At 30.3% G+C, this 60,948-nt stretch overlaps 4 protein-coding genes across 4 annotated transcripts; all 4 read right to left on the reverse strand.

Moving 5' to 3' along the window:
- Positions 1-1,724: 1,724 nt before the first annotated feature.
- On the reverse strand, positions 1,725-5,338 carry LOC113871282 (sucrose transport protein-like). Its single transcript, XM_027508277.1, has 4 exons — positions 3,675-5,338; positions 2,671-2,734; positions 2,521-2,564; positions 1,725-2,429 (listed from the first exon to the last, which is right to left on the reverse strand). The coding sequence occupies exons 1-4, from the start codon at positions 4,947-4,949 to the stop codon at positions 2,250-2,252; spliced, it is 1,563 nt and encodes a 520-aa protein (XP_027364078.1). The 5' UTR covers positions 4,950-5,338; the 3' UTR covers positions 1,725-2,249.
- Positions 5,339-35,264: 29,926 nt separating this feature from the next.
- On the reverse strand, positions 35,265-46,282 carry LOC113872091. The gene is made up of 13 exons (XM_027509355.1): positions 45,967-46,282; positions 45,218-45,710; positions 42,176-42,501; positions 41,967-42,059; positions 41,749-41,839; positions 40,108-40,201; positions 39,168-39,265; positions 38,768-38,837; positions 38,133-38,233; positions 36,787-36,903; positions 36,346-36,422; positions 36,058-36,102; positions 35,265-35,983 (listed from the first exon to the last, which is right to left on the reverse strand). Exons 2-13 carry the CDS (start codon positions 45,554-45,556, stop codon positions 35,467-35,469), a joined length of 1,968 nt encoding a protein of 655 aa, XP_027365156.1. The 5' UTR covers positions 45,557-45,710; positions 45,967-46,282; the 3' UTR covers positions 35,265-35,466.
- A 4,576-nt stretch (positions 46,283-50,858) lies between these two features.
- On the reverse strand, positions 50,859-54,576 carry LOC113872528 (protein-tyrosine-phosphatase PTP1). Its single transcript, XM_027510152.1, has 9 exons — positions 54,281-54,576; positions 54,099-54,195; positions 53,911-53,993; positions 53,650-53,790; positions 53,421-53,555; positions 52,476-52,624; positions 52,239-52,380; positions 51,397-51,475; positions 50,859-51,220 (listed from the first exon to the last, which is right to left on the reverse strand). Exons 1-8 carry the CDS (start codon positions 54,467-54,469, stop codon positions 51,407-51,409), a joined length of 1,005 nt encoding a protein of 334 aa, XP_027365953.1. The 5' UTR covers positions 54,470-54,576; the 3' UTR covers positions 50,859-51,220; positions 51,397-51,406.
- A 14-nt stretch (positions 54,577-54,590) lies between these two features.
- On the reverse strand, positions 54,591-58,116 carry LOC113872527 (G-type lectin S-receptor-like serine/threonine-protein kinase At1g34300). Its single transcript, XM_027510151.1, has one exon. The coding sequence runs from the start codon at positions 58,006-58,008 to the stop codon at positions 55,528-55,530; it is 2,481 nt and encodes an 826-aa protein (XP_027365952.1). The 5' UTR covers positions 58,009-58,116; the 3' UTR covers positions 54,591-55,527.
- Between the last annotated feature and the right edge of the window lie 2,832 nt (positions 58,117-60,948).

The raw sequence follows: 60,948 nt of genomic DNA on the forward strand, positions 1-60,948 counted from the left end.
GAAAACAGTAAAAGATCGGAATCTGATGCTGTCTTGTGAAATGTCATTCGCTGGGTTCCACTCACTCATATAAAGTGTCAGAGACTAACTACATTTTCTAATCTTGGCTCAGAAGTTTCCTATACCTACTTATCCCTTTTTATTTGTACACCAAAAATAACTTTCTTATTTATAAATTCCTTATTTTTAATTCTTTTGATTGAATTCAAGTATTCAAAATAGTAACAATTCTTGAAGATGTAAAAGTGTATTGATTTTTCTAATAATAAATATTAGTTACTTTAAATGCTTAAATTTACTTTTAAAAGTTGAGATTTTGAAACAAAGGATTTAAGTGAGATTTTGTGTGAAAATTTGGTGTTTTTTTTGTTATTTTACTGAAAATATTTTTAAATTAATATAAGATTATATTATAAAAAATATAAGCATAGTTTTTGCAATAAAATATTTTTAAGAGAGATGAAAATCTAATATTTTCATAAAAATGGATTTATAGCCATATTATTGAAAATATTTTAAAAGATCTTTTAAGCACATCAAACATAAATATTCTGAGAAATCATGATTCTCAAGAATGAAAAAAGATTTTACATATTAAATTGAGGAGCTAAGGCCTAAGAGGCAACATGTGTCCTCTGCCACAGTAGAAGCACTGAATTAAGCATCAAAACCATTTGGTTTATTGATTGCATGGCACGGCACTTTATTTTATTTTGGCTACGGAAAGATTATTGTATAAATCTTGCATGCATTAGGTTTTTATATTAAATTAATTAACAATTCAAACATAATTTATTTTACAGCAAACAGTTACATAAATTTTAACTATAAATGTTGGAAAGTGATAATTATAAATTTATTAATAAATTTAATACACATAACATGCTTAGGCAAGTTCAAGTCAAGTCTCAGCAACAGCAAGATTGTGCTTGAACGGACATCAGTTACTAAGTTCGAGTACAGAGTATGTTGGAGGAAGATTCGTCAATTTCTCCTCTTTTGCCAAGTTCATCATCACTTGTCGTGACATCAAAGTAGAAAGCAATTTTGAGTCTTGCTTCATTAACAATTTATGTATCCTCACCAATCACACCTAATTTAGCAACATCACTGCCATTGCTAAAACAAAGTGTGGCAGTGGTTGGACTTTTGCAGCGTCCCCCACCTCACTCTCTCTAATTAAAAAAAAACGTGGTACTGATTCTTACACGTTCCAAATACGTTATAAAATTAAATTTAAGTGAGATAGCTTGATATTCTTAGAAAGCTATGACTACAAGCTTTTGGATAATTAGTATATTTGCAGGCTAAGTTGGAATTTTTGGCTCTTCAATCTCCTTTTAGGAGCTTATCCGATAATTGGTAACCATGAAGCCTGCGTGTTGGTTTCCTACGTTTATTTGTCTAATTACAGTTTGGTTAAACGATATTCCTTCTTCCATTCTGATTGGGATGGGCTGAATTAATTGGTGTAAAAATTGTTTGTACCAGTCCTTGTAAGAACTTACAAGAAGCTAGTAAGTAATGAGAAACAAACCCAAGACTTTAACTTCTGAACATAAATCAAGAAGAATTCCTGAATTAGATTGTGTTCATTAATAAATTTGTTTAACCATGTAGTCGATTTTGATTGAAAACAATGGGGAGGAAGGGGAATATGTGGCACTGATATTGAGTTCACATCACTGTTCTGCTAGTATTGAGCTGTACACAACTTCTTTACCATAAAATAGTATCAATTATTTATAGAATTTAATGACAAAAGAAAAAGATTCTAAAATAAACACAAGTCTTGCTTTGGCTATGATGGAGATAAGAGAGAATGTTATTATTATAGTACTAATAATCACTAGAGAAGACAATGGAAAGTAAGTGGGGAATAGGAAAGTAGCTGGTCCAATTCAGCCCACATATATTATTAATGGATTAACCATCCATGCATGCTTACTTCAATCACTACATTCCCCCGAGCACCCAAAATATACCAACTAGTATATAAATAAAGACAGGGCTGGGTCCTGCTTGAACAGGGTTATGTACAGCCACATCAAACTTTACAATTAAAATGACTGTTATTAGTCATTGATGCCACAAAAACGGCAATTGTAGCATTTGTTGGGACCTAAAAGCCTTATACACAACGGCTTCAAACAAAAAAAAAGTAAAAGAAAAGAAAGCGTTCTCCTTTTTCCATATTAAACACTGGGACAAAAAAGAGAGATGATGATGAAAATGTTCCATTCCACTGATTAATGGAACCCTCCTCCGGCTGCGGTGGCAGCTTTGGCCAAATCCGGCGGCGGAGATGGCAGCAGAATTATGGATAGAAGCCCACTGGCCGCAGCCGCCACAGCACCCACCACAAACGCTGGCAAGTTTCCACCACCAAACAGAGCATCCCATGGTCCACTCACCACAGACACCACCATCTATATAAAATACATAAGTACTCACAGTTAGCCAATAATTAACAATAAAAACATATGATTAAATTAAGTGGAAAAACAATTTAGTTCTGACCTGTGGTATGACAATTGCAAGATTGAGAACTCCTAGAGACAACCCTGAAATTTTTTAACAAAAGACAAAGGTTATGCATTTTTTGTTTAAGATGACCAATTATGCATATTCAGTAAAATTGCTTAATGAAGTGAGTTATGATTGTCTTACCCTGGCCTGCCCCTGAGGTGCTGGAGAATATTGATGCCAAAGCAAATGGGATGCTGTAAGTAATCTGAAAAGATGCACAAAGAAAGCATTAGGTTACTACTGTATCTTGTAGAATAAACCTTTTTGACTTTTGTTTTGTATGCTTTTCCACCTTTAATCCTTTATTTTTTTTTAAAATAAATGGATAAGTGAAGGCAGAAGTGAAGAAGTAGGTTTGTATTTTAAACAAATAGCATCACGGAAAAGCTAAGCTGTGTTTGCAAATTGCATTGCAAAAGTTAAATACATTAAATACAATAATCACGGAGTATAAACTGTGACCTGAAACTTTGGATGGTATCTTTTATTTTATTGATAGGATAAAATCAGGATAGTAGCCCCTGGCTCTGCATCTTGATTCCAAAATTAATCTATTAATGTCATGATTGGCATGCTATTTATTAGTATTTGCAATTAAATAGACTGTTCATCATTAGAGGGAATCACAATCAAGGAAAAGCAAAAAAAACATGAAAACAAATTGATCATTGTCTATTCCAGTTGAAACAAAAGCAACGGTCAAGCAAAGTATTTATTTTCTCAAAGTAGAGTCCAAATAAAAATTTGTCGAATTAGAAACAGAGTCCACATTTTAAAAGAAAAATAAGGAGTATTGTTTCGTATTTACTGAGGGGGGCCCAGCGCACTGCAGTATCAACCGCACAAAAAACCAAGGAAAATCTTGGGAGATCGTAAATTCACATGGCTAATTCATGCATGGCGAGTGACCGACTCCATTCTAATTTTTGTTTAAACAAAAGGAGTTAAAGTGTTTTAACTTTTCCCCATTTTCTTCCAGTAACACAAATTATTTGTCCTTTATTCTTCTTGTCCACCGCCCACCAGCAATCAAATATGTAAATTCAAAGTACATATCCATAAAAAAAATTTGAAACCGTAGAAATGAATAGGGATATTTTAATAAAGATAATTATGAAATAATAAGAAATATTTGAAAAGCGTACCGCAAGAGGGATTCCAAGGACGGAAAAGAGAGCCAACGCGCCGGCCTTCACGCCGCCGGGAGGAGGAAGAGGGTCGGATTGGCCAGGAGCGAAGTGGCGAGAATGCTCGGCCAACTTGGTGACCAAAACGGTCATGGCCAAACAAATAGCCAGCAAGAAGTTAACAATTCCCCACAACCTCTTCACGCCCCCAACCCCACGCGCGAGGATCTCCACGCCCAACGACGTCACACCGAGCACAACAGAATTCAACATGAGGCCCAAAGCACCCGCGCGCACGCCCTTATCGTAGGCCTTACCTTCTCCAACCTTTCCCCCGTACACCTCTCTCCCCATCCAATCTGTGTCAAAAAGCAAGAAAGGGAACCATGCAATCCAATTCAGACACGTCACCAACAGAAGGATCCACATGGGTCTCTGAAGCTCCCGAAATGCACCAAATAACTGCCCAAAACAAGGCATGCCTCCACGTGACCCACCACCGTCCTCCTCAGTTTCCGCGTTAACGTTCTTCTCTCGTGAGAGCGTTTTCTCCTTCACGTAGGTCATGGCCGCGGTGGCAAGCACCAAGAGAAGCGCAATGGAGAGGAAGAAGCAGCTCTTCAAGTTCGCACAGTAGACGTCACAGGCCTTCGTTTTCGTGAAGGGGAACACGTGGTGGAGGCCGCTGTAGGAGCCGGCGGCATAACCGAGGACGTTGCCGACTGCCATGAAGAAGGAGAAGAAGGCGTTGGCGGTTCTGGTTTTGCGGTGGTCGCCGGCGGCGAGGTCGGCGAGGAGGGCACGGCAGGGGCCCTGGAGCATGTTGTTGGCGACGTCGAGGATCCAGAAACCCACGACAAAGATGGCGATGGCTCGGGGGCGGGTTTTCTTAGCAAGGGAGTCGCCGAACGAGTGGCCGAGGTCTGCGGCATAGCCGATGAGGAAGACGGCGATGGCGACGGCAAGAGCGCCGGCGGCAATAAAGGGACGTCGGCGACCAAAGCGGGAGGTGCAGCGGTCACTGTGGTAGCCGACTATGGGCTGGACGAGCATGCCGGAGATTGGGCCGCATAGCCAGATGAAGGCGGCCCAAGTGTGAGGGATGCCAAGCAACTGGACGTATGGAGTCAACAGGGAGAGCTGTAGGGCCCACCCGAATTGCACCCCGGCAGCTATGGAGGCCACCACTATTATTTTCCGGAGAGGACTGGGCTCTGTGGCGGGATCCTCCAGGTGTAGTGAAGATGGCTTTGTTGGATTGTTGTTGTGTTTGGTGGCAGGGAGAGGTTCCATGGTGTGATAGAGTTAGCTTGGGTTTGTGTTTCTTGTTGTGTGTTGTGGGAGAGCGTTGGTGGGTTTTATAATGGGGGAGGGGGGCAGTTGCATGTAATGGAGAATCTGATGACTTTCAGAATTGAGTAGAACAGTGTGTGTGTGTGTGAATGGTTGGGTTTTTTTGGATATGGTAATTGTTGGTGTGTTAATTAGAGGCCTTTGCCTTATCCGTTTGGGTTAAAGTCTGGGTGCGTGGACTTGTGTTTTGTTGTGGGGGAGGGTCATTTATTGTGGGTTTCCTCTTTTGAGACTGCTGTAAATTCGCCTTGTCACAGCTTGGACGAAACTTTTATGGACCAGTACCATCCTACCAACCTCACTCACTTCCCTCTTTCTTACCATAAAATGCATCTTCTTTGACTTTCCCCTCCCTTTTGCTAAGAAACACAAACAATCATTAACCAAATTATGTGCATTTTTTATTAAGTTATAAATATAAATATATATTTTTAAGAATAATTAAGAACATTTAACAAATTGTATTTAATGCTCCCGACACTAATTTGCAAGGACAACAGTATAATACTCCTATCATGGGTAGATTCTAGCTGATCATGGGAACCAAAAAGTTGGCATGATAAGGGTCGGTACTCGAGATTATACCAGAGAAGAGTAACTTCTTCCCTGACTGGAAATTGGGTACAGGAGTATAATGCAGTTATGGTGTAATTATTCGTGAAAGTTGAAAATATGGTCAATTAATAAGCTTTGAACAAATTAGGTGTGCATAACAATCAACGCTGCTTATCTAAGTTTAGCAGGGGAATAATATAAAATTTGTACATCTCAGCAGGGACTTGGATTGAGTGTCAATTAAAATATTATAGATTATTTATGGTGCAAATTCTAAAAAACACACATATATACACTCTACAGTATGGATTGTGTATTCAAGACAGTAGCTTACACTGTACACATAACTGGCTCAATTGGGGAAAATTTTAAGGTGTGCACAGTTTAATTTCAAGCATTAGTTTAAAATACAGAACAAATTTAACTATAAATCAATTACGCGTTGCACTAAGAATGCACGTCAAATAAACTGAATGGAAGACACTCAATAATGAGTCAACAGTCTCTTGTTTTTGTTTTTCTTCAAAAGTAATAACTTCCCCTGCCGGAGGAGAGGGGTTTGGTTCATTCCGTAATATTGGCCGCCCAAAACTGAAACCGTTTGTGTTGGTGGCACCGAGACAAACCCTGAGATCGATTATGTAATGATACTTGGTAATGGGAAAATAATACTAACTACTCTTTAAAACAAATTATGTAATGACTAATTTTGTTTGTTTGAGAGGTGGTGGCCAGTCCCAAAAAGTCTATAATTGTTTGGATTAAATTGATTATGGAAAAATATATATAAAAATCTGAATGAGTTTCCATTTTTATCAAACTATTTGTTAAATGTTGATCACTTTTAAATAATATAATTAAACATATAGTTTAGTATTAATGTAATAAACCTATATTTTGCTAATTGGTAAAAAGGTAAAAAACTTAGGATCATTTAATGCCACAAGGGAAGAAATATAGAGAAAAATTAACTGGTAAGTTGTGAATCCAACGTAATTATATTTGAATAATACTCTAAAAATGTAACTTGATAAGTTGGCCCTCTTCTCACATCAATTGGGTACTGAAGTTTCTAAAGATCTTTGTACAAATTGGTAGGTTATATCCATGACAAGATGCATTCTACCCAGCAAACTATTTTAAAAGCTTAATATAAACAATGATTTATCAAACTAGTGTACATTTAATGTTTACCCGGTTTGAAATCAAGCATTAAAGTGCATGAGTTATAATTTCTTTTCTTATTACGTGTTGTACTGCTCAAATAATAGACTTTTATTAATAATTTCTTTATTATTAATAAAAGTCTATTATTTAAAAGGTTAAACATTAAATACTGTTCAAATAATAGACTTTTAATTTTTAATTATATGTATATTATTGATATTTAATTAAAAAAATTGACACTATATAATAAAAATATCATTTTAAAATAAATAATTTAATTTTATTAAGCATTTGTATTTTGATGCATATTTTTATAATTATAAATTTAAATTTAAATTAATTTTTAGAATTTATCATTTAAAATAATTTATAACATATATATGATTATTCATAAAATATAGAATTTTATTTTAATTATTAAATTACATTGATCTAAAATAAAATATTAGTGTATTAGATTGTTAGTAAACTAGTAGTTGCATAAATTATAATAATTTTCTATAAAATAATTTAAAAATATAAAATGACCATCTTTATCATATTTTGTGAAAAAGAAAAAAAAAAAAAAAGAACGAATCGGATTCGCAAAAGTAATAAAATTAAAAAGGAATGCGAGCTTTGATGAGAAAAGTTGGTCGTAAACCCACCGACACACTTTGACTAGTGGACCCCAGCAACCGTCTACAATGAAGAAACTGTGCCAAACACGACGACGACGTATTAATTTGATGCCGTCATCCTTTGCCAAAAATATGTGTGTCAAAGTGCATCAATTTTTTTAATAAGTATTCTCTATGTATTATATGATGATGATGAAGAACAATGCAGAGTCGTGTTTATCTTTTATATTTTAATCCACTCTTCATTTCTCTACCTTTATATTCTTCTTCTTTAGATAATTTGATACATTTACACACACTTTGCATTCCACCAAATAATAATAAAAAAAAAAACACATACTTTACCCAAAGTATAACATATGAAATTGAAAAAGCAAGGAAAATTAAGAGTAACTGGTTAATCTTAAATAAAGATGGCATCAATAATTTCACATAGTTGGTTCAATGAAAATTTCTTGAATAATGAAATATAATAATGAGTAGAATTTAATTTGAAAATGCAAATTATATAAGTTGAAGTATTTATAATTTTTTAAATTGTCATTTCAATTCAATTTAATTTATAAATGATCAATATAATATATAAATAACAGTTTAAATTAATAAATAGTAGTTCATTAGCATCATGAATGTACACTAAAAAAAGTAAAGTTCTATTAAAAAATAAACAACTAATAATAATAAAATTTTATTAAAATAAGAAGTATTTAATGTATTTTTATAATTTCAATACAATAATTATAAAATATTTTTTATAAAAACTTTCTAGAATATTTAAATTCAGCCCTTTAGAGTTAAAGTTAATAAAATTAAAAAAATATCACATCTTAGTAATAAAGTATTAATGGTTAGCTTTATTTCTTTCAAGGTAGATGTTGTTTAACAAAATCAAATTGCAGGTAGAGACCTAAAGTCTATGCAAATAGTATAAACTATTGATAATATACATTAGTGTTTTAAAATTTTGTTTATATTGATAGTATAATTTTTATTTACTCTATCATTTAATTTAAAATTTATAATAATTTAAAATTTTATTTAATGTGTATTTTAAATAATTAGTTATATACAAACTATACATGTGTTTGAAAAAACCATTTCAATTGACTAAAAGCTCATTTTATTAATTAAAAAATTTACTTTGTAACAATAATTTCTATTTGGTAAGGTAACTAAAATAAGTGGTTATTAACATTTTCTTTTATATGTTATTAACATTTTTTAACACTACTTTAACTTGTATTTTTTATAAGTGTTAATTTTAACCAACAAATTAAAAGTAATTTTTTTTTACTTTTGTTTATATTATTTTCAAATAAATTTTCTCTTTATCTCTTCAATTTATGAAACTTCACTACTTTTATTTCTTTTATGTTAAACTTTCTAAATTTATTTTATTATTAAATTTTATTAAAATAAAACAAAATCATTAAAATAATAAATTAATTAATTAATATGATCTCATTTTATTTAACAAAATATTTGAAAACATAACAAAATTTGAATTATTATTTTAAAGAACATATAATTATCAAAATTTAAAGTCTGAACTGAAAAATAATTATGATCTTATCTAATATTTTATATTTATTATTTGATTTAATAAATAATATTATTAAATACGTTTAACTGATCAATTAATTAGTTATCATTTTTATCTTTTAACTTTGAATATTTACTTTTCAACTAACTTTTTTAACTTCTAATTAACTTATCAATTAGTATGATACATCATATTATTGATGTAGGGTATAGTTTCTAAGCTAATAGTTCAGATTTTATTGGATAAAATTTATATTTCTAAGAGTAAGCTTAACGGCTAAATAAATTTATCTAAAGCAAAGAGATACATACATAAAGTAAAAAATAAAATATGTTTATTATTAATTTAAATGTTTTATAAATATAAATAAATATAATTTAATGGGTAAATATAATCTTAATTATATATATATATATATATATATAATCTTTTATGAGGAATTAAATTTTAAAATAAAATAAAAAATGATTTTTTATTTGTTTTGTAAAAAAATAGAATAACATTTCAATGAAATTTTATTTTATAAATGTTTAATATGATTTTTCATGTATTTCAACAAATTTTATGATAAAAAATTGTTATTTATTAATTTTTAATCAATACTTCAAGATAATTTATAAAATTAATTATATTTTTAATTCTTGTAAAATATTACCGGTATTTTTATTTGTCTGTCTAAAATAGAATAAGTTTCACAAACTAAATAATCTAATTATTTTATTAAATTTATTTGCTATTTTTTTCTTTATTAATGAATCATTTTATGATTCTTGAATTGCTCAAATAATATAAATATTTATATAAATAAAATATCATTAATAGAAGAATCACAATTAATATTTTTAAAAAAATTTCATATCAATTGATAAATAAGATTTTTTAAACGATAAATAAAAATAAAAAGATAATAATTTAAAATATAATAGACTATTTAAGATTAGGAGTAGTATTACATGTAGAATAAATGTTTTTATTTGTTTGTCAATTATTGCAATTAATAACAACAAGTAAGGATCATTGACTTGGAAGGTGTACAGGAGATGAGGTCATGAGGCCACTGCATGGCACATTCAATTCAATTCAATTCAATTTATATCATCAGAGGGTGCCTTGATAAACGCACCCTTTATTCATACTGATCCCTCTCCTATGTTTCATCAAAACAAATATTTCAATTTCAAATTTTTTAATTTATACTAGAAATAAATAATAAATAATAATTTTTAAAATATTACTATTATATGTTGAGATATAAAATTTTAAGTACGTAGACTAGCAATAAATCAAAACTAAAAAAAAAGTTTTAAATAAAATTATTTTTATTTAAAATAATGTGCTATTCCATTCTGATCGTTTTATAGTGTATGGTGCAAAGATTAAGAAAATCTTGAAGTCTAGAAATATAAAAACACATAAACTAAAATATTTCATCTATTATTTTGTATATGTCCTTATGAAATTAAAAATGTATTTTTTTATAATTTAAAATTTAAGATAATATTAATAATTTTTTGTCAACTTCAGTTTTTAAAATTAAATTTAAACATTTAAAATTAATAAATTTTTATTGAATAAAAACATTCATTATACACTTAAGCCAAATATAAATAATTTTTTTATGAAAATAAAGTATTTATTATGTAAAAGATACAATAGAATTATTCAATGTATGCTTTTCAAGCAATATAAAGTATTATATAATATATGACTGAAAGAATCCATTTATAAACAATTTGCTGTTAGACTAGGGTGGTTAATTAAATTAAACAAATACACGATCATTTAAAAAAAAAATAGAGAGAAGAAAATAATATTCACGCCATTAATCAATAGTTAAGCACAATGATCTCTAGTGTACAGTCGATTTATATAGTTAACTAAAACTAATTTCAACAAATTTCTTATCCAAATTAAAGACATCAAATTTAATATTGATAGACACTAGATAGCTACCAAAATTATCACAATGTTCGAGCGAACAACAGCTAAGGGCAGCTAGCTATACACTGACAAGAGAACAAAAACACCATAAATTAATTCACGAAGTCATGATCATGCCATTGATTTATTTATGGTTTTATAAAAAATCATAGTTATTTTTTCGATGAATAATTCTCCTGGAGTAAAATATTTGTTGTACTTAAATTCCAAACTAAACATTAAACTAGACAAGTCTTATGGGCTGGAATATTTTGCCAGAGAGAGCATAGATCAGAAGCCTTACAATATTGAGTAAATTAATGTTAATCAAATTCAGACATTCAGATTCCTCAACACGTGGGTACATAAAAGATCAATAATCTGAACGTGCTTCAGTTTAATGAGGATTCTGACATATTTAGAGTACTGGTTGTCACGGAGGAGATTATGGCAATAAGAAATTGACGTTATTATTATTATAGTGGAATTGATTATGACATAGTGGCATCAACAAATGTGAATTTGAATAATGATGAAGCTGATGATTGTGAGGTGAATGTATGGATGCAAGAGAATGTGAATGGTGTGGACTGAAACAGCCATAATTTTAAGGTTGATGATGGGTGTCGTAAGCATTATGATACTGCTGAAGGGGTCATGTTGGAGTTAGTGGTGTCATTTTCTAGCTAGTAGTGATTTTTAAACTTTCTCTTCTCCATTTCATGTGTTCACTATTTCACACCTAACTGAAAAGGTGCCAGCATTTTCAAATTAAAAAAGAAAGAAAGAAGTGAACTGATGAATAAACTTACAAGTTTATTCACTGTATTTAAAATTAATGCTAAAATAAGGCAGGCTATTAAAATGAGTTACTAATTGACTCTATTTGAAATTTTGAAAATCAAATTTTTTCTTTAATTATTTAATCTCCCACGATATTATGGCACAGTTTTGTAATCCTTATTTTGTCTTGCAGTACACTTACACTTGCACTATATGTAGCAGAAAAAGAGCCAAATGGCAAAGAGTGAAGACATAGAAAACATGGAACGAAACATAACCGAACTATTATGGGGACCAGGCAAGCCATGCGAGGTCAATATTTGAGAGATACATGGAGGTGCTTGTGACCCATAGCGAAAGGACGTGCCTTTTTCTAGTTGATCTAATTATTCAAAATCGGCATGTGTGTTGACTATAGAAAAACCCTTGTCTGTAGTACTAGTGGACAAATGCAACACGAACACACAATCTGATTCTCTTTTTTTCTTTTCTTTTTTTTTTCCATTTTATTTCATTTTTTGTATGGTACAATTAAGGGTTTGTAATTGACTAGCTAGTGGTATAATCTTCTAATTCTTTTTAAACAAAACTAAGAAAATTCATTTAGAAGAAGAAAAAGCACGAGTCAGTTTTGATAGTGATGGATATATACACATATTTAGGACAATTTTTAATTTAAGTAAGCCCATATTTTTTTAAGAGAGAAAGAAATTTAAGAAAGTGGAAGAAGAATATGTATATTAAATAAACTACCACAGAATCCATCGCTTTATGCGAAATGATAAGGTTTTAGACGTGTAAGTGGAAAAACAAAAAGTGAAATGACACAAAAAGATTGAAGACAAGATCCGGGGAAGAAGAACTTAATTCACATTCTGCAGTCTTTTAATGTTCTCCATGATCCGTTTCATTGTTCTTTCTATATCCAAAACACTGACTTTTTGATCCTTAAAATTATTTTTGTTATTTGTCTTTGCAGTTTTACCCCTTTGTATTGGGATACAAGCATGCCCTAAGCTTTTGGATTCCCATATTCAAGCCTACAAATTAATAAATATTTGTTTGTGCTAGTCCTTTTATCCAAACAGGAACATATAGGTTCCTCGCTATATAATTATGGTGTATTGATAGCACAAGCTTTAGATTCCCATTAAAATTGTAGAATATTTTTTTTGTGGTCACTCCATTGGCTACTTCTTAGATTTCCTTTTGATTACAAATTGCAGAATGACGTGAAAAGATCAAATAGAATAGAGGAGGAAATATCTGAATTCTCGATCTTTTCAACTTACTTAATGGTATATATGACCTTTTTTTTGTTCTTGTTCCTCTTGCATTGAAATAACTTTTTCATCCTCTTAAATGCATATTTTATCTATCTTTCCACCTCATATAGATTTATAGTATCTAATTCAAAGCCAAAAAGGAGAACACAATTATTCTCCTAGTATAAAATTTTCACTAAGCATATACAGTTACCCTTTGTGGTCTCATCATCATTGGGTGCTAATCAATTCATCCCAAATGATGTCTTCCAATTACAATTTATAGCAAACTATACATCAACATTGTTATGTTAATATTTAATTTGCCCTTTTCAAAATTTACTTTTTTTCTATATTCATAACCATCCACATTTGGCTTAACAAAGGGTTTCCAATATTCTTTTGTGATAGAAGAATCGCATTTTGTTAAAAATAAATGTAGTGTGTGTGGACAAAGAAGCTAAACTTTAATTTAGCTGTGCCGGTCACGGGTGATGTTTACCTTCCATGTTCTAACCGCAACCTCGAGCCACGAGAAGACATGTATCTTAGGTCCACAGTGCAAATTCTTATTCAAGAGAGCTGGATTTTGTGGCTGTAATATGCTTTTTGATACCGACTTGCCCACTTCTAGGTTTGCTATTGCACATAATTATAGCCACCTTGACTTTATTCTTAAGCTATCAACTTGGTTGATGATTCTCTTTCAATGTGGCACACAATTTGCTGGTACACAAACTTGATTAACTTTGGTTTTTCCACAAGCTAAAATGACCTCTTCAAGAGCTGGCTTGCCCACGACTTTGTGATTAGAGAGAGACATGAGACATTACCTGAAAACTTTAATTTTCTTTGTGAATTTTTAAAATTAATAAGCTACTGTCACACATATTTTTCCGTTTAAAATTAATTATTGTTAACATTTTTAAAAAGAATTATATATTTTAAATATTGATAAACTTATTTTAAAAAAATTATTCAAAGTTTGTGAGACATTTAGTTTGTATATATTTTTAAAAAAGTTCTTAAAAAAAGAAAATTGGTATAAAAAATAAATTAAACCTTTTTATAATTTAAAAATAATTGATCTACTTATAGTTTAAAAAATATTTGTAAAAGCTTCTGGAAAATAAAAAAGTATAAATTAACTTGAACTTATTAAAAATGTTTAATTATTCTACTACTTGATTTTTTACATATAAATATTTATTGAAAATTTTATCTAAACTGAGTCAATGTAAAACAATATTAATTAATATTTTAAACATTTAGCAAGATTTAAAAAATATTAATTAAATTAATTATCAATAAGTAATTAATTCAAGTGATATATATATAATTTTTAATGAAAAAATCATTTGAATTAAAAAATTGTATATTTAAAAAAGGTATTAAAATAATAAATTTTATCTTAGAATAAATATTTTGCTTTTGAATAAATTGCTTCATGTATTAAAGATAGAAAAAGAATGAAAATGTATTATCTTGTTATGTAAGTGAGTTGGAAAGTTACTTAAGCGGGACCTAATGATATAATTATAATAATTGAAGTGATCGACCAAACGGAGCAAAATATACTGTGACATGTCCTTTCGGCCGGTTTTAGTTGACAGCGTTGACTATCCTTCTATCAAATTCAGTGACTTCATCAAAATATATTATTTAAAAATTTGTAATCCACATGATTGGAATCTAACTGATTTTCTATTTTCATTTTTTTATGTTCATGATAAATAATATGATAGAATTGTTACAAGTGCAATCGATATTTTTAAACATTTTTATATTGACTTGCAAGATAAATATAGAGTTTAAATTAAATTTTACCATTTTTATTTGATCAATTATATTGTTTTTATGTAAAATTAATAACTCTTATATAAAATATTATAATAGACTCTCCAAAAATGGATAAATTAATTCTAAATCTTAAATTTCATAAATTTGCATCTTTGATAACTTTTATAAACATTTAATTTATTAAATTATGTAAAATTATCTGAATATCCATATTCATGTATACTAAATCTTGAATAACATATATATTCTTAAATATTGAATCTAATAGTAAAATTTTTACTTTGAATAGCATACTGATAATTAAACTAGAATATGATAAAGATGTTTGATAGTTTTTAAACTATAGAAAATTTTGTAAACTTCATCAATTTTATAAAAAAAGTTTATCAACTTTAATATATGAACAGTGAAAATTTAATTTTCTATCGTAAAATCACTTTGCCATGCATATTAATGAGCATTTTGAAAAGATTCAAATTTGAAATTTAAACTGATGACCCCTTTAATTAAATTAGCTAAACCTCTAAAGGTGTGGGAGACATGATTATATAACTATATTGGCAACCTACATAGAGAGACAAAATCTTGGGCAGATAGAGTTAATCAAAGACACTCAATCTTTGAAGGTCAAGGGCACCCACCGCAGAGTTGTTTATTTTAAAACCTTTTAGGCATAGAATACACATGAAAGAAGCAAGGCATATGTGCCCTAGTCAGGTTTAGGTAACGACAACAAATAGTGCCCCACTCCTGCAATTAACTCAAAGTCCAAGTTGGTGCCTGAAAACGACTCTTTATTCTCCACAGCAAATTCCAATAGTAATTGACTTAAGAACACTAATTAAGATGCTTTCTAATAATTGAGAACATTTAGATATTTAGTTATTGGAAGAATAAAAGAATAGATTTAGACTCTTCAATTTTATTTTCATAATTCAAATTTAAAATGGATATATAATTAAATGATTAATTGTGTGTTTGTTTCTTCATTTTTAAAGACCGTTTCTATTTGGCTGTGTAATTTAAATTTATACTTCTTACGATATTTGAAAATTAGAATGATTTTTATTAGATACACACGTGTGTGATGTGTAAAATATTATAAAATCCTCACTTGATAAATATAAAAGATTTATTTTTTTTAAAAGAGATGTTTAAGTACCAAATATATAATTCTTTCAACTATAATATTTTATTTTAAATTTTGATATTATTGTTGGTCTAATAAATTTTATATTGCCAAGTAATTAAGATTTACGGTGAATATAGTTTTCATACAGAAAATAAATATTTTTGTTGATATAACAATTTATAATTAGAAAATAGTGTAATTATTTCTTTTACATTATTAATGGGTTTAAACTAAATTATAATTATTTTATACACATAATTTTTAAAATTAAATAAGGGATTACATAGTTAAAATATTAGAACACCTGACTAAATTAAAATCAATAACAGTAATTATTTATTAATTTCTATCTAAATAGCAAAGTAACAACCTCAAAGGTTATTGAAAGAAGATTTATACAATGAATGATAAGCAAAATGTCTATGTATTGAAAATCATGTCAGAATATATTAAAAATTACAAAGAAAAAGAGAACTTATTGACATCTGTGTTACTTTGATGGAGAAAACAAATACTTTCTTAAATTCAATAAAAAAACAATTTTACAGTTACTTTATAAGTTAAATAAAGTTGTTAAATTAAAAAAATTTAATTAATCCAAAATTTTCTTTCTCCTTTAAATTTCTTAAATTTGGAGAAGTTAAAATTAAGTAAAGAATAATTTTAATCCCTCTCTCTTCCATTTAGAAAAATCATTTCCTCTCCTCTTCCCTTTATTTTCGTCTAATTAAAAGACTGTGTAATCAATATGTTAGCTTAGAATACCAGCACCAATTAATATGTTAGAATCTCATTTTTCTTCATATTTTTTGAATTGATGATATTATATAGTTATGTCCCATTCGCCTTGCTAAGTTGAATTCCGTACCTTGTCTCTAGATATTTTATGTTAATTTCATTAACTGGATCTTCATACAATGAAACTTTTCCTTCTCTCGTATATATTCTTGAATAATATTAATTATGAAAATATAATTTTGTTAATATAAATTTTAATATGTCAATATAAAATAATTCGTAGAATAACAATACGAATGTATTTAAGTTTTCAGAAAATGGTTAAAATATACAATAAATTTAACCAAGTATAATTTAGATTATTTATTGTATTTAATTATATATTTAATAAGACAAAAGTAAAGATTATATAAAGCTTTTGTTACGAAAATATTTTTGAGATAACTCAAATTAAATTAACCTAATCAAATTATAGTTGATCAATCACACATGGATATAGTTAATATACTTAAGTAGAAAGTCTTGTGTTTAAATTTTATTATGTATAAAATAATAATAATAATAATAATAATAATAATGATACATATTGGAATATTTTATAATAGTAAGTTTGAAACTCAGATAGAACAGGATTAACGAATCGATCCAAACAAAATATTTATTATTGGGACATGGCAGGTAGACTGGATTTGCAGGCCAAGTTGTACGTACCATCTTATATTCCTAAATATAATTATTTTTAAAATTTGTTTCATTATGTTGTAATTTTTTCAACTCAATATAAATTTCTTTGAAATTATATAATAATATGTCTTATATTTTTCTTTCAAGTTAATATAAGAATTTATTGATTTATAACATTATTATGTAAATTAAGAAAAAAATACATAATATTTTTGAAAAAATTATTGTGATTTTTATGATCTGAATTTTTAAATAAAAGTATTTTTCATAAAAAATTAAATAAACGGAAGTATTTTTAAAATTTATTTTTTATTATATCAAAATTTTTATATTAGGTACTTATTTTTTAATTCTTCATTAATTTTTAAAAAAAATATGATATCAATTTTACGAGTACAGGTGAACAATTTTTTTATACTAAAAAAATAATTTTGATCATATAATTATATATAATTACTTATAATCAATTTTTAAATAATCATATGACTTTTAAAATATCATACAATTTAATATTTTATAATTAAATTTAATAATTAAGAATTATTCCTCTCAATCCTATATTAAATACTCGATTCTCAATCTAATAGTTAATAAGTGTATGTTTTATTGAAGTTTTAGCAAAGTTCGTTCTGTTTTTTTAAGGGGAATGACAACTTATTTGACTTAATCTATTTTGTATTATTCTGCAACTGATCATTGGTTTACGTATTTGTTATAACATTTTAAGCCCTATTTTACATAATTTCATGAAGAAAGTGAAAAATCTCCAAAGACGATAATTTATTAGTGATTATACTGATAGCCTAAAAGATAATTTATTTAACGAAAAACAGTTCTCAGATTTTGTTTATGTGTGAGTCCATGCAAACCGAACAAAGAGGGAAAGGTAAAAGGAATCAATGCTTCCTTACAGTGGGTAGAAATTAATGGTATGACCGACAAGTGTGTAAATTACTTACACGTTAGGATAAAAGCGTAAGTAAATGACTTTTAATATATTTTTTAACATAACTTTTAGTCAAAAAGTTACTTACAATTCTCAAACAAATGTATATTAAAAATGAAAGAATTGTTATTATATGTGGTGGAAACAAATTATTACTAAGCACTTGGAAAAATATAATTTGATTCTAGAAGAACTGGAGATGACAAACGAGCCAGCAAAGAGAGGACTCACATTTCCACTATGAAGTATTGAGAAATCGTAATTAATAGGCCATTGCAGAAGCATTGGTGGGACCAAAAGCCAAATCTCTTTATCTTCCTTAAAAATTTGGAGAAAAGAAAAAAGGAATGGAAAGTTCAAAACTTAAAGGCTTTGGTATATAAGCTTTTGAGTGTGCTCATACGTGGCGAGGGCCGACATCGAAAAGCCTCGTAAGCTTTTGATTATTGGTCATGAAAATGAATTGTGGTGGTTGGTGGATTATTCACGTGTTACAAAATCACTCGTTAAACACTGTTTTCATCTAAATCATAATTAATGGTTATTGTATTTCAGAGGATCCAGATATCAATAGATATGGTTGGTGGATGCAAGTATAATCAGCCAAGTTGATTTTTTTGTACGCAAATTCTCACCTCATTTACTTTTAGATAAATATTTTAATTAAGGTGAATTGGGATTGGTTTATTTTACACAATTGATTATTTTTTTTAAAAAAGTTATTCCAGAGCTGTACTATAATTGTCATTGAATAGAGTTTTAATTTTGATAGTTATTGAGTTATAACACATCTCTATTAAAAGTATTGAAATGGTTGCGATAATTAGTTGAGAGCGTTAATAAATTTTATTCAATTTTGAATATAGGAAACAATTTTGACACATATAACTCAGATGGATATTGCATGGCTATTATAATACGTCACATGCAACCCTTTCCGGGAGGATATGCACACTTATACAGTCATTCCCCAGCACTATGCATGCACGCAGGAGTTTCTTAATTTGGAAAATAAAATTTTAATTTAAGCTAGGTTCTGATGATTTTTAAAAATAATTTTTATTTTTAAGTTATTTAATATTACTTATTTTTACTCTAACATTTGTATCAATAATTTTTTTTATTTCTAATATAAATATTTAATAAAAATCTTATGTAAATAAAAACTGAATTGAATCCGATTCCTACGGACTAGAAAACAAATGGAATAGGAAAACCCTATAAGACGAATGCATGAAAGAGATGATAAGGAAGAATATCTTCTTTCCACAGAAACATAGGTATATAAATAACTATCCACTTTGAAAAGCTTCAGGCAATTATCGGCGTATATTCCTTCTCAATTTGATTTAAATCAGTCAATTGTCACATTAAAATTGTTTTTTTCCTCTTACGTGCACATATCTTTATCAGAAAATGTATATCAAATCAAGAAACAACCAATCGAACAAACAATATAGATTATAAAATTGAAATTGCAATTTTATTCTCGTTAAGCTGATTTAAACGCATTTAATTACTTATACTCTCCTTATCAATCTTTTCATTTTCTCTAGCTCCATCATATCACCTATTCATTTATCGTCTCATTCCAAGTTCTATCTGCTGTTAGGTGTTATTTCAAAAGGAAAATACTTCTCTAAAACATTTGTTCTCTCTAAAATAACTACTGGTGCTTATATTAAAAATTCAGACAAATAACAACTACAACAGTTATGCCAATCTCCATGAGAGAGAAAGGGGAGAAATAAAATATATAGATGTAGAACGACTTGTGAGACTTATTTGATAACATTTTTAGACTTGTGAGACTCATTCAAGCAACTTCACATAGTAATATGGTTAGAAATGCTCTTGAGATTCAAATCCTTCGTGTTGCAAGTAAAATTAGTCTAGACTCTAGTTAGCTTTTACATAGCAAGATACGCCATTTTGAAAGACTCGTTTCTGCTTTAAAAATTTGTTTAAGTTATTTCATAGGATAAATAATCACATTTTAAGTGGACTAATGTAATTTTTTAACTGTTAATTTTGAATATAAATGTTTATGACCTGGTATAATGAACATTCTTAACCGTTTGCAACTGATGATTACACGTTCAGTAGTAGTACACGAAAAAAAAGGTGGTATCGGAGTATCGGACCCAGTAATCCATACCTTGAGTCATGTGTGTACGTTTGTATATATGTTTTGAATGCCACATAATGCAAAAGGGAGTTACGTGGGACTAAGGTCTCTCCCGAAGACTCTTAGAGAGTTATAAATGTATGCTGTTGTTGACAGTTATACCTTCTTTTCATGCTGATTCTCAATCTAGTAATCTCCCAAACTCTTCATCATCAAATTTGATGTTGTTATTTCCTTTTATTGCCAGCATTTAATGCTCCTTATAATCCTCTTGAGAAGCATCACCATCTTTTGACCAGTTTAGCATGGTCGGTGGGGAGTGGATAAGAGATTAATCTCACAGTTTCTATGAGTTTCGGTGACAATATATCTTGATTAGGTAGACCATTTGAGGAGAAAATTCAGAATCTATATGGTCCTACAATGGTATACTTTAATTTATGAATCAACAAATACGTGGAACATGAATACCCTTTACATCTGTCTCAATTACCTTTCTGTTGTCAATGAGTCAAGTAATTATAACGATCGAGGGACCCTATAAGCTGGTTCCAACAATATACTGTTGAAGATAATGTAATAAATTTACTTCTTATCGCACCGTTTGAAGCTGTAGATTGTACAACATTCATCATAAGTGCACCACCTATGTATGTAATTGCGCGCTGGTGCAATTAACTTTCCCTTTTGACTATAGTGGGTATACATTTTGAAAAACATATGGATAATGTAGAAAACATGTCGGTAGAGATTAGTTCATCTAAAAAGAAAACATTATTTTCCGTTAAAATTATTTTGGAAAGGATCATCACAGTAGAACGGTTTACATTGTTGTTTTTAATCCTCCAATTTAAAATGACAAGTTATTATCCTCTCTTGGAAGATGAATTTTATCTGTAGCAAACAGATAAAAAGATGAATTTTTTTGATGTACCAAACAGGGAATTGTATCTGTACGAATTTTTTGGGCTAGGATGAAGAAGCAAAAATAGTATAGGATACCTAGCAGTCATGGGAATTTATGGCGACAAAAGCCCCTGAAATAATTGCAGTTTAAGGATGCAGCAGGTGAATATCTTACAAGGAGCAAGACTTCAATTCTGGAAACAAAAATTGAACCATAATTTAGCAAATGCCCGTTCATTGATTAATCATTGTTATATCTGTGAAGTTAAATTTACAAGAATGCACAATAAGAATTATAAATATTTTTTCAGTTTTTACTTTGACTAATTGAGAAAATGAAAACGTTACTTTCCAACGAGTAAAACACGTAAAAACACATCGGCAGGAAACAAAAAACAGATGTGTTCGTATACCTCTTATTTTGCAAAACAATCATACCTTTTTAAACACTCTGAAGAGCATATCTATCTCTATATATTAAATTTAAATACTTCTTTTGAAATGACAATAATTTTAAGAATTAGTTATCATAAAAAATATTTTTAGGAATTATTTTCTTTTATCATGTGCATTCTCTTATATTAAGTTTTTAATATCATGATTATTTTTATTATTTTAAATGACTTTTTTAATTTTAAATTTAAATATTGATATAATGTATCAAATTAATGATATCTTTTTAATAGGAAAACTGAATTTTGAAATTATTAATTAAAAATTTTATCTCATCTTATTTAATGAGATAAAATATTTATTATTTTTTAATTTATAAATTTGAAATACAATTATATAATACATTCTTCATTTATTTTTTTAACAATAACATTTATACACTGCACGATAAGTATATTATAATAATTAATATACAGGAATCTTATCATTAAAGCTTTGATATTAACGAACGTTTAAAACGAGCTATAGGATGCTTAATTAATGGTAAACATTAGCGTAAAACGGGCCTCAATATTCGTTACAAACATTTTTGGGTTGTTGGGATTCGTGGATTCATGCATATAATAAGGGTTTCCCAATTGATCTGAAAATGAGGCTAAGGCTGATGATCGTGACATAGCAAATAAAGATGACATATTGATCTCTAATTGCTCTGACACTTAAGTACATGTGAAAAATAAGGAAAGATATTAGTGATGTAGCCTTTAGCATAGTATTCTCATCATCAATCAAATCCAAGTTGTCTCAGAGGAGAGACGTGATTGATTTGCAAGGGATACATAAATATGCCATACAATATCTGATGCGAATTAACAAGTTGTCAATTGGCATGCATTATGCACAGGAGAAGCAGGTGCTCTATACTTAGTTTAACAATGACATAAAATTCTTGGTACAATACTTGTATATACTAAATATGTTGGAGATGAAATCGTAGCATCTGACGTATAGTACCTGTTTGGTGCACTTAATTGTATTATTCATGGTAACAAAGAATCTGCATTATGTTGACAAATATATATCATGTGGCCATGACAGAACGGGTGTCTGGGCTATAGTTTCTTTCGTATCAGGTTCTCTCAGTTGTGGGCACAACTCACTGTTGGGTTGTTTGCCTTCCATATGAAGACTTTAGTGGCAATTTCTTAGGAGGTAAGTTAGGTATTTTTTGAATTATGTTGTACATGTGATATCTATGTTCTTCACTTATCTTATCTGCCTCAGCTGTTTCTGTTTCTTGCATTGGGAAGGGTTCAGCCACCGCCACTTAATCCTCTCAGCACCACGCGTACGGTGGCTGAGATACCCACAAAGTAACTTCTATGCCCATAGTTGGTGTATCAGACGGGGTTATGCTATTTAAGTTAAAAGAGTAACATACAGTGAGTTCATTGATAAATTGAAAAGTAGTCAAATGCGATCTTTTTTAACTACTTTAACTGTTTAAATTACCAAAATTTAATATTACTATGATATTATTAAAATTTATTTTTTTATATATGCATTATAAAAATATATCACACAACTTAAAAGAGCACTTAAAGCTATTTTAATTCAAATTTTTAAAAATTATTTTCTATTTCTTTTATCCAATTATTTATTGGATTCAAGTAACTTATTATTATTATTATTATTGGTTAAATTAAATTACTTATTGAATTGTGATTAATAACACTTTCTTTCGGGAAAGATGGCATGGGGATGCAGTACTGTGCACTTGGAATAAGATTCTTTTTTATTATAAATTAATATATTTCACAAGAGTAGACATGTATCATACGTAATAAATAATATTTTTTAATTGAACTAATAAAATTTTAATTTCTAGTTCAATATGAATAATTTTAAATTGAATTAGTAATAATTAAATATATCTTTTTATAAAATATATTATATATTTTATAATATAAAATTATAAGAAATAATTAAATGATATATATATATATATACACAATTTTTTTAGAAAAATATTTTAAGATTTAAAAAGTATTATATATAAATTTTAAAAAAATCTAACACTGATTCACTAATTTTAACCAATTTATTTTGGACAAATGACATTTAGTTGTTCGATTCAATTTTTAAAATTAGGTTATATAAGGAGAGAAAGTTTTTATCTTGTAACAAACTATTTTGATGAATTATGTAAATAACTAAATATCGACTAAACAGGTTGGGTGAGTGTGATGGGTTGGCTAAGGCATTGCTTGGGAAATTAAGAGGGTCAAGTCAAGAACGCATCAAGGCTTTCTCTTCTAATTGCACTGTCCAACAAGAAAAAAGAAAAATGAGAAAAGTGGGGCTCTCCTACAGGATATGGTACCCACTTTTTCATGTCCCTTTCTCTTTCCTATTAGGTGGTATAATCTTAATCTCACTTGGAGAAGATTTAAGTCCTCAAGGAAGGTTGAGAGTGATGTGAAATCTTCTTCACCTCATCAGAGAAATCAATATTAAGTTTCTGGCCATTAACAACTAAATTAACAAAAATCAATTTTTGGGTTTTCACACCATTCATACAATTAAGAAAGTATCGAAGGAAAAAATAAAAATCAAACCTTTTATCATGTGAAAATTTTTCCAGGTTTTCATCCCCTTGTGATAGAACTATGTTATCTGATGTTGAAACACAAGGTAGATTGTGATTTCTAGGAACTAAAATATTCTAATTTGGGTCCTGGTATCCATATATCCTCTTCATTGTTCATCAATAATCTTCCTTTCCCCAACATGCCCCATGCTCTCAAGACTTCCAATATAGATACACCAACCCCGTTTCACTATAATTTAAAGTGTATAATTAATTTCAATTAAAAAGAATTTTGATTTATTTTATTTTTATAAATAAAAAAACATACTTAGAAGTTCCTCTAAATTAATTAACGTTAAAAACATAATGATGATATAAAGGTTCCAAAATGGTTAGACAAAGGACTATTTCGTTTACACAAAATAGTTAGACATAATCATTTTAATTTTGATTTTGTGGTTGAAAGCTCTGATATACTGATCTTGCGTAACGAATTTTACAAAGAAAATTCTAATGAAAACAGTGCATTGAAATCGAAGTGTGCGATACTGCTGACAGCAGTTGGTGTAATGTTAAATGTCAAATTACAAACGACGCAAGAGGATCAAAACCACGGAGCTTTCCATTCCAGTTATGGTGAGAATTTTCTGAAAGCAAATGTTACGTGCAAAGGATATTTTTCAATTTCATATTTTATTATAAACACGATTTGATGAGAATTATTTTGACATTAAAGTTTGAATTATATGTTAGATAGAAAAATAATTGTTTCTCACATCTTTTGTTCCAATTCTAATTTGACTTTAACAAGGAACTAAACATGCCACTAATAAAATGTTTTTCAATTCATTAAAAACAAGTGATTTTGTTTTTACAAACAGTTTTTCTTTTTTACAGAAAATAAATAAACATTTCTCGTTTAGACTATGACTTTTATGACATCACTTTTCTCTAGAAAGTGAATAAACATTTCTCGTTGTTCCCAGGCATTGAAGAAGGCAGCAAATTAATATAGCCTTCCCATTCGTTGTAAAATCAAGACATGACTGGAGACCTTATTATTTCATTAATTACAATCGGTTTTATTTCAATTTTTTTAATATTAAGGTTAAAAATAGTATAAATTTTATTAAAAAATTGATAAGATATTAAGATTTACAAAACTCCTTTAAAATTAAGAAAATATATATGTCAAAGGAAGTGGAAGAGGCCCTTCAACCTTTGTTATCAATTATTACTTGACTAATTAAACGATGAAGTTATATAATAAGTTAAGATATCGTAGATTGATTAGAAATATGAATAAAATGTTTTCTTTTATAAAACTTTCTTATTTTTTCTTTTTTAAGCTAAGTTTTGATAATGAATTAGGTTTTATTTATTAATATGGTACTAGAGTATGTTATATCTGCCCATTCTCCAATCCATCTAAAGCCACATGATCAGCTTTGAATTAGCCTAGCTGAAAGAGACAGTTAAAATATTGTACAGAACATGCACAAGTTAAATTAATATTTTAAAGTGAACTGAGGGGAATTTCAGCTGTTGATTTTATTTTATTTTATATAAAATGTTGAGAAAAAAATGCTTATGACATGTTAGTGGCAGATTCTTTATGATTTGTCGATTCTAAAAAACAAAACACTCTTTGAAAAGTGATATAGAAATTAACATTTTAAAAAGTGAACCAATAACAAGCAATAAGTTGTTAGCATATTTCTCTTTAAACCATGCATTTACATTATTTTTTTATTTTTTCTTTTTATAAAAAATACTTCTATGATATAATTTTTATATATTTGTTTCAAAAGTATTCTTTCTAAACTACTTTTTTTAAAAAAGGTTTTAATTATCTAAATTTTTTAACATTTTAATTAAAAGTAAAATCTTGATTCTAAATTGAACAACTAGTCCATAGATTGTAATAAACTAGTCCCACAAGTGCTAAGCCAACTTAATTAGCAAGAAGTTGGACACAGGCCCTTTTTGCTGCCAAACAGCCTACCTCCATTTATGCCTCATCCCCATACTCACTTTTATCCTCCTCCTTACACCTGCCTCCTAATTGTGCTTCTCACAAATGATTCACCATTCCCCTTCTTTTAGCTATTTCTATGTATCTTGATGTCAGGTTGAAATTACTTGTTTATGCCTATGTGCTAAAAGGGACATGCAGTTAAAAATAATTCCCCTTTTTTCTGATTTTTTTTCTCCTCATGCTCCAATTTTTTAATTGTGAGGACATCTTAATGTAACATCCCAAATTCCATTTGGTTAGCCTTTTCTATGAAACTTTCCTATTCTAGCTCTCAAGTGAATGTTCTTTGTACATTATTAAAGTAACAGAGAATCAGGTCTGGAGCATATATACACTGATAGAAACAAGCAACTAGCTGTCAAATCTTTTCGGAACTTCTTGTGCTTCAGCATAGGATCTTTCTACAGTCTTGATACATGCATGTCGCCATAATAACCTTACAAACTTGTCATGGTTATTAAGAAAAGATAATGCCAAGACAAACAAAAAAAAGGCAAATTATATTGATGCATGCATGCAAATAGATTTTTTCCCCAAAGTCTAAGCCTAAGATTCCAAATTCAGAGATCAATTTACACTCATCATTATAAAAAATGAAACCAGTGTTTAAGTGAACAACTAATATTTGGGAATAAACCTTACATATGGGCATGACATATACTTGATTTTAAATCATAAAGAGATTTATTTTAAATGATGTCATATTTTAAAGATATTTTTGAAAGTTGGAGTTTATGGAAAAGGATAGAGGAGAGGAAAGTAATCATTTTATTTTTAAATTAAGAAAGTTAAGTAAAATTTATAAAAATAAATAAAATATTAACACATGAAATTTATATTAATATATTATTTTTTATTTAAAAATTATAAAATGAATAATATTTGTTAAAAATAAAAATCTTACCTTCCCATCCTCTTCTTTCTTTAACTCTCAAACACATCTTAAGAGATTGTTTGGAAAAAAGAGTTTTAAAAAATAAAGGAAAAGATAATAATTTTTTTTATTTTTAATAAACATATATTAATTTAATAATTTTTTAAAATTAAAAGTGTAAAATGATAAATTAGTATATATATAATTTATTAATATTTTATTTATTATTATAAACCTTGTATAATCTATAAACTTGAAAATAAATAAATTTTTTCTCTAAAATATTTTTTTTTAAATAACTCTCAAGACCGTCAAATAAGTTAATGTTAATAGTTGGTAGAAGCATGATACAAATGTATATGTAATACAAATATTAATGTTGCTGCGATGTGGGCAATTAACTCGGATAAAACAATGCCTGGCTATATGACCTCACCTTTTAGCAGGGCATCGTAACATTTTTCAAATCTCCCCCTTTTACTCTAGTTATATTTTTATTATAATGATATTTAAATGATTTTATTTTAGTATGTTGTTGATATAAAGATTTATATATTGTTAATTAATTAAAATATATCATAGATATAATTTTTATAGTAATTATTATCACAGAAATTAATATTTTTATATAATAATTCACGATTTAGTGTTTACACATCATAATATTTAAATTTTATTTTAAACATAAAATTATACCACATATCACTTTCATTTTTATTCTCTACTTATCACTTTTTCCTTGCATTGACTCATGAAATATTAATTAATGGATATGTATTTGTGCAAGAATTATCACGCCTTGAATTATGTTGGTATAGCAAAGGCAATAGCATGTAAAGTAAAATTTCAAGATCGAATTATTAATTAATTAGTGCACTACGTATGATGACAAAGATATACATATATAATCAACAGAACTTTTGCAAGATCTGTGTCTTTCGCTCCAATTCTTCATTAAAAGAATATATTATTGTACATAAATGATTTGCTAAATGATAAGGCAACATTTTTAATAAGTTTTTTAAAAGTAAAATAGAGTTTAATTTTTAATATATCATCAATTTAATTCTTTTACATGTTATTAATCAATTTAAAATTACTTTAAATATGATTCCTAAATAATTATTATAAAATTAATTATTAAATAGTAATTAAAAATATGTATACTATAAATATATTTTAATTAAATTCAAACAAAAACACGTACGTGGTAGCATAGAATTTGTATGGGTTTGGAACATCTTATCCACAGCCATTTAAATCTCACTGATTGACCAATTTTCAACCCAGCAGCACTTAACCAGTGTACTTAATTAACGAATCCGAACACGATTTTTTTAATATACTTTTAATTATATATTAAATTTTTATTAAAAATATAAAAATACTGAAGAAACATATTAATTTAAAAGAATGTTATTTGTAGATTTTTTAATAAATTTTAAATATATTAAAAAAAATTGTGTTAAATAACGTATTATTAGCGTTTCTCTAATAACATTTGCTGTTAAACTGTCATTTAAATTTAAATATTTTACATATAATTATACAGGTGTAGATCAATTGCGTAGATTTTAACTTCCCGTTCAATTTCTTTTAATTTTTCAGTTTCATTTTCATTCAGATTTTTTTTTACTTATTTTTATTTTTTGTTTGCTTTAACAATATACTGTCTTATATTTTATAATTTAGTGCTTTTAAATGGTAAAAAATATTATTAAGTTATTTAAATATTTTAACTTATATTGAAATACATAAAATGATACTTAGTAATATCAATTACAATAGTACCTTTGTATTAAATATAATAATAAAATATTAATTAAATAGTTGCTATTATAATGATATTTTTATGTTATTTTAACACCGTAATTAATGTAGATATCTCAATATTCTTAATAATTGATAAATATATTTTATCATACATTTTATCCACTTATAACATGTTATCATGACTTATATAAAATGATAATGCTATCATTTTATTGTTTCACATACAATCCATTAGTTTCTTGTTTTTAATTATATGTTGGTATAAATTTAGAAGATGCATTATGAATTTACTATTTAATAAAGATAAATAAATATAACTAATTTCAAGTAAATGTTTTTTTTCCCTACATTATATATCTTTCACGCTAAATTATTATATTTAAATTAAAAAGAATAACCTGTCATTGAGCAGAATTTTAGTTTAACATATAATTTGAGTTTGAATTTTATTAAATACAATTGTGTTAAATATATAATAATTTTTTTTATTGTTCATAATAGTTTAACAATTTTACTTAAGGATAAATCAATTAATTATTTAAAATTTAAAACAAACATTATTAATCAACCCGATGCTTAGTTCTGAAAATAACTATTATAATTTATTATTATTATTATTATTATTATTATGGTATTGTTGTTATACATAATGTTGTTCTAATTATAAAATAAGTAATATATATATATATATATATATATATACTTATATTTGAACGGTTAATTTTAATAGAAAGTTACATAAAAAAAATAAAAAAATTTATAATAATTATTTTAGAGTGCCTGTTTTTTTTATATTGAAAATAATGTTAGTTGAGTCATATGTTGAAAAAACTTTTCCTTCAATTTTCTTATTTAGTTTAATCGTTAATTTCTAGCTTGTAATTTCTCTTTTACCTTTGTTTTAAGTATTCATTAAAAAAGAATACCATGATTTACTAATTCGATTTTGATATATTTTAATTATTTAGTTTTGATGCTTATATGCTTATTGTTAGTCTAGAACATACGTATAAATGGTAATGGTAAACTTGAAATCAAATTTTTTCTAAAAAATAATTAATTATTATAAAGCTCATGTTATGGATATAATATGAGAATTAAACACTTATATTATTTATTCTTTTTATAACATGTGAGATTAATTAATCCAACTGTTTGTTTAAAATTTTTTATTAAATATATTAATTTTATAAAACTTATATAAAAGTAAAATTAATAAATACTTCATTGTGTTATTTTATTTTAATGAATAATATATTTTTAATATAAAAAATAGTAAATTTTGGATAACTTAAAAAGTTTAACATGTATAATCATAAAGGTAATATAAGATAATTTATACATAATCATAAAAATGGATGTCGGTTGGTAGATATTATTTACTTTTTCACATGCTGTGTATAGATTTTCCTTACCTTATGTGCATGAATGAGGGATCGTGATCTTGAAAAATTATCTAATTTATCATACAATATGCATAGTTCCTCTTCTCAAATAGAGTTAATGCGTGTCGAAATGTCACATTAGATTTGTTTTTTCTAAACCAGGAAGATAGATATCTTTAACGGATAAGGTATACATCAAACAAAGAAACAACGAAAGAAACGAACGAAACATGTGTATGATCAAATTCAAACTGCAATTTTGTTCTTATTATTGTTAAGTCGGTGCAAACGCGTTTGGTTGATTAGACTCCTCATCAATCTCGTCATTTTGTCAAGAATCACTAAATGTTCATAATTTATTACCTCGTTTGCAATTCAATCTGCACTAAAATGTTGTAACGATACCAAATTATTTTCTCTGGGAACTATTGCACTTTTTTTACTTTTGACAACCTGTGTCAAAGTTTTTATCTAGGTAATATAACCGTCAACCACTTCAATTACATATTTAAAGTCAGAGTTAAGATAGTAAATGTTTAATAAAATAGACTAGAAAAAACATCTTCAATTATTTTGGACAACCTAAAAATATTTCATATGTTGTTGAAGGCAGTTACGTGGAAGTCTCTTGCGAATGAAGGTGGAGAGTTAACTTCATTTTCTGTTGATGACAGTTATATGGCGTTTCAAACCTGGCAATCTTTGAGCTTTTCATTATTTTGGATCATGTTATTATTATTTTTCTTTTTCTGATCAGCGTTTGGATAATGTTATTAATTTCCTCTAATGCTAAAAATTAGTACTCTCATACTCAAGAGAAGCACATCACTAACTTTTGACTAGTTTAGCATTGTCCGTGGGAATTAGATAAGAGATTAATCACAGTTTCTATGGATTTTGATGATATTTCTTGATTAGGTAGACTAAATTGAGGAAATTTTTCAGAACATGGTCCTACAATGATATTCTTTATTTATGGATCAAAACAATACGTGGAGCATGGGTGTCATTTCTTTTTATCTGTCTACATTACCTTTCTATCAATGAGTCAATTTTTGAAGAGGGATCCTGATCCAATTCCAACAATTTAGGCTTTGTTTGTTCTTATGTTGGATCAATTTTGAAACTCCTTTTCTTCTTCGACAAAATGTATTGGAAATTTTGTTTTCATGTTGAGAAAAAGTAATTAGAAAACAAAATTCTTCTATAAATTTTATTGAGAACATTAAGTTGTATTACAAATTTACTGTTAAGATAAAAATTTCCAAATATAATTATTTTTTACTTCAAATTAATTAGTTTTAACTAAAATAGATTTTACAGATTTAAGAATGTTCAAATCAAATTTATAAACATTCACCCAAACACACTTTACTCTATCTGTTTCTCAAAATATTGTTATAGAAAATTTGTTTTATTTTAATTTATGTCATTTTAGAAAATTTAAGAATAATTATTAGTTTTATTTATATGTCATTTGAATTTATACGATAGATATTAATAATTAATAAATTGATAATATTTCGTATTTTTTCATTAAAGAATATTTAATCAAAGTAATTATATTTGCCTATAATGAAACTATTCCATAGTTTTTCAATACATACATTGAGGCACGTGAACTACGTACGATGATGATGAATATTTTTAATTAGTTGATATATGCGCAAACTAGCTCATCAGATACCACTTAACTGTGATAAGAAAAAACATTTCAGTTGAAACCACAACAGCATTCTTTCTAATAATTGTTTCAACTATTTTTTTTTAAAGGAGAAAACGATTTTCATCTTTGTGAAGAGGCATTTTGTTGATGCACAAAACAGAGAGTTTTAGCTTGAAGAATTTATTGGATTTGGACGTGGTTTATGAAAAAAGATAGAAGCAGTTTATATAGAAATTTAATTCAATATTAGATTTAAGTAAATCGTGACCGTTTATTTATAATTACATGATCAAGATTTAGTATGCTCATAACACTTCATGTACACACACCCATTGTTAACCAAATCATAAGAATGAATTGTTTATTATAAATGTTTGATCACGATGTCGTGTATACACTTAATTTTATATAAAGAGAGATTTTGTAATTTAGCTAGTAATGGACTCAGCAATTGCCCCTAAAAGCATATAAGTCCATCCTTAATTTTAGTTTATGCATAAGTTAGCTTAATTATAAAAAAACCTCTTACAAACCAAATGTAATTGTAATATATACTTAATTCAAGGAAATTTTAATAGCCATTTATTTATAAATTGTTGTAAAAAAAAAAAACACTTAATTATCAGAATAAAGCTTTGATACTAAGAAACATTTACAACGAACTATAGGATGCTTATAGATCATTCTTCGCATAAAAGATCTCTATCTTCCAAACTTTGGTGGGTTGCTGAGATTTGACAAAGCATGCAAGGGCTTCACCAACTGATCTAAGAATCACAAGCAGAGGCTGATTAAAACTCATGATTAACAACTAATTAGAAAAAACACATCAACCTCTAAAAGGTCCATTTTTAATTGTTAAAATATCTCACATTAAATTTAGTTAGTTTTTGAGAGTAAGGTCTCATCTATTTTTAATATGGTATCAAACTATGCAGGTGATAGGAGAGGATCTAAATCCAATACATTTATGGGCTAGTCTCTTTCGCTATAGAAATAGTATTCTTATCATCAATGGAATCAAATTGTGAGAGAGGAGAGACGTCGATTGTGATGCAAGGATGATATATACCATTTATTAAATCCTATGCTATGGAGCTGTCTTTAGCATCCATAACTTCGATGTTGACATGAAATTCTTGGCTACGATTCATGTATATACTAGGCTGAGATGAAATCTCACGTTATAAGTAGAATATATAGCCTTTGATGTAGAATTAAATATGCACAATTGACACAAGAATCTCTCAACCATCACAGAATTGATCTCTGGGCTAGTTTCTTTCGTATCAAGTTCTCTCAGCAGTGGGCGCAGCTAGTGCTTTGTCTCAATATGAATACTTGAAAGCTAATTTCTTTGGAACTAAGTATTTCTAAGGCATCTTCACGTATACATCACTAGGAATTTGATGGGTTAAAGTTTCTTACGATTACAAAATGAAGTTACTGGACATATATACCCAGCTCCTATATACCAAAAAACCATCAACAAGATGTATAACTAAGCCCACAATCTGACTCTCATTCGAAACATGGAGATTTCAAAACATGTTAGGAAGTAATGACAGGTTAAAACATTAGCTTCTTGTCACTTTTGTTTCTTGATAATGAAAAGCTATACGTGAATCATTGACTAAGATGTAATTAAAATCTTAGTTATAAAATTAGGTTCTACTCCACGGATGAATCAATCATGTGACCGGTCCGAATAAATTATTGAATCGATCGTGCAATTGAATTGGTATAAACCAGATTAGATCAGGTTAAATTAGTGTGAACCAAATTCAGGTTCAGTTTTGCAAAATATTACAAAATTTAGTGGGTGAAATTTGAACTTATAACGTAATAATTAACTCTAATAACATCACCTATTGCGCCCTATCAATATGTTAGTTATAATGTTGTATTGTACACACACACACAGAAAATTCAGTCAGTTTGTCAACGACTCATTAGTTGAATTAATAATTCAATGTCTTGATCAAGTCAATGACCAAATCAAATTTTATTACACTAATTAAAACATAGAAAACGCTTTGAACATCAAAATGAAAATTGATAAATGATGATGATTATGAACATGACCGGTTTCATAGTCTCAATATTGTGGCTCTATTAAAAGCCACCTGCTCATCTACGAGGTTAATTAAGCTTGGATATCTATTTTACCATGATTTAAATTGGAGGTCCATAACCGAAGACTTTTCATTGACTTCTATCAATTGAGCTAACACTTATTGACAAAACTTGCTTATACATATTATGAAAATGTTCCTCTAAAGTAAAATTGTATTTAAAAGAAGTAAGAATATATATTCTTAAAATTATAGTTGATTAAATATCACAATATTCTTATTGTACTTTATGAAACAAGAATTGGTATTCTCCATTACACATTTGTAATTTGCAATAACATAAAGCTTACCTTTTTATACATTATGAAATAATTTTCCACTATTTATTAAAAAAAATGTCATTTTTTAAAATCCTGTATACACAAAACAAACATTTGCTTTCATGTATACACTCGTCTTGTTATTGGAAGTAAAAAAGAAAGAAAGAAAAACTACATAAAAAAGGTTCAGTAAAGAAGAAAAATGTAATGTAGAAACATTCAATTAAATAAAAGCATGATTAGCTTTTAATTTATTCTCAGTAGTGTTCTGTTGATGGAAAAAATAATGTTCTTTGCAATTATTTGTCTATAAAGTCCCTTTTTCTTCATCTGCTTTACGCATTGTTAGGTCATTTGCTTTACGCCCTGTCATCACTCATTACCTTCTCTATATCTTAGGTCAGGTTGTTATATGAATTGTTTCACATATATTAAGGGTGACAATTACATCTGTTTATTCACCAAACATCCATTTTCACCATGCATAAATTTAACCTGTCTGTCCAATTATAACAGTAAAACTTGTTGGATTATATGAATCGAATTAACAATTATTATTGGATCATCCATCATATTTCTTCAACTAATATCAAACTATTGGATCAACGATATAGAAACACATATTTCAAGTGCTTCTCAAAACAGTCCTTATAAGAATTTTTATTTAAAAAATATTATTAAACACGTCAAAAAGGTACAAAAAAGTAATATATTATTAAATGGATAGGTTTGATGCCCAACATGAAAAATTATTGTCGAATAGATCAGATTTTTTGGTAAATGTATTTTATAACTATTCATTTGAATCCAGCTCAAATTTTATTCAAGCCATCCATTTTACACCTTTGATATATGCGTAACAAGATTGATAGGAGAGAAAACATATGGACGAACAATTATTATATGATCATGTAATCTGTACATATACATCAAATGAAAACTGTGACCCCCTATGTCCCTTTCTCATGATCATCTACAACAATCTCAAAAAGACTATGGCTCACATCACATCACTCTTGCCTAGGAAATCTACAAACATTTCTCACGGTTCACAAAAAACATAGGGGTGCACCCAACTTTAAGAAGGCAATGAATTCATTACATTTCTGCATTATCCCCCACTTGGCTTAGAGATCAACAAAAGCATGCCACACAACTATGAACTTCCAATGGTATCCACCCTATCAATGACATCCAAGGCCTTCATTCGGTCAATATCAAAATCAATGACAGGAACAGAAGGTAGCCTCCTTGTAGAGAATATATCATTTTTACTTTCACTGATTGGAGAATGACTACTACTCTTGCTTAGTCTATGATGTTTACTCAACCTTGTTTTGGCAGTGTCAAATTCCTGGCTCTTACTAATGCCTGGTGTTAGTTTCCTCTTGCCGACATCTCGAAGCATTTGTTGATCTTCTACTGTTAACATGGGAGAAGAAGAGCAGGCTTTGTGTGTACATAAATGTCCTGTCTTTTGGTTTGGAGAACGAATAGGCGATTTGATGGGAGACCTTATTCCTCCATTACCAACTCTCACTTGGCTGACTAGATGATGAAGCCAGATAACCAGTTCAAGGATGTAAGCTTCTGTTTTGTCTTTATCAGCATGGTGTAGTGTTTCAATTCTCAACAAGTCTGTCTGGCCTGCAGGTTTTCGGTTGACCTCAGACCTGCACAAACTTGCATTAGAAAATATAAGTGGAGCATGAGCATAGAGGTAATAAATCTATCATTCTTTACTCACCCTGTATTTGCCCATTCTCCAACCCATCCAAAGCCATGATGAGCTCTGAATTAGACCAATTGAAAAAGAGATAATTAAATTTCAGAACAGAATGTATAATGGTTAATGGTCGTTAAATGAAATAGAACACATGAAAAGTAATAGTAAGATGACTAAAGCAAACTCTATATGAATGATAGGCATTGGTGTTTATTGACCATAATGAAAAGCAAATTTAAACAAATGTGTTGTGTCAAATGCAATATTTAAGGATTTTCAGAATTGCTGAGTAAGGGCTAGCAAACATACTTCGTTGTGTTGGTGGCAATAGGAACGAGCCACTGCAATGTTTTCTCCATTTCAGCTTTGATTTGTGGGACAGTAAGCTGCAATAATATTTCCTTCATTTCAGATTTGGATTTAAAAATTTGGTCACAATCAATATTAGCAATGGAGCATAATCTCAGTACAACTGCTTCGGCAGAAAAGTTAATAAAACCATTAAATGATGGAAATGGGCCAGTCATTAACAAGCATTTACTGAATTTAAAAAAAAATCTTTATTGTCTTGTATTGGTTCTAAATAGTAGTACAGACATAAAATGAAAATTCTAAGGCAAACAATAAATTTTTTAAGAGTATATTTCTAAATGAAAAATTCAAGGGAAACATGTTAATTAATAAACCACTCAAGTACTTATGGCATGCATACCCAGCTAATAAAATGTATGATGGAAATGGGATATGCACCTCTTCTTTAACCTGAAATGACTGTAACCTTGAGCGCAATGCTGATTTCACGTTAGGCGGTAGCCCTTGATACAAGGCATCCCTTGTATTAGGAGGCACAGAACTTGATCGAGATACCTGATTAAACTAAAATGTCAACTCAGGCTATCTTCACAATTGTCTTACTATCATTTTTTCAGATGCAAAACAGTGCAGCTGTGACCACTTGTGTGTCCTCTACCAATTGTGAGTAAGATTATTCATTGAAAATAAATAAATAAAAATATTATCAAACTATTATATAGATTTTGTTTTCTCCTTTTACAACTGATCATTATTCTTAAGTGAAAAGTAATGTTAGCTAGCCAATAAAATAAATGCAAAAATTATCAATAAGCAAAATGAAAATAAACTTTGCATAGCCGTAATCATTACACATTGTGTGTTCTTTTATCTTGATCAGTCTTAATAATGTCAGAATCAGATTACTCAGAATGCCCAAATCAAAATTAAGCCAGCCAACAAATAAAGATACAGTGTCACTGGTGAACACGAAACAAGTTTTCAAAAGGACCAGGGTTATAAATAGAAAACATCAGTAGAAAGAAGGGAGAGGTGAAAATGAAGACAGCAACTAAATGGATTCTACAACATCAAGATTTGGTCAGAAAACCTCAAAAGCATTTTATTTTTCTCTTTTTTATATTTTTTCCTTGATTGTCAATCATTTCTTTGAGCAGGGGTGGTCAATAAGTAAACTATGATCTTATTCGTGCAATGTAAGACAGGTTTTTATAAGCAATATTTTGGAGTCAATTATTTAAACGAAAATTAGCGCAGCTTATATAAGCAACCCTATTCCTCAGCATGTTAGGTTAAGTAACCTCTAAAAAGTAGCACAGCCAAGAAATAGTGACCCAAAGAATTAAATATAAAATTCTCAATATTTTAATCTTAATATTGACAAAAGAAGAAGAAGTGAGCAGATATTCATAGAGGGTTAGATAGAAGTGGAATTTGAACTACTCAAGATTTTGGTGAATGGTTTCATTTCAAGGACGCTCTGAAAAAAACAAGTAGAACAATTGATAACACCACATCCCCAACATTGCCATTAAAGAGCCGAGTTTGAGGTGAAAAGTTCTCTAACATGCTATTTGTTTGTGTAAATGCTTTTGCTTCCCTGGCCCTGCTTTTCTTTCCCCTTCTCCATATTTTAATTTTTAATAACAATTGGACACGTAGGAAATAAGAAACAACATTACAACACCGTGTTTTTAACAGAGACTAAGAAATATAATTTGAACGTCCAAGACAAAAAAAAAAAACCTATACATTATGTAATTTAAGTAAAATCTTTAACTCACTAGAGTATCAATTTGAGTGATAATGTTTGCATAATGCAAAGCAAGACCAGCCGATCCCAACTTATGGTTGCCTTGAGAATCTTTCACTTGCTTATCAATATCTGCAAGGTTGTAGAGGAAAACAGGTAGAGAAGGACACATTTTATGTATCTGGCATCTTTAACAACAGCATACAATGGTTGACATCTCGTCAGGAAAAAGAAAGGAACAACAATTAAATTAAGAATAAAGAAAAAAAAAAGTCAGGACAAGACAAGATGAATGTACCAAAAAAATCATTTACGATAAATTTTCTTAAAACATTACGGGATGCAATTGTTATTTATATAAAAAATTGAAAGTACATGAACTTTGCAATTATATTATAACCATCAATGAATGAGCGCTGTTACCCAGTGCTGAAGATTATATCCATAATTTTATGTCATAATGATTGCAAATAGTTTCTTTCATCAATAAATAGAATACTCTTTCTACAAACAGACTCCAGGCAGTTTGACAAATACAATCCTGTGAAATAACCACTAGATATGTTCCTCCTCCTTTATTATACATACACAGGGAACAAAAAATAAAACATATACAGGCCCTTAACTAAACATAATCAACAATCTTTGCAATTCTCAAAAGCATACCAGCACTACCAAATGCTTCATGTATCTCCAAGTATAGAAAATGGACGATATCTACAAGTTTTTCCATTACCTGCAGATACAACAATCAAAGTTAATATTTGTATGATAAGAAAAATGCTTTAGAAAAAGAGGCTGAAAAGAATTAGAAATAGAAATGATATTAGGAGAAGGAAAGGGAAAGTACAACTCGGGGAAAGGAATGTTAAGTAAACTGAAACAATAAAAAAGACACTAAACATAATTCAAGGATTCCAGAAATAACACTTTTCGGATGCTAAATCACCAACAAAAAAGACTAAAATCTCTAAAAAATCCTACATTTAAATTTGAACTTCTTTTATAATAGACCTTTTCCTACATTCACTTATAAAAATATATAGAAATAATACTGTCTTCTTACCTCTTCCAAAATCTTGGACCATAGTGATTTTTTCTTCAAATTTCTTACATGCTTCTTTTGACTCTTCAGTTCTGCTCTCAAAATTGCAAGGCTGTCTCCTATACATTTTGTAAACATTATCACTTAAAAATATGAATACTCATTGCAGTAATAAATACTACCATATTTATAACATTCTTTCCCCAAATTGTAAATACTTGGTCAGATTTGGACATCTGGACAAAGATTTATGCTCCAGAGATAGGGCTTATAACATACTGAACTTATAAAGATAAATAGAAAACTGATCAATTGTATAAAAGGTTATTTACACCATGCTTTCCAAATTTGTTGTTCACGTTGAAAAAATAAAAATAATACACAATAGGAGGAAAGAATATCATGCTAATTCTTTAACAAATGCTTGATCTTCTATCCCTCTATACCAAAGAGCCTGTAGAGTTTAGAGGGTTTGGGGGGAACACGCAGTATAAAACTTAGAGGTGGTGTGCGTGCAGTTGGGAGTGGAATGCTCACATTTTCAAGAGTTATTCATTATCATTACTACTGTTATGGAAAAATAGTTCTTTTGTAATGTGCCCATTGCTTTTTCAAGAGAATTGAACTCTCAGATACGAAGAAGGATTCAGGGGATTTATAGCACTGATGAGATTATTTGTTTATGTTTTCTTTTTATTGTCACTGTAAAGGAGGAACTTGTTGCTTGTACCCTGTCTTTCTTTATTCTCTAATAATCTTTTCTTTCTTTCATAGATAAAGAGTAAAGACAGAGTTTACAACAACTGCAAACTTGATGATCAACATATATTTTTGGTGCAAAACTACCATAAGCAAGATATCAACTTCAAACAGAATAACTATTTTCAAATACACAATACAATAACGTGGGCAGTGGGACTTAATGACACTTGTATAACAGTAAATCCAGGCCAATATGTACCTCTTTGGGTGGCATTTGAATTGTCTTCTTCTTGTAGCTTCCGCCGATAATCTTGATCAAATCTGTCTAAGGCATGCAATTCATGATATAATTCCTGCACTCAAAGAAAAATGTTAAACTAATTTAAGTCAGGTCTTAACAAAATCAGCAGTTCAGATCAATATTTAATCTATAAAAAAAAATAAAAATCAAACTTTTACATCTTCTGTGCACTCCCAAGTTAAAATATTTCTCTCTTTGTTGCTTTCTGTTTTGTTCTTTAATTAACGAGGACTCCTTACCCTCCCTTCTCTTTGTAATTTATTCTCTTGATTAATGAATTTCTTTTTATCAAGAGAATATAGTAAAATAAAATCATCTTCCAGAAGCTCGCTTGCTGTTGTTATTAGCTCTAATGCTATCCAGGGACATAACTTAAAAAATGTAATTAAAAATCATGTAACTAAAAAATATTAAATTGTTAAGTTATGTAACCACAAATGAACATTGAGATCCAACAAATAGCATGGCTGCTGTACTAGGTTTTCATATACACAAATGTGAGTGGGTGTGTGTGCTTGTGTTTGTTGAATTCAAAGATAAAAAGTGAAATGAAAAGCTACATCTGTGTAGCGTGAGGTATATGGTTGTTCTAAGGATAAAAGCTGAAAAGCTTTTATTTCTAAGGATAATTTCTTATCCCACAAATGAGTAATAAAATAATTTGTTCCAATCCAAAAACTAAGCGACTCATAAGACAATGTAGATACTTTTTACAGATACCATACGAAACATATTTTTACCTCCAATTCCAACTATGTGGATCACTACATAACTCAATTGTCCATATCTGATTCATGATTAACTTTTCACATCAAACTTTTTTTTCATAATAAAAGAAGAATGTTCCCAAGTTGGAAAACAAATTTAGATATCAAGCTTGAAATAAATTATATATAAGTCTTCAAAATTATTGATGTTGCTTAAGATGCAGAAGAATCAACCATGACTGAAGTGCATGACCGATTAAAAAACAGCTGCAAATTTCATAGAGGAAAGAAATCTGTAAATTATAAAAATGTAAAACTCAGAAAGCACAGGAAAAAGGGTGAGACATCAAGTAGTATCAGACTCTTTTAGTAATTTCAACAAGTTGTACAACTGTAAAGATATCTAAGATTAAAGCTTCAGTTATAAAATGATAAAGTGGAAATACACTAAATAGAAACTAGCAATCTCAGAAATGAAAAGCTTATATCTAATTAAAGATCAAGGCACTGACAGTAAATTAGTGAATCTTTTCAAGTTGCCAGTAACTGCCTGCAGCAAAAAGGCCATTGAACCAACTAAATACTATTTGATCAGCAAGCAATTAAGGCATTTCTTCATATAATTGTAATTTTATTTTTAGTACGATGACAGCTATACAAGCGAGGATGTCCAAAAAAGGTAAAAAGGGTGATAAAAGAATTTCAAACTAGAACCAGAACATAATTTTCCCTGAGTTTTGCGCAGGCTGTAAGTTAACCATATTGCATGGTTATTATATGATACTCAAATATGCAAATCAATGAAGAAGATACAAAGTGCCATGAGTTCAGCATACAAATCTGAGGAAAATGTCAGGCATATGAACTGTTTCCTTTTAAGAGGCCTACTCACAGCTGTATATTGAACAAAGGTCATTAGTTGTTGCATCACCATTTCTGCCTCCTCTTTCAATTGCTTTTGCGGTGTAAGCTCTGAACCTAACCTAAACATCCATAACTAACACAACATTAGATGTTACAAGAAAAAATATATCGAAAGATGAAATCCATTCAGCTAGATTACTTCTCAAAAAATACAAGGTAATATTAAATCAATTCAACTACAATTACTTCTCAAAATAGCGATCCAGGTTGTGCCACTGAGGATCTTTACAACGATTTCCAAAACGCACAACTTCACCAGAAAATATTTTCAACTCTTCTCTGCCAAAACAGTACAAGATAGTGAAACTTTAAGTGTAGTAGTAGCTAAAGAAAATAAGCACCAAATAAAAGGTAGAATGCTACTAAGTGGATCCTGAAAATATTAATGATACTACCTCTTGTCTGCTGCAGCAATTCTTAGGAGTTCATCCATATCTCTGGATATTAAATTTTGCACTCCTTCAGATGGTAGAACCACCTCTTTTAAATGTCTGATGTTCTCTTTTGAAAGAGATTGCATCAGATTGGCACCCTTTACAATTGTGTTTGCAACTTCGAAGGCCAAAATTGAAATTTTATTTCCTTTTGTTGTCACACCTGATGTAAAACCACTACTGAGGTTCAAATTTGTCATACTACTACCTAGTGTGTCCAAAACTTCTACTGCCTTGCCAAGCCCAGCTGTACCAGCCCTGCCCAAAAGTGAACTGACTTCTGAAACCTGTAATACACCAAAAGATAAGACAAAAAGACAATCTAATCTAATCTAAGAGACAAAGACCACCATTTTGTTGGGGAGTATAGAGTCATTGACACACATGAATTCATGAACAATACCATGCTCTTTAATAAATTTAGAGAAATTTAGGTTCATATACTCTTTTCCCATTATTATAAAACAAAAGCTTTGTGGATTTTCCAAATTTTGCATGATGATGGAATCCTCATCAACCTATCTCGAACTAGGCTTCTTCTCAAGACCAATCCCCTGAATACAGTCCAATTTTCTATGACCCTTAAGGGGTGGTACATATGACATGGGACCACTATAGATAATTTTTTCCATCAAGGCAATAAGTAGGATGCAAGATTATAGGGTCATTAGGATTTAAAGAAGTTGCTAGCATGGAACTACATTGTACAGTGGAAGTTGGAGAGGTGGGCTGCCCAATGATCAAGATGGTACTCATGGTAGGCTCAATATCAGCAATGTCAAATTCTAACAGAGACTACAACCGTGTCAAATTATAAATAGAAACTAAGGATGACAGTGAGTGCCTACAAAAGCACCAACACAATGACAGTGATTTGAGTCTCTAACACTAGAACAGAACTAGGGGATGCTAACAAGCAGGCAAGGGCAGTCGGCAAGCTGAACAGATTTCAGTCAGATGATGATGCTGGCAAGGTGTTGTGCATGTGGAAGGGCATGGCATGTTCACTGAAAATAGCATTCTAGCAGGTGTCTAAGGAAGGCTGGGAACATGAGGGATAATTGTTAAGATGTCCTACATTGGTTAGAAATAGAGCTAGAATACTCCTTAGAAGGGTTAGGACAGTCTTCTTCCTATGAGCTAGCTTTTAGGAGTGAGTTAGGCCCAAATTTCTTAATATAGTATCAGAACCTATTCAATTTGAATGTTGGACTATCCATAGATGTTCAGTCATGTTGGGTCCACCCATGCAGATGTCTAATCCTGTAAATTTCACGCGTCAGATGTCCAATTCTGAGCGTAAAGAGTGTATGTTAAGATGTCTTACATTGGTTAGGAATAGAGCTAGAATACTCCTCCTAAGGGTTAGGATAGTCTTCCTCCAATGAGTTAACTTTTGGGAGTGAGTTATACCCAAGTTTTTTAACAATAATGACTAGTGAAAAAGGTTTGGTACATGTGACTCATCAATGATGAAGGTTGATATCACTGAAAATGAGGCTCCTTGATTGTGAGATCTGAAAATTCTGAACCAACTGGAAGGAATTAGGCCCTGTCTACTTTGAGAAAATAAGTTTTTATTTTGTTTTCACTTTTCACATTGTTTTCTTCTTGGTTTGTTTTTAAAGATTTGTATAGAAACCAGCTAAAACAATAGAAAGGTAGCATTGTTTCCTATATAAGTCTATGAAAACAAAAGGCAAAATGAAAACAAGATGACATTTTTGTAATGAAAAGCAAAAAACTGAATATGTAAACAAAAATTTTTTTTTCAAACCAAGAAAACCTTAATATTCTAAATGTTAGTGCTTGTTTTGTTTGTAGCTTTACATTGCATAGGCTTATGCGGAGCAATATTAAAGGAAGCAAATGTGTCCTGACAAAATAAAGCAACAAATCTGTACAGATAAAAAATGGAAACATTGTGTCCTAAAATAGTACTATTTAGAAAAACACTACATGCTAGATTTTCATTCTTCTGAGGATAAAACAAGATTTTACTATAAGAGAGAGTACAAAGAGGGAGGATAAGGTACCCGCTCACTTTGCAAAACCAATAAAGAAAGCTCTCACAACAAGTCATAAGATTTCATCAAGAAGGAGGCCAAGAACATAATACCAAACAAATTGTGAAGACTGAGATTGCTATCTAGAAACTATAGCACATATAGTAACCATAGACAGCCAACACCAGCTAAAAAAAATCCACCTATTGCTCCCAATCAAGGAAAACAGCATATTCCACAGCTTCCAAGGATGTCAGAGTATAAAATCAAATGACTACAACCTTCACATCTGGAGGAAAATATTTACATTCATCACATCATGTTTCATAGTTCAAACAGATACCTTCACACAGATTGTGCAGTTCCCAGTGAATTTAATTGAAGTGTGTTATCATGAGCTTCAACCTAATAGCTTAAGCTTTTGGGGAGATAATCTTGATATAGTATCATAGCCTCTATAACTAAGTGTTCACTTGATACCCTTGATGTCCCCATTCCTCTAAATAAAGTCAAACTGGTGTGTTGGACACTTGGACGTGCAAAAACAATTCATAGGCTCCCACTTAATAGCTTAAGCTTTTGGAAGACTTGGTCTTTGACAGAGTGGTACGTATACACTTTTAAGGATTGTCCCTTTGTAACTGAATTTGCTTTGAGATCATGTTATTGGCTTCAGTCAGGTACTCTACCCATGGTTTTTTCAAGAGAGTTTCCATTTGTAATACGCAGACAGTTTGTTGCATACTTTTCTCCTTTATTATATATATTTTCAAATAATGTCTCTCCTCCCCCCTCCCCCAAATGTTCTTTCCCTCTTTTCTATCTAATAAAATTACTATTTTTATTAGAAAATACAGCTTGGTTAATATTTGCACAAAAACATTTTTTCAGCCAGAAGCATCTTTGCAGCATTTTGATTATAAGTTATTCCGAATTCAAAATAAGCCAATCCAAACACACAAGGACAGAAAGATCAAACACGAGAAGGTTAACTCAACTTAACAGCAGCTTGCTTGGATCTAGATTTATTTGATAAAGCCCTGGACAAGCGAGGGATCCCATCATTGATATCATCCACACTCGGCCCATATGAAACCTTTTCCAGTCCAGTAAACGAAAACGATTCTCGTTGATGCTTATCGAAGTCGTCGTCGTCATCATCAGGAGGCAGAGTTGAATTGCTATTTATATTGCCCGGAAGTTCAATAGACTGATAAGCCATTCCAGGTTCATTATTGGCATGACCATTAGCATGCCTCGAGCTTTCACTAAGGGCATTATCTACAGCTACACCATCTACAGTAGCTTTCCATGACCTCGAGCAAATGCCACCCATATTATGCTCAATTGCTTGTTACACAATGTCCATACAACACACCCTATAACTTGAAGAAAACCTCAACACACTGCCTTCAATTCACAGGAATGCTATAGTCAAAGCACAAATTTTGATTATACCAATTCTGATCACCCTTACAGCTCCAGTCCATCTGAATTAAAAAATTAATTAATTAATAACCCACACAAAAAAATCCCAAGATAAAACGCGCGCGCACACACAAGGAACCAGAAAAGAAAACAACACCAGCAACATCCCGTGGAAAATCAGAGATACCAATTAAGTAATTTGATTAAAAATGGGTCTTTTTTTCAAGAAAACAAGGAACCCCTCCATGAATCAAAGCTATTCTACAAAACCCAACAGAGTTATGGATCCAAATTGGTAGTTGGTAGGTAGAGAGGTACCAGAAGCAGAGATCTGTGAGAAGTTGCATGTGTGACATTCTGACAGAAAAAGCAAAAGGGCTGCAAGAAGAGAAGATGAATGGCAATGGAGGGTCAAAGGGATCGGAGAGAACCACACATAGCAGTTGAATGAGTTCTCTCTCTCTCTCTCTATCACACACACACACACACACACACACGTTCCCTTGCTCGGAACTGAAACAGGAACTGCTGGCACACGCAACTCAAAGGCTGAGAAGCAGAATCTTCACTTGTCTTTCTCTCTCCACTCTCTCGTGTTGTTCTATTTTCAGCGATGGTCAAAACGCACAGAGAGCGCACACACAACAAAACACAACACAGCACAGCACAACCCCACAACTACTCACTCACACGCCAATTAAGGTTGTTTTTGACTGTGGTGAAATATGTTTTTCCACTCCCCCAACTACAACTACTAATGCTACCTTTTCTTCTCCAAATGACAAGAATCGCCTTTGTAATGAAAACTATTTATTGTGATAGGTGAGACCTTTTTTAATTTAAGGATTAGTATAAGACAAAATTGTCCATTTTCAAAATCACGTGTCACATATTATGCACCAAATCTTTCAGAAAACATGCTAATCATATTAGTTAACTTTTTAAATTAATGTTTAAGGATGCATAAAAAAATTAATAAATAAAATTTATATTAAAAATTACAATATTTAATAAATAATAAATATTTTTTGGTGTTTTTGTAAATATTGTTGAATGAATAGTTTAAGTACGGGTCTAGTATAACAAAAATAAATTTAAGAAAATTATTTCATTGATAATAAAAACTAAAATAAGAGTATTTATATTTAAAAATCTCATTAATTAATTTAATCAATGAACTATTATTTTAATTATAGTATATAAATGTTTTTTATACTTAATATTGATTAAAGAAATTTGAGTGTGGATTTTAAAGAAATTAATTTTTTTAATTAGATAAATAATTAAAAATAATTATAGAGTTAAGTATAAAAGTTTACAAGATATCTGGCATAGAAATAAAAAATATATCTCAATATGAAAAATAAAAACAAAAAAATATTTTATATTTAAGAGTAAAAGCTTAAATTTTAACATAAAATTTGCTTTCTTGAATTATTTAATCAATTTAAATGGTAGAAAATTTCTTAAAATTCTACCTGGTTTTGGCTTCACTTGGAGTTTTATTTTTTTTTTTTTAGAAACTAATTGTTTCACATTCTATTTTAAAACGTGAAATAAAAAAAAGGTCAATTGCAAATAAAAAAAATGAGAGAAAAGGTTAAGAAAACATAATGAAAATGTGATAGAAAAAACAGATATAAAAATTATGTTAATTTTTTTGTCACTTGGTATTAGATTTATTTTATGCCCAAATTCTGGTTTTTATATAAAAAAAATGCTTCTGTAGTAATTTATTTAGGTCTCAATGGTTCATCTATGAAACAATTTTCCTCCAACCCCAAAATTACCTAAATTTGAAGTCCATAAATATATTTCTATTAAAATAATAATATTTTGGTTTAGAATAATAGTTATTTTTTATAAAAGGTAAATTTGTTTGAATTAGAATCATCACAACGTGATAAAATTATTATTTTTTCAATATAAATGTTTTTATACATAAAATTAAATTTTATAACTTTTCTTAAAAGGACTTAAACATTATAACTAATTTGAATTATATTATGCATTCGATTCAATCTCAAATTCTTGATTTGGTGTATGTTTAGTTTATCGTCTATAAATTTGAGTTTAAATAAATTTAATCTTGTAGTGTTTAAAAGTAAGATTAAAGTAATATAATTTATATTTAGAAAAATTTTAAAAGTAAATTCATATTAAAAATTAATATAATTTGTTTAAATCAACACAAAATTATCATTAATCATGGTAGTTCTAACATCAATTTAAAGGTAAAAGTAATTTTAATAAAAAAATAGCCAAACATTAAAATTTTCTGTATAATCATATTATAATAAAGTATACGTAATTATGTCAAATTTTAACAAATTTTAAAATGCACTTAAGTTTTTCATTGTGTAAACCACGTTATGATTTCTCTTACTCTGAGCACTTCAACTAGTATATATGACAATGTACTAACAACTTATCTCGATACTTTTTTTCAGAGGAAACATGGTGAAACTTCAAGGAAATTTCTTACGGATTGATGAGAGAACAAAACCAAGAAAGGAAGAAGAAAAATATTTCTCAATTATTTGCTCTGAACATGGAGTGTTATTCCTACCTCAGCGATCTATTCTCCATGTGAAGTTGCCCTTGTCAGTATGTTAATTTCTAAAATGGCTTCAGATTTCTCTTCAGATTGCCCTTGTTTATTTTTGTATTGAAAAGTTAATTACCATATTATTTAATAATTAACGTCTATATAGATTTAATGTAAGATTATAAATGAGATTAAATTAATTAAAATTTCTAAATGCATTTAATAGTTTCCAAATGAATTCTATTGAAATCAATCTTATCTAACTTTAAAACAAACTATTATGGATGTTATTATTTCTTTATACATTTTTTTGTCCTATCTACCCATTGACACCCAACAATTATTTGTAATCTATTAGATAGGCCATGTTAAAAGATTTCAGAGGAGATAATTAACAATCACTTAGAAGTTTCAGAATTTGTTTGAACTTGTTACTTTGTTTGGAATGACTTATTTTAAAAGAATAAATACTTTTTTATCAGGTTCTAACAACTTTTTTAAAAGAAAAAGTCATTTTTTCATTTAATTTTTTTTTACAATGATAATAATTTTTTTCTTGTATATATATTTTTAATTTTACCAAAATATAAAAATATAAAAATGCGTACTCATGCAATGGCCAAGAGGGGAGGTTAAGAAAAAGAAAAATAACAACAGGAGGATAATGAATTTCAATTATTTTTTGAGTCTTTCAGTCTTTCAATAAAATTTTAATATTTTTTTGACGTATATTTAACACACAATAAAATTTTTTATTAAAAATTCCAAGATATTATAGGATTCAATGCATAAATATTTAATAAAAAAATTATTATTTATTAATTTCTTAACAATGTGTTCTTAAATACATTTTAAGAAAAACTGAAATTCATTATATAATAAAAAAGGATGGTGATATTTGTTAGCATTTCCCAGCGTGCAATTATATACGTTAAAGTTTCAGCGAAATCCACGAAATCTCCATAGTCGTAATGCTTCAAACTGAGTTGCTGGGAGACATGAAGCATTATTGGAGCCAAATAGAACATGAAACGATTGAAAGTTGGCTTCAAATGAGGCAAACAGCTGAACACCCTTTGGCGCATCCCACAAGAAGTAATTCATCAAGCTAGAAAAAGGAACAAAGATAGAGTGGAATTAAAGAATGCAGAAAACGGACATATAAATTATAATATTTGAATAACTACAAAGGGAACAAAAGTAAACTACGTACCCTTCTGCTCTTATTACTACCGAGACACAAGATCTTGCAGTTGATCTATGACAGCTTTAGAACATAAAATGTATTATTGATCCTGATCAATTGCAGAAAGAGTCACCAAAGAGTAAAAATGGTAAGTATACAAAAGAATAGCAAGTATATAGAAGAAAAGACAGGAACAAAAACTGTAAGAAAACATGACCAAGAACATGATTAAGACATAGCAAGAGCAAGAATAAGAACAAGAAAACAAGACCAAGAACCAGATCAAGAACAAAAGCATGAATGAGAGCGAGACCGAGACCGAGACCGAGACCGAGACTAAGACAAAAACAAGACCAATACCAAAACCAAGACCAAGAACGAGAGCAAGACTAGACCCACAAGAAAACAAGATCAAGAACAAGAACACTAATGAGAGCAAGACCAAGAACAAGGTCTATAAGAAAACAAGACCAAGAGCACAAGACCAAGACTGAAAACAAAAGAACAAGACAAAGATCGGGAACAAAATGCCATAACAAGATGAAGACCAAGAAAACAAGACCAAGAGAAAGAACAAAATAAGACCAAATTCTGTGAAATAAGACAAAGATCGGGAACAAAATAAGACCAAGAACAAGAGAACATAACCAAGAACACAAGAACAAGACCTACAAGAAGTTCAAATAGTAACTAGTAAGTATATAGAAAAATTACGTATCCAAAGAAATAAAAGAACAAGATAAAGATCAAGTTCAAGACCAAGACCAAGTTCAAACCTACAAATAGTCCAAATATTAGTGTTCAATGAAGGCGGGTACATTTACATGAATGAAAGTACAACAATAAAAAAGTCTTTTTGTTAACAAAGATCCTGATTCATATTATAGTATTTAATAACTTAACAATAACTTAAAGAAAAGAGAAAATATGTCAATATTTAAATTTATAGACTCCTAATCTGAGGTTTTGAAAAATTTCAGCATGTCCAAGCATAAAAATTGAAATTAACTAAAATTAAACAATAACATTTGATAGAGATATAATGTGTTAGTCGGAAATTAGATGGAACCAAACAACACAACCCTAGTCTTTTACAAAGCATAAGAACCTCCTTGGCACCAACACCCCAAATTATATGGGCTTTTGCATGTATTTATATATATAGTTAAAAGATAAGATAAACGTAAAAAATATATTTATAATACATACATACCATTTCAACCAGAGTTAACCACTGAATCATGAAAACATTGCTTATTAGAGTTAATTTTTTTCATTAAAAGTTATAATTTTACTTTTGCTTGACAATGATAATATTTTTTTCCTTTATTTTTTCAATGTTCTAATTTTACCGAAATATAAAACGCTTTCCCATTCATTGGCCGAGAAATTTGTTCAATTTCTGACATTGGCTCAATTTATAAGCTCACGTGAAGTGGGGTTATTCCCTTCAGTAGAATGCAATCATTGCTATACACTTAATCCTATCGTATTATTCATCACAGCAAAAAGAATGAAAGTTAAGAAAAAGGAAAATAGTAACACGAGGACAATTGATTTTGATTATTGTAGTCATTATGCCTTTCAGTTCCCCAATAGAATTCTAATAATATAATGAAAAGGACGCTGATATTTGTTAGCTTTCCCCTGCCTGCAATTATACATGAAAGGTTCAGAATAACTAAGTTCGGTGATGAAATTCATAAAATCTTCATAATGCTAATGTTTCAGACCCAGCCGCCGGGAGACACGGGCATTGCAGGAACCAAATTAAAGATCGAAGAATTGAAAGTTAGCTTCAAAATGAGGCAAGCTGCTTCACATCCTTTGGCCCAGCACTGAATTTACATTACACAAGACAGCAGTTCATCAAGCTAGCAAAAGAATAATTTCAACAAGGATATAATATAATTAAAAAATACAGAAAACAGACACAAATTAATAAAAGAACTGCAGGAGCTGAACTATTTATTATATTTGAAAAATTACAAAGGGTACAAAGAAAATTACATACCGTTCTACTCTTACTGCTGCTGAGATAGAAGGTCTTCCAGTTCATCTATGATGGCGTTATAGCAGAAAATGTATTGCGCCTGATTAATTACGGAAAGAGTCACCAAAGAGTTGAAATATTAAGTATACTGAAAATACAGAGTATATAGAAGAAGAGAAAAGAACAAGAACAAGAACAAGTTCAAATAGTTAAGGATGGTAAGTATACACAAGAAAAGAAAAGAAGAGACAAAGAACAGAGGATAAGAAAACAAGATCAAGACCAAGAACAACACAAGAACAAGAAAACAAGACCAAGACAAAAAAACAAGAACACCAAGAACAGATAATAAGGACAGAGGGAAGAAACACTGGGATAGAGAGCCAGAACAATATAATAGGCTCCTAACTGGGATCAATTCCAAGTGTCTGGTAAGCTGAGACCTCCTCAATCAAAAAGGCAACAAGGCCATAATATAATCTTCCTGGCTTTTTAATTTTTCTCTAGTTTGGAAACAGAAACTAGGAGGAGGAGCATCCATTCTGAGTAATAAATTATTCCTTTATGTCAACAGAAAGGGGTTGATAGATTCTCCACTAAAGGAGAACAGTGTTCTTTCAAACTTTTAATTGGTAAATATATCCTTGCCTAACTATCTAGCCTATCCTTGCAACAACCCACCTCCTTTACTATCAAACAAAGTATACCATTGACCTATCTCAGATTTCAAAAACTCTTACCCTTTTATTTAGATTAGAAACAGAACTTAACTAATAAGTGGTCCAACTAAATCTGTGGCATTTCATGCAAAATCAGTATATTCATTAATAAAATTTAAATATTAAATTAGCAAATCCTGATACCTGGGTCTGAACCATTCCAATACGTTGGGACCTGAACACAGCTACTGTGTTACTGATATCTACAGCAGACATATCACCAGTAAGTATTCTCTGAATCGTGTTGTGAATTGTGCAGTATGTTCCAGTTCTACCAATACCTGCACTGAGGAGAGAGTTTGTCTCAGGCATATAAGCATGTAATTTATTGTCATCTGCCAAAAAGTGAATAAACAAATGATAAGAAGGAATAAGATAAACCTGCAGTGCACCACTATTGGGCCAAGGTTTGAAGGCAAATGGTATAATCTTTTCAAAATTTCACGCACAGCAAAGGTATCTCCAGGAACTCCATGGTCGGGCCATTCAGGATACTGAATATGCAAAACAGATAATGGTGCATCTTCTACCTGCAACAATAAGTGAAGATTAATATGAACCAGAATGCTATACACCTCGGTGGTGGAGAGAAACTTTGAGTGCCTTCCAAAATCAAAATGAAAACTTTGAATTTTTTTTTTTATTTTTTTGATAGAGAGGGAAATTTCACTAGGGGGAAAATAGGATATCTTGCAATATTAAGAAAAACCAAAGATATATAGCTTGAGATGAAGGATATTTCAGGCTGATATGTATTGATGTAATTGCCTCATCAGTCTAACCCTTGATAAAAAATAAAATGAATAGTTTCATTCAAGTTCCTGTATCTACCTAACTCAACAGAAAATTACCACCTTATGGCCTCAGTGAAATATTATAAAGCAAACCAGACACGCACACCCAACTTCAATTGGTATGCAGAACATTTGAAAAACAGAAAGATGAAAGGTTATTTGGAAGGATTTTTATCTTAAGTACTTAACAGAAAAAGAAATGGGAGAATATACAACAAAAAAGGGTTTCTGATGTTATGGGAACACTGTTGAATAGTTGAGAATATAGAGATATATCATTAAGGAAATATATCAGGACTAGCATTAAAGTGCAAAGCATCTAATAATGTTTCCAATATCCAAGTTTTTAAAGTCGGCTCAGATGTATTATAGCAATACAATTATAAACAAAGGCAAAGAGTTAGATGAAATAATCAAGGTTTCAAGAAGAATGGGCCTCTCCCCAATCTCACCTCCTCCCATCAACAAATTATTGCCCATGTCAGAATGTAAAGAAAGATATACAATCACTACAAGTGGAAAATCATCTAACCTCTCTATGGTTGACCTCTAAATGGCGCAGCACCAGTGAAGTTGCAGTAGTTTTCACCCATTTACTGATAATAGAAATATTACCAACTTCTCTAGGTCCATCCTCAGCTTGATAATAATCTCCACACTTTACCATCTATAAAAAGTGTTAAAAAAAAAAGTAAGTGAAGAACAAAAAAGAGGAAGGAAAAATTATGAAAGCAAGCAGGGAAGTGCCAAGTGCCAAGTACCTTGTAATTATCAACCAACCTAGTAAGCATGACAATTGCAGGGCAGTGACACTGGATAATCATTTCCCAGAAATCCTCATAAGTATGGGGAAGTGGGCCTTGTGTGGCTATAAATTGGGATACATTTCCAGAGGAGGAGGTCTACGAACATTGAAGAGAACATGCAAGAGTTAAATCACACTAACAATTTAACCCCTCAAAGCACTTTCCACAATAGCTTTCTCAAACCACATCAAATAAACACACAAAATAAACGTATACCGATACAAAGCTTGCATTAATATACCCCAGTGCTGCAGGTCTATAATCTGTGCTTGATTTGAGAACAACCCTGTTCTTGTCAACTGAAACAAGGAATAACAAATTTCAATTTCCCCAACCCTGAATACAATGCAATAACACAATAAAGTGAATAAACCCTTCGCATGCAGCGCTACTATTAAATTTACACGGTAAAACGTCGGTGTATCGATTTTTGCTCAAATTGACAGCATCAAGAGCTACGGTGCATCTTCTCTTCATTTCGCTGGGCGTTATCCTATTCGCCTGAAACCACAACACAGCGATTTTCAATTTTGGTGTTCTGAGTTTTGATATAAAAATTGTGAATTAGGAGAAGCGATTACTGAACCTGCAAGTGATCGAACTCCTGAACGATCCTCTGAGGATTTCGTAGCTTCTCCTTCAACAAGGCGAGGGCCTGGGTACAGTGATTGAGCTGATCCGAAGTGAGGGGAATTCGAGAGGGATTATCGGGCGAGAAATTGAATTTCTCGGGAGAAAATGCAATGGAGGTAGTTGACGGAGGATTGCCGGCCATGACGGATCTCCGGCGGGGACGAGAGCGAGTGGAGACGAGGTTCCCCAGTTCCAGTGGCGTCGTGTTGAGTTGATTTCTATTCTGTGTTCACTGTGGATACGGAGTAGAAAGGACGCAACGCAATGAGTGAGTGCCTTTTAAGCCATTTGGTTTTAGTATTTAGGTTTTACAAGTGCTAATCGCAGGTTTATTATCGTATGTAAGAAAATTAGTATAATCAATTAATCATGATCAGCTAGCATTTAAGATAAAACAGCGTTCGTTCAGTTTGTAATAAAAATCTTCGTTCTATGTGAATTTTTATTATTGAGTTCGTAAATAATTTAAACTTTTAGATTAAAATAAATTTTGTTTCACTTGTACTTGCACTTTATAAGTTGATTGTGTCCTAATTGAATGTTACCCGGTTGAATCACAAATTATTATGTTAAACTAATTAAATCATCTTTCACAAGTCTCAGGAGTTCAATATTTGGTTTTAAAATGTTGCTTGCGTTAACTTGGCTTGATAGAAATTTAAGTAAATGTATAGAAAATTGATTTTTCTTCTCTTAAAATAACTTCCATGGACGTTTTATTTCACTAATTAAATTGAAAAGTTGCCCTGAATACATTAAGTCCATATATTTTTTTTAGGAAAGTTCAAAAAATGTGAGCCAATTCTTTTAATAAAGCGAAGCAAAATTTTGATCTCAGCAAGAATTACGAAGTAAAACATAAAGCTAGCATATATTCTATACCTAATAAGAAATCCATTAGAACAATTTTCAATACCTTTTTTCAATAATTTATTATTATTAAGTAAAATTCAGATTAGCCCTACTGTTAGGGGAGTAAGCTAATTTTATTTAATAGGACCCATGAGTTACCCACTAGATTATGATAATTATTTTCTTATAAATTTCTTATGACTTGAAACATGCTATATTAAGAATGGAGCAAAATCAAACCCAAACCACATGCCAAATGATCTAGAAACAATCCTTAAGCTTAAGGAAAAAATGAAAAAGGAAGGAGAAAATGCTATGGGTTGGGTCTAAACATGAAAAGGGATGAGATCATGTTCTCTGTGCTCCTTCTAAAGCCAAGGGAGAAACCTCCAAAGTCAACAAAGATGAAGATGAGGAGCAGGTTGGAGCTGATGAAGTTACAATAGTGGAGATAGCAGAGGCATTGCTATTGATTTTTGGGGCTGGTGGCTTCTCAATATCTGTCACACCTTCTAGCATTTGCACAACTTTGCCCATAGTTGGCCTCTGAGATGGCTGCTCCTGTATGCACCAAAAACATGCCAAAAGCACTCTTTTCACTTGTTCCAAGTTTATTTCTTGGCTAACCAATCTTCTGTCAATAACTCCCATGATGTTACCTTTCTCTAACTCTTCATAAGCCCAGATGGAGAACTTTTTTTTACTTGTTTCTTCTGAGATTTCAAAGTTCCTTCTACCACTCACTATCTCCAACAAAACCATACCATAACTGTAAACATCACATTTGGAATTTATGGGAAGATTTGCAAGCCATTCTGGAGCTAAATACCCTCTGGTTCCTCTCACACTTGTCAAGGTTCGGTGTCTATGATCCACTGGACCTAAGAGCTTTGCAAGGCCAAAATCTGAGACTTTTGCAATGTAATTCTCATCTAAAAGTATGTTTTCAGGTTTTACATCACAATGGACAATGCAGTTTCTACACTCCTCGTGAAGGTATGTCAAGCCCCTAGCGGCACCAAGGGCAATGTTGAATCTATAACCCCAGTTCAACAATTTTCCAGATTGTTGTTCTTCATTAACAAAAAGAAATTCATCAAGAGATCCATTTTTCATAAACTCATATACTAGAAGCCTGTGACGCCCTTCAGAGCAAAAACCAATCAGCCTCACTAAATTCAGATGATGAGTACTACTTATGGTAGAAACTTCCATCCTAAACTGTTTCTCTCCCTGCTCAATGCCCTCAAGTTGCTTGACTGCAACAACAGTTTGATTAGAAAGAATTCCTCTATAAACAGCACCAAATCCCCCATCACCAAGTTTCTCCTTGAACCCCTTTGTTGATCTTTGGAGCTCCTTATAAGAGAAATGGATTAGTGCACCAGAAGCATGCTCAAGAAGTGCATACTGAGCCACGAACCCTCCAATTCCCGAGCTGTTTCTGCAACACCACAACCATAAACCACCCTCAAAGACAAGGAAACCCAAAAGGGTACTCAAAACAACAAGAGCTACCACCCAAGCACGTACCCTCCACTTCTTCCCCTCTCCAGCATTCCCCAGAGAAGGTGCTGAATTTGGAGCCAATGGTCCACAAACCTTAATAAATGAAGTGCTAGGTAAAGCAGGATTATGGTATCCACTAATAAAATTAGTCGTCTTAATGTAACAAAGTCCAGTTCCATCTGACAAGGCAGTGGAAGCAAAACAAGCACTGGCTGCAAGACAATTTCCACTGCAAGCTGATATACCAACGAAAAACACCTCAGGATTGATCAAAAACTGAGGAGGGTATGTCAAGAATCGAGCATGTTCTACTTGCAACATAGCCACCTTCCCTACACAATCCTCAAGCCTCACCTTCCTCTTACACCCTTTCCTACTATCACTAGGATCAACCATCTCAAAATTCTTAGATAGACACCCACAAATGGGATTAGAATCGTTATAACTACAAACACCATTATTTCCACAGTAACCAAAAACCTCACATTGATCCTCAACAGCAACCCACCCCACATTCACACCCCCACTACCCCTCTTAGAGCTATAAATCCTCAAATTCCCATCACCATCCAACTTCAAAACCCTTAACACGTCACTCCCTTCATCATAATCACTACTAAACGCAACAACCAAAGGGGCACTCAAATTCTGATAAATAAGCTGCAAAATTCCCCTCGATTGCAACCCCAAAACAGGCGAACTCAAATTCACCATACTCATCGAAGAGTTCAAGCCTTGATCCCAATAAGGCACACTATCACTCCATTTGAGGGTAAGGTTCCCAGACTTAAGAACAGAAAATGAGTACAACCCAGAACGCAAAACCATACCAACAGTGAAATTCTGAGACGGCACAATGGTATCAGTAGGGTTATCAAAGCTTGACCACACGGAACCACTGGCATTGGAGAGAATCAAGTTTCCATTATCATGAAGCGTGGCAGAAGAAACACCCATGTTGGAAGTTCCAGAGTCCCACACAGTGAAACCCGACCCATTAACAAGCCGAAGATTCCCGGCGGGAAGGAACCGAAGGGACCCGCCGAAGTCCACGGTGGCGCCATTTCCGGCGGACCAGACGGCGGGTGCGCCGCCGGAGTAGACAACGGCGGCAAAGAAGGAAGGAGGGGAAGTTGGGGAGTGAAGAGGAAGGAAGTGGAGAGAGAAAGTGTTGTTGGGAGAGGACCATGATTGGGTTGTGTTGGATGCGTAAAGGGTCGTGCCTGGTGAGATAGTGATGGTTTCTCCAATGGTGGAGATGACGGCATAGAATAAGACAAAAGACAGTAGCAGAGGTTGTTCTTGTGTTCGGAGCTTCATGTTTCCTAGTACATGTTTTTCACTTGTTTTGTTCGGAGATTTAGACGAGATTGAAAGTTGAAACACAGGAGGATTAGTTAGGTTGAAAGAAAATTGAAGAAAAGAATTTGACCTGAGAGTCTGGATTGGCGGAGGGTATGAACTAATATGGCCTCGTTTGGTTTGCAAGATGTTCTGTTTTTTTTTTTTTTTTAATTATAACAATATTATTTTATTTTTATCAATTTTTTTATTTTTTCAGATTATGAAAAACATTAAAAATATAAAAAGTTAATTTTAGTATTTTTTCGTATAAATCTTAAGAAAATTTATTTATTTTTTTGTAAAACTAAACAGGGTGCTTCTACCCACTAGATCTGGAAACATCTAGTGGTGTGGGATCTTTAACAATAAAGCTTGCAGTCATTACTCATCCTTCAAGTTGATCAATGTTGAAAATATAATTATGAAATGTCGAATAATGCTGATCAACGTTTTTTAAAGTTAAAAAATTATTGAAATATATTTTTTGTATTTGCAATAAAATTTTTATTTGTTAATTTTAAGAGTATACCACTCGTTAGCGAAATATTTCTTACAGGCAGAATCTTTTATTAAAAGAGGTGTACTACTGGCTCCAATTATTAGGTTTACATTAAAATCGACAGTGACGTCCTACTGATAATAAAGAAGCTAATTAATTGTGATAAAAATATACTCATATTTTTTAATTAATATTCTAAAAATATTAGCTAATACTTACTTTATATTTTATCTGATCTAACTATAATACCTATTTAGAAGTTTATTTTATATTTTTTATAAGATCTCTTACAAATTTTTAATCTAACTATATTTTTAAAAATATCTTTAGTTGAAAAAAAGTAATTAACTAAATAAAAAGATACTAAAACAGTGAGTCTCGAATAATTTTGAAAAACATCTAACTTATTGATAAATTTTATACTATTAATGAAGTTAAGTAGCACTCATAATAGGATTTTTATACTCTTTTTATTTTATTTTAAATATTAGTTAATATTAACGAAAACATCTTAAAAAAATATATTTTTTATTAATACACAGAGATTTCAATTGATTTTTGTATAATTTATAATTTTCTGCTTCAATCTAATTCGTTGCTTTGTGTATGGAAAGTGTTTCATAATCTGTTCGATTAAGAATTTAATATTTTACATTATATAAAATGATACAGTTGAAGTGGCAATACAATGAATTTAGTTAAACTATGAGTGGCTTGATTCGACCTAAAGATGATTTCATAAAATGATTGCAGTGTCTCAAAATTTGCATGCCTCCGTTCACTTAATTAATTAAATGTTTACCATTGCTTGTGTTATTTACTATTTTACTTAATTTACAGGTTCTTCTGGTTGTACTGAAGTTTATGTTTTTAATTACTCGTAAGGCTTTTGCATTTACTTAAATCTGTTGCATCAGATAATTATGTTTCTTACGGTGGAGTTACGCCAGTGATAAGCATGTATGCTATGTCCAGAATCCAGAGATATAAATGGGAACCTTTTCATTTCGTCTGAGCAAAATCGAAACAAAGCGGGGTAATGCTATTTGAGCACTCTCTCCAAACCGGAACAAACCAAAGCAAAACCATAAAAAATCCTCCCTTCACTTTCAAGAACCAACACCACCTGGCAATGCACTTCAGCACTCCTTTGCTCAGCCTCCACAAAACAAACAAACACACATCACACGTAGAAACACCACATACAAGAAAAAGGGGTCAAAACTCAAAACCCAAATGCGGAAGCCCACAAAGACATCAAATTTATGAAAAAGAAGAAAACCCACGTGCAACAGTTTCAAGCTGTTAATAACACTTACTTTATTTGAATGAAAATACACAATTCCCGTTATCCCTCAAATAAAAAGGCCAAGTCTATAAATTTTGCTCTGCAACCGAATTCTTAGAAAATAATTTACTTCCTTACTAACAGCATATTCTAAACGTGGGTAATAAAATAGAAATGGTAAAATGTAATAATTAAAAATAAATAATTTTAAATGGTTGGAATATTTGACCCAATCATTCATTCTTTCTTTAACGATCATTAATTATTCTTTTAAACTGCATGCTCAGCAAGCTCAGCAATTTATCTATGATTTTTCCTCTCAAAGCACTGAAAATCTTCAAGTTTAAGTGATTTTGTCATTCTGCTCCTAACCGATCTTTGATATTTTAATAATTTAGCTCAGTAATATTATCATTGTATAAGTCTTTCAAGAAGAAGTAGAATATGACATCAATATGTTTACTTCTTATATGCAATATTATAGTTTTGAACTATTTAATTGTTGAAGCATTATCACAAAACATTCCCTTAACTCTTTTCTTATAGTTATCTAGATGTTCCATAATCTTTATTAGTGAAACACATTAACAAATGACAAGCACATAATGCAACTACTATCAATTCTGCTTCAATTATAGATAAGCTTATCATAGGTTATTTCTTTGAAACCCAAGAAATCAATCCACCTCCTAATAAAGAAGCATAACTAGATATTCTTACATAATAATTGTCAGTATAAAAAAATAATTATTCATTTCCTTTAGCTTTGTTGCTAGGAAGTGACTCAAAATCTGCTTTGTTGCTAGGAAGTGACTTTCTTTTGGATGCTTCATAAAGAGACTAATCATATTGACAAATTGTGCAATTTCTGGTCTTGTAGTTGAACGATACATAAGACTGCCTACAAGCCACTTAAATAAAGTGCTATTGGCCTCCACTCATTTATCTTCTTTCAACAACTTAGTACTTGGAACAATAGAATTCTTCATAAAAAGACTAATCATATTGACAGATTGTGTAATTTCTGGTTTTGTAGTTGAACAATACATAAGACTGCCTCCAAGCTACTTAAATAAAGTGCTATCGGCCTCCACTCATTTATCTTCTTTCAACAACTTAATACTTGGAA

Source organism: Abrus precatorius, unplaced genomic scaffold (assembly GCF_003935025.1).
Source record: "Abrus precatorius isolate BTA unplaced genomic scaffold, Abrus_2018 Scaffold7, whole genome shotgun sequence".
Taxonomy (NCBI): domain Eukaryota; kingdom Viridiplantae; phylum Streptophyta; class Magnoliopsida; order Fabales; family Fabaceae; genus Abrus; species Abrus precatorius.

Coding starts and splice junctions, on each gene's coding strand:
- LOC113872528 (XM_027510152.1), bottom strand. CDS start 54,469: ATGGCCGGCAATCCTCCGTCAACTACCTCCATTGCATTTTCTCCCGAG. Junction 53,994..54,098: donor ATACACCGACGTTTTACCGT/GTAAATTTAATA, acceptor TCCTTGTTTCAG/TTGACAAGAACAGGGTTGTT. Junction 51,476..52,238: donor TTGGAATGGTTCAGACCCAG/GTATCAGGATTT, acceptor GTAATTAATCAG/GCGCAATACATTTTCTGCTA.
- LOC113872527 (XM_027510151.1), bottom strand. CDS start 58,008: ATGAAGCTCCGAACACAAGAACAACCTCTGCTACTGTCTTTTGTCTTA.
- LOC113872091 (XM_027509355.1), bottom strand. CDS start 45,556: ATGGGTGGCATTTGCTCGAGGTCATGGAAAGCTACTGTAGATGGTGTA. Junction 42,502..45,217: donor CCAAGCAAGCTGCTGTTAAG/TTGAGTTAACCT, acceptor GGTGTATTACAG/GTTTCAGAAGTCAGTTCACT. Junction 36,423..36,786: donor CATTTCAGGTTAAAGAAGAG/GTGCATATCCCA, acceptor ATATTATTGCAG/CTTACTGTCCCACAAATCAA.
- LOC113871282 (XM_027508277.1), bottom strand. CDS start 4,949: ATGGAACCTCTCCCTGCCACCAAACACAACAACAATCCAACAAAGCCA. Junction 2,735..3,674: donor TCCTTGGAATCCCTCTTGCG/GTACGCTTTTCA, acceptor GCATCTTTTCAG/ATTACTTACAGCATCCCATT. Junction 2,430..2,520: donor TTGCAATTGTCATACCACAG/GTCAGAACTAAA, acceptor TATTTTATATAG/ATGGTGGTGTCTGTGGTGAG.